Below are 61,403 nucleotides of genomic sequence, written 5' to 3' on the forward strand. Positions count from 1 at the left end.
TTCACATAAGGTGGCCAAAGTACTGGAGTTTCAGCTTTAGCATCATTCCTTCCAAAGAAATCCCAGGGCTGATCTCCTTTAGAATGGACTGGTTGGATCTCTTTGCAGTCCAAGGGACTCTCAAGAGTCTTCTCCAACACCACAGTTCAAAAGCATAAATTTTTTGGCGCTCAGCTTTCTTCACAGTCCAACTCTCACATCCATATATGACTAGTGAAAAAACCATAGCCTTGACTAGACAGACCTTTGTTGGCAAAGTAATGTCTCTGCTTTTGAATATGCTGTCTAGGTTGGTCATAACTTTTCTTCCAAGGAGTAAGCGTCTTTTAATTTCATGGCTGCAGTCACCATCTGCCGTGATTTTGGAGCCCAAAAAGCTAAAGTCTGACACTGTTTCCGCATCTATTTCCCGTGAAGTGATGGGACCAGATGCCATGATCTTAGTTTTCTGAGTGTTGACCTTTAAGCCAACTTTTTCACTCTCCTCTTTCACTTTCATCAAGAGGCCTTTTAGTTCCTCTTAATTTTCTGCCATAAGGGTGGTGTCATCTGCATATCTGAGGTTATTGATATTTCTCCTGGCAATCTTGACTCCAGCTTGTGCTTCTTCCAGCCCAGCGTTTCTCATGATGTACTCTGCATAGAAGTTAAATAAGCAGGGTGACAATATACAGCCTTGACGTACTCCTTTTGCTATTTGGAACCAGTCTGTTGTTCCATGTCCAGTTCTAACTGTTGCTTCCTGACCTGCATACAGGTTTCTCGAGAGGCAGGTCAGGTGGTCTGGTATTCCCATCTCTTTCAGAATTACTCAGCTATAAAAAAGAACGCATTTGATTCAGTTCTAATGAGATGGATCAAAGTGGAGCCTATTATACAGAGTGAAGTAAGTCAGAAAGAGAAACATCAATATAGTATATTAATGAATATATGTGGAATTTAGAAAGACAGTAATGATGATCCTATATGCAAGGCAGCAAAAGAGACACAGATGTAAAGAATAGACTTGTGGACTATGTGGGAGAAGGTGAGGGTGGGATGATTTGAGAGAATAGCATTGAAACATGTATATTACCATATGCAAAATAGGTGACCAGTGCAGGTTTAATGTATGAAGCAGGGCACTCAAAGCTGGGTACTGGGACAACCCAGAGGGATGGGTTGGGCAGGGAGGTAGGAGGGGAGTTCAGGTTGTGGGGACATGAATGCACTTGTGGGTGATTCATATCGATGTATGGCAAAAACCACCACAATATTGTAAAGAAATTATCCTCCAATTGAAATAAATTAATTAATTTAATAAGAAATCATTCTTACTAAAAAAAAAAAAGTGTCTGTCTTTTTATATTGCACCAGTCCTTAAAATGGTGCCCAGTTCTTCAAATTCCTTGTATTTAAAGTTCCTTTCCTCTAGTCTGTACTCTGGTCTGCCTAGATGCTTTTCTGGTATTTTGTAATGCATGGTGAATGTAATTAATCTAGAGATTGTTCAACTCACCTTTAGCCTCCTTCACTATCTCCATCTTTCTTTCATGCAGTTTTTCTTGATCTGCCTCTACAAAGTCTTGCAATTTGAGGAGGAGGGGTGGCAGAGTGTTGCACACTGTTATTTGGTGATCTTTCTCTCTTACTCACAATTACTTTGCAGTTTTGGCATCCTCTGTCCTCAAGTTATACTGAAGGAATGTTTTGGTGTAGAAATTACCTTTTATTTCTGCTTGTTTCAATTTTTTTGATAAGGAGATCCTTGGAGAGGGGTCATATACAGCTGTCACTATCCTCAACTGCTCCAGATTTTTTTTGCTTATATGTAGCTTGTGTGTATGTGTTCATTTAGATAAATTCTTTTCAAGCAGGATTAGCTATTTTTCCCTTACTAGCAAAATGCTTTGCGTGTCCTAGTTGTTGAATAATGATCACATTCAGGATCAATTGATTTTGAATGAAATGGTACCTTAATCCACTAGGATTTCTTGAGGATTATTGACATAGTCCTACCAATTTTAAATTTAAGGCAAATAAAGTGATTAGTATTTGCCTTTGAGGGTATCAGTGAAAAATCAATGAAAAGTTTGAATAATGATTACTTTTAAAGTATATAACATGGTTCACTTTTTAATGTGCCACGGACCTCAGCAGGCATTTTCTTAGCAAAGAGATCATCATTTATAATTTCCATAATTCTAATTTTTATGCATTTTGTGCTGTAATAGTAAATAATTAGTTTTTCTTAATTAGGCTAAGTATTCTCCATTTAAATATTGTTCTTTTATTCATTTTCTTTTCAATTTGAAAAACAGAAGTCATAGTTAGCAAGTACTCTACTCATGACATTATGAATTCTACATAGAGATTTAGTGAGATTTATGACAGAATGTGGTCCACTGGAGAAGGGAATGGCAAACTACTTCAGTATTCTTGCCTTGAGAACCCCATGAATAGTATGAAAAGGCAAAATGATAGGATACTGAAAGAGGAACTCTCCAGGTTGGTAGGTGCCCAATATGGTACAGGAGATCAGTGGAGAAATAACTCCAGAAAGAATGAAGGGATGGAGCCAAAGCAAAAACAATACCCAGTTGTGGATGTGACTGGTGATAGATGCAAGGTCCGATGCTGTAAAGAGCAATATTGCATAGGAACCTGGAATGTCAGGTCCATGAATCAAGGCAAATTGGAAGTGGTCAAAGAGAAGATGGCAAGAGTGAACATTGACATTCTAGGAATCAGCGAACTAAAATGGACTGGAATGGGTGAATTTAACTCAGATGACCATTGTATCTACTACTGCGGGCAGGAATCCCTTAGAAGAAGTGGAGTAGCCATCATGGTCAACAAAAGAGTCCGAAATGCAGTACTTGGATGCAATCTCAAAAATGACAGAATGATCTCTGTTCGTTTCCAAGGCAAACCATTCAATATCACAGTAATCCAAGTCTATGCCCCAACCAGTAATGCTGAAGAAGCTGAAGTTGAATGGTTCTATGAAGACCTACAAGACCTTTTAGAACTAACACCCCAAAAAGATGTCCTTTACATTATAGGGGACTAGAATGCAAAAGTAGGAAGTCAGGAAACACCTGGAGTAACAGGGAAATTTGGCCTTGGAATACAGAATGAAACAGGGCAAAGGCTAATAGAGTTTTGCCAAGAGAACGCACTGGTCATAGCAAACACCCTCTTCCAACAACACAAGAGAAGACTCTGCACATGGACATCACCAGATGATCAACACTGAAATCAGATTGATTATATTGTTTGCAGCCAAAGATGGAGAAGCTCTATCCAGTCAGCAAAAACAAGACCGGGAGCTGACTGTGGCTCAGATCATGAACTTCTTATAGCCAAATTCAGACTTAAATTGAAGAAAGTGGGGAAAACCACTAGACCATTCAGGTATGACCTAAATCAAATCCCTTATGATTATACAGTAGAAGAAGAAAGAAGAGAAACAGATTTAAGGGACTAGATCTGATAGAGTGCCTGATGAACTATGGACGGAGGTTCGTGATGTTGTACAGGAGACAGGGATCAAGACCATCCCCATGGAAAAGAAATGCAAAGAAGTAAGATGGCTGTCTGAGGAGGCCTTACAAATAGCTGTGAAAAAAAGAGAAGCAGAAAGCAAAGGAGAAAAGGAAAGATATAAGCATCTGAACGCAGAGTTCCAAAGAATAGCAAGAAGAGATAAGAAAGCCTTCCTCAGTGATCAATGCAAAGAAATAGAGGAAAACAACAGAATGGGAAAGACTAGAGACCTCTTTAAGAAAATTAGAGATACCAAGGGAATATTTAATGAGTTGACTCATTGGAGAAGACCCTGATGCTGGGGGGGATTGAGGGCAGGAGGAGAAGGGGATGACAGAGGATGAGATGGCTGTATGGCATCACCGACTCGATGGACATGAGTTTGAGTGAACTCCGGGAGTTGGTGATGGACAGGGAGCCTGGCGTGCTGCGGTTCATGGGGTCACAAAGAGTCGGACATGACTGAGTGTCTGAACTGAACTGAATTGATTATCTTTATAAAGCCTCTTAGAAAAGGAGATGTTCAATTCCCTTTGTAACTCATTCTCTTTTAGCAGTCCTCACTCTCAGGGAGTTCTTTATTATGTTTAACTAAATCCTTTAAATCTTATTAGCAGTACACTTTCCGTATCACTAATTCTTAAGAAAACAAACAACTTGAATTTTTACTGGTTTTCTTCTCTGCGGACACATCTGTAACTTTTAATTCTAGTATATTTTGTGTAATTTAAAACTACATGATTTTACTTTATAAATAAAGGATGATTTCTGGTCTATTTTTGCATATTCTAAAATACATACTTGGATTATAGCTCATATATTTTTTAAGGAGATTATTTCATGGATTGAAAGCTTAATTCATAGAATCTTGGGTAAAAGGGTGAAGCTGGTCAACTGTTATAATATTTGAATGAGGGGATATTTTTAAAGAAATAATGAATATGTGCAGTTACTTAGTAAATATTTATTGAGTGCTAAGTGTTTGCCAAATATTGGACATACTTAAACAAGTTATCAAAGTACAATTTGGGCTGGTTGTTGCCCAATCAGAGTCTTTCAAGAACATACTTTCAAAAATAAACAGTCATTTAAAACTTCCTCATTAGTCATGTGAACATGATTGCTACCAAAGTATTTAAAATGTTCTGTACTTTGTAATATTTGTTTTTTCTTACAATTTTTTTTATAGTACTAACTGTTCATGAAACTTCTGTTTTATAGAAAAGAAAAAGGGATACTTTACTCACATCCTTATTGGAATTATCACATCTTCTGAATTATTGAAATAAGGCCTGAATTATTGCAATAGGTTTCTAACTAGTCTTGTTTCCACCATTGCCCACTTACAACACATTCTCCATCCTGAAGCTAGAGAAATTTCTCATATTGCTAGTTTAACTTATGCCACTTCTTTGCTTAAAAAACGCTATTTGGTTTCCCATTAAAATTTTTTGAGCCTTTTAGTATATGTTATAAATATTTTAGGCTAGTCACATTTTGCATGTGATTTGTGTGTAACAAATTTACAAAACAAAAATTTCACTATATGGATGAAATGATGAATCTAGTCAACATCAAACTGTGTCACAACTAGATAATTTAAAAAATGCACAAACCTAATAGAGATGTGGAGAAAATCTCCACATTTTAGATCAAAATCCGTAATCACAGTCTCTGTGGCTCTAAACTCTAGACAAAGCAAAGTCATTTACCTTTTTCTTCTTTCTCTATTATTCCTCCAGTTTTATGATTCTACTTTGTGTTTCCTTTAAGTTTTCAAGGCTGCCCTTGATTTTTTTGTGACTGGACAATTATGACACATGGGGAAAATTAGAAAGGTTGTTGTTATGGTTCAAAGGAGAATCCTTTGTTGACTGAGATGGTTGAGGAAACTAGAGAAAATGGGACTGTACTAATAAGAAAGGAGTAAAAGATTAGTAGGGAGAAGGTAGAGGAGGTGGTTTGTTTGGTACTGGAGAATGCAGTAGCAGGGGGTAGAAAGGGTTGAGAAGATGATGAGAATGACATGATAATCAAAGAGAAGCTTTGAGAGCAAGTAGAGGTGTCTGATGATTTTTCGATGAAGTTTTCCCTTATGGTGCCAGATGTATCCCTCTGTTTTCCAACAGGACAATCTGAATTGTTTGCTAATGCTTCATGGAATTAGATTTATTTAAGGGAATAGTGAGAACAAGAGCAAAGGTTGCCAACAAAATTAATTAGTTTATTTTAAGAACAATGTGGAGAAGGCAATGGCACCCCACTCTTGCCTGGAAAATCCCATGGGTGGAGGAGCCCGGTAGGCTGCAGTCCATGGGGTTGCCAAGAGTTGGACACGACTGAGCAACTTCACTTTCACTTTCATGCATTAGAGAAGGAAATGGCAACCCACTCCAGTGTTCTTGCCTCGAGAATCCCAGGGACGGGGGAGCCTGGTGGGCTGCCGTCTATGGGGTCACACAGAGTCAGACACGACTGAAGTGACTTAGCATAGCATAGCATAAGGACAATGTACTCCACAGTCCAATTTGTGTATGTCTAGATGGAGGAGAGCAGGAAGAATGTGGATATGTTTGTTTGATCTTTTCTATTTTCAGGACCTGATGACTTAATAATAGCTATAAATAGCTAAGGAGAGAGAGGGAGAAAGTAAAGATTATTTGTAAGATTTTTGGCCTTGTAGACCATCATGTACTTGGAACAAGAGCCTTCTTGGTGTAGCCTATTTGGAATTGGCTTTAGAAGTGCTGCTAGAATGCCTAAAAGGCAGCAGAATATCTGGGCCTGAGCAATAGCCAGGGTAAGGGCTAAAGATAGATGAGGTGAGAAGTGAGAGTCATGGCAAAGAGAAAACTCACAGAAGAATGAGCATGTGAGCACTCTAAGGTTGGACTTAGGAGAAAACCTTCTCTCAGTATTTTACCCAGGAGTGGTGGGAAGGCTCTGATCAGATAAATGCCTCTCCATCTGCTGACAGATGCTCAAAGTCCCACTCTTGGGTCTTTATCCATTTCATTTAGGTGAAGTCTTTGATACTTTTTTCCCTCCTGTAGCATTAGCACAACACCTTACCAAATAGTCGCTACATTGATGATTCAGACACCCTGGTGTTGGAGTTTCCAGGTGAAATACAAATAATCCATAGGCTGCATTTATACTAAAACATTATTTGTTGTTTACCTGAAATTTAAAATTACCTGGATGTTCTGTATCTTTATTTGCCAATTTTATCAGCCTTCTTTGGAAGGGCTCACCAGTGTTAGCAGATGTCAGTCATTGAAAATGGAGTGTAAATTAATTTGTCAGATTTTTTTTTTTACTGAGTTTTTTTTTTTTTTTTTTTTTAAGAGGAGAAGTAAATGTATGGGCCAACTGTGAGCAAAAGAAGAGTCAGGTCAATGACCTCCAGGAATAACCACTATGGAGAAAAATAAATAATAAAATATCAGGAGTTATCCAAGGGGGCGTAGAAATGAGTATGAGGTCATGGGGGCTATCTGGCAAGGGGAACAGCATGAACTGTTGAGGCAAAGCAATGAGTCATTATGGTATGAGTTTAGGAAATATGACCTGTCCAATGTCACCAGAATATAAAGAGGGCAGCAGGGAGGGGTAAGAACAAGGTAGGCTACAGCCAGATAATGGGTTTTGTATGCTATCAAGCTTGAACATTATCCAAAGGGTATGGGAAGCTTTTGAAGGATATTAAGGATGGGCTTGCTGTGCCAGCCTTGTAGCAATGTGAAGGAGGATGGATGGGGGTGGCAGGGCATTATCAATATCCTATTATTATCTCTTTTGCAGTCCTGTGCATTTTTCTGGATGATGTATTATGAAACATCATTTATATCAGTTACCTGGAGACTTTCAGAATTCATTTTTTCTTACCTTTCTCTTATCTATAAGGCAAAGTATACTGTTATTGGCTTGTGACACTCTGACCCCAGAGTATTTATCCCACAGGCTGGGCATTGTGAGTTTGTCCACAATCTTGCCTGAGCTTTTGTTAACTCATCTATGACTGTTTATTCTAATGAAGTGCATTCTAGTAGTGAGTACAAAACTCTCTAATTACAGTGCTCTAAGATAGAATTACAGTAAACATTGTTATATAATGGATAAAGCTCATATTATATGGTATCATATTACCACAGGGAGTGGTAATATGATATACACCACAAAGGAGTGTCACTGAGAAAGCACGAAAATTAATTTGCAGTTGAGGCTGGAATTCTTAAACACAAAATCTTTCATTTCCTCTTGTCTTCATGAAGTTAACCAATCAAACATCTTGTAGGTGCTTTGTAGGCTGAATGATACCTCTTAAAAAATCTTAAGAAAGATATATATGAACATAATCATATTGAAAACATATATGTACATATATATATACATGTGCATGGCACCCCACTCCAGTACTCTTGCCTGGAAAATCCTATGGATGGAGGAGCCTGGTGGGCTGCAGTCCGTGGGGTCGCTAGGAGTCGGACACGACTGAGCAACTTCACTTTGAATTTTCACTTTCATGCATTGGAGGAGGAAATGGCAACCCACTCTAGCGCTCTTGCCTGGAGAATCCCATGGAAAGAGGAGCTTGGTGGGTCGCACAGAGTCAGACACGACTGAAGCAACTTAGCAGCAGCAGCATTTACATAAATGAGAAAACATTGCACATATTATTTAATTACTAGTTTTTTTTCATTAAACAATATGTTTTGTAGATTTCCATGTCAAGTTGATTTCATATATTTTACAGTATATTATTTTACATTATGGTGGATATTTGACTTGTTGCCAGTTTTTCATGATTACAAACAAAGCTGCATTGAATCTCCTTGTCCATCCATCTTTGTGCATTTATGCAAACATTTGTATAGGATAGATTCTGGGAGGTAATCCTGCCTTTTTCAATATTCGTTTAAGTAATTAAAACCATAGTTTGGAATTAATTCAGTGCTTTACTTTTGGTTGTTGAGCAAGTAGAACATGGCTCCTACATTTGACTCTGAAAATTACAGACATCGCAGGGCTAGTCACCACTGTGAATGAATAGTAATCATACTGGATATGTGACTAGAGGCAGTCAGTAATCTGAAGGCTGCTCCAGAAGGTCATGAATGAATCATATGCCTAAATAGGTATCAAAGAGGAGGCTGGATATTGTGCAGAAAACACAAACCTCTATCAAGGAATGAACTAGGCAGTCTTTCAAATTCCTTTGAACTTTGAAATGGTGACTATATGAAGGCAATACTTACTGTTTCAAGGAAGGCAAGAAAGATATCTTAAACTAGAAGCCCCTGAAAACTGTATTTACTGGCCTGTCCCAGGCTGAAAAATCTCAAAAAAGTTGCCATACACTAAAAATCCAGAAAATAAAATAACAGATATAAATATCAATACTAAGCTTTCAAAAATTTTAGAAAATTTGATTGTAATGGACCTGCATTCTTCCTTTTTCAATTTATTGGAATTATTTGAGATGGATTGGTGTTAACTCTTATTTAAATGTTTGGTAGAATTCAACTGAAGCCATGTGTTCCTGGATTTTTGTTTTAGAAACTTTAAAATTATTAATTTCATTACTGATAATTTGTCTGTTTATACCTTCTATTTCTTCCAGATTTAGTCTTAGGAGATTTAACATTTCTAGGAATTTATTCATTTCTTTTACCTTGTCCATTTAATTGGCATATAATTGTTTATATATTCTCTTAAGGATCCTTTGAATTTCTGTGGTATCAGTTATAACTCTTGCATTTTATTTATTTAGGCCCTCTCTCTTTTGTTCTTGCTGAATCTGGCTAAGGTTTTCATCAATTTTATCTTTTCCAAAGAACCAGCCAGCTCTTAGTGTTATTGATATTTTAAATTGTTTTCTAAAATTTCCATTTTGTTTATTCTCTGCTCTTTAAACTTATTCCTTCGACTAACTTTGGATTTTGTTTTTTTTTTTTTCTATTTCCTTTAGGTGTAAGATTAGATTATTTATTTGAGATTTTCCTTGTTTCCTGAGGTAGATTTGTATCACTATAAACTTTCATTTTAGATCATCCCATAGATTTTGGATCATTGTGTTTTCTTTTTCATTTGTCTTAAGGTATTTTTGGATTTTCTCTTTGATTTCTAAAGTGACCCATTGATTGTGTAGTAATGTATTGTTTAACCTTTATGTGTTTTTGGGTTTTGTAGTTTTTCTCTTGTAGTTTATTCCTAATCACATCCTGGTATAGTTAGAAAATATACTTGATATGATTTCAAGCTTCTTAAATTTATTGAGACTTGTTTTGTGGTCCAGCAAGTGATCTATCCCAGAGATTATTCCATGTGTGCTTGAAAAGAATGCGCATTTTGTGACTTTTGGATGGATACTGAAAAAAGCTTGAATTTCCAGATGATTTTGGGGTAAGTATTTTTAAAGGCAACATTTGGGGTGATGGCTTGATGGCTGCATGATGTGTGACTTTACTTTTATTAATTGGTGGTGAGGTAGCAGGGTGGTGTTCTAGGAATCTTGTGCTCGGAAGTTACCACCCTCTGTCTCATCTCCCTGATTATTGGGTTGGCCAAAAAGTTTGTTTGGGTTTCCCATCATATCTTATGGAAAAACCTGAATAAACTTTTTCAACAACCCAATAGCAACTGTTAGAATCTGCCCTTTGGAACTCAGGGAAGATCTGGGAGGCTGAAACATTTTCTCTTCAAATATGAATTGAATCAGTTCTAATGAGGTGGATGAAACTGGAGCCTATTATACAGAGTGAAGTAAGCCAGAAAGAAAAACACCAATACAGTATACTAACGCATATATATGGAATTTAGAAAGATGGTAACAATAACCCTGTATACGAGACAGCAAAAGAGACACTGATGTATAGAACAGTCTTTTGGACTCTGTGGGAGAGGGGGAGGGTGGGATGATTTGGGAGAATGGCATTGAAATATGTATAATATCATATATGAAACAAGTCGCCAGTCCAGGTTCAATGAACAATACTGGATGCTTAGGGCTGGTGCACTGGGACGACCCAGAGGGATGGTATGGGGAGGGAGGAGGGAGAAGGGTTCAGGATGGGGAACACATGTATACCTGTGGCAGATTCATTTTGATATATGGCAAAACCAATGCAATACTGTAAAGTTAAATTAAATAAAAAAAAAACTACCATTGTGGAACTAAAAACAAACAAACAAACAAACAAAAAAAAACAAATATAAAATGGAGAGAACAGAAAGGATTTTTTAAACAAGAGGGACCCATAAGGTTCTACTGTTTCAGTGACCCCTTTTCTTTGATACTCCTCAGTCTTGGGACTGTAAGCAGACAGGTTAAGGGGTCCTCAGAGAAAGAGAAGCTTAAAATTTCTCTGATTTTTGCTGTTTGAGGAAACGTCGCTTTGGGAAAGATCTCTCGTGTTCTTACTTGCTGCTGCTGCTGCTAAGTCGCTTCAGTCGTGTCCGACTCTGTGCAACCCCATTGACAGCAGCCCACCAGGCTCCCCCATCCCTGGGATTTTCCAGGCAAGAGTACTGGAGTGGGTTGCCATTGCTTCTCCATCTTACTTGCTGCAAGTAATAATAAATACTTCCTTTCCCTGACCTTTGGTGTGGCTGTATCTTTTGGCTTGACAGCCACCAAGAGGTGAACCTGGCTTTTGGGTAATGGGACAAGAAAGGGTATAAAATTTTGGATAGAAAGGTTAACTTGGCAGAGGAACTAGGTTTTAGGGGGAGTTGGTTTCAACCACTCCTGTTTCAGCCTTCTCCCAATCTTTGAGGGAATGGGGTGGTAACTACTCTGGCTATTTCCTGCTTAAATGGGACATAGTTCTGCCTTAGTTTGTGGAATGGACACCAAGGGGTTGGAAATTCCCTGATTTCCAGGTTGTGAATCAGAGTTTTGCGATTAATACCTCAGCCCCCCTTGTACACCATTTTGAAGATATTAGACCCAATTAGATTTAGGAGGAGATGTGACAAGCTGAGTTTTAATAAACTTTGGAAAATAAACCTTGTTCCCTTGTGGATTCAGGGGAATAAGTCTAAAAACAAGTCTGGACTTGGCATTTTGGGTTAGGCTTGTTGCAACCAACACAGATTTTCTCCTGAGGACTTCATGTTTTAGTGGATCATTTTTTCTGATTCATAAATCTGTGTATTCATTTGAAATAATAGTATAATTATCATATTATATCTTTACACAATACTTAAACACCTGACAGAGAAATATTTTCTCCCAGATTTATCTTCATCAAAATTTTCCAGGCTCCTTTTTTTTTTGACTTATTTCAGATTAATTTTGGAATTGTCATTTAATGGACAATTTGTATTTGTTGGGTTTATAAACACCTCAAAACTCCTTTCTTCATATTTCAGCATGTTACTTATTCCTAGTTTCTACTCCTATCTTTCTAAGTATTTCTTTTTAATTTCCTTCTTTTACTTTTCCTACTAGGGCTGTCTATTCTTTTGACACTACATGTTCTCCCTAGCTGATTTCACTCGTGGTTTTAGCTTCAACAACTGTTTTTGCCCATGTTAATTTTGAAACTCTCACTTTTGTCTTCTAGAACTATGCTTCCAAATGCCTTTGGGACATTTTCAAAAGAATTTCAAATTTCGCTCACCCTAACTTGTCATCACTGTTTCTAATCTGAACCTGGTCCTTTGAGATTATTCAGTTCAGGTGGAAGAGTTACCATCCACTTAGGTTCCCAGTGGAAACTGTAATGTTGTCTCTGTCTCTACCTTTCTATGTGTTATTCTACATGTTCAGGTAGACACTAATTCCATCAGTTCCCCCTGGAATTTAGCCTCTCATCTCCAATATTATCACCATCACATCAGTTTAAGTTAGGAGATTACCATCTTTGGTTTCCAGAACAGTCTTCTAACTGTGATCCTTCGTACCAAACTGTTCTTTTGTGAGGCCATCCTCCATTCAACTGCCAGAGTCTTTTCCTAAAAAATTCAGGTCATTGAAATTATAAAACTCATAGAAAGAAACTTAGGCAGTATACTCTTTGACATTGGTCTTAGCAATATCTCTCTAGATATGTCTCTTCAAGCAAGGGAAACAAAAGTGATAGCAAACAGATGGGATTATATAAAACTAAAAAGCTTCTGCACAGCAAAGGAAACCATTAATAAAATAAAAAGACAACTATTGAATGGGAGAAGATAGTTGCAAATAATATATCTGATAAGTAATTATATCCAAAATACATAAAGATGTCATACAGTTCAGAAAAACACCCCAAAGAGCCCAATTACAAAATGGGCAGAGGAATTGAACCAACATTTTTCCAAAAAAGACATGCAGATGGTCAGTTCAATTCAGTTCAGTTCAGTCACTCAGTTGTGTCCGACTCTTTGGGACCCCATGAACCACAGCACGCCAGGCCTCCCTGTCCATCACCAACTCCCGGAGTTCACTCAGACTCGTGTCCATCGAGTCGGTGATGTCATCCAGCCATCTCATCCTCTGTCATCCCCTTCTCCTCCTGCCCTCAATCCCTCCCAGCATCAGAGTCTTTTCCAATGAGTCAACTCTTCACATGAGGTGGCCAAAGTACTGGAGTTTCAGCTTTAGCATCATTCCTTCCAAAGAAATCCCAGGGCTAATCTCCTTCAGAATGTACTGGTTGGATCTCCTTGCAGTCCAAGGGACTCTCAAGAGTCTTCTCCAACACCACAGTTCAAAACCATCAATTCTTCAGCGCTCAGCTTTCTTCACAGTCCAACTCTCACATCCATACATGACCGCTGGAAAAACCATAGTCTTGACTAGATGGACCTTTGTTGGCAAACTAATGTCTCTGCTTTTGAATATGCTATCTAGGTTGGTCATAACTTTCCTTCCAAGGAGTAAGCATCTTTTAATTTCATGGCTGCAGTCACCATCTTCAGTGATTTTGGAGCCCCCAAAAATAAAGTCTGACACTGTTTCCACTGTTTCCCCATCTATTTCCCATGAAGTGAGGGACCAGATGCCATGATCTTCATTTTCTGAATGTTGAGCTTTAAGCCAACTTTTTTCCTCTCTACTCAACAGGCACATAAAAAGATGTTCAGTATTACTAATTACTAGGGAAATGCAAATCAAAATCACAATGATATATTACTTCATGTTTGTTAGATTGACATTATCAAAAAGCTAAGAAATAACAAATGTTGCCAAGGATATAGAAAAAGGTAGGAATGGAAATTTGTGCAGCCATCTTGGAAGACAATATATAGATTCCTCTAAATATTAAAAATTTAAGAAAAGAACTACTATATGATCCAGCTATCCCACTTCTGCAACTTTATCCAAAGCACTATAAAAAAGCACTAATTTGAAAAGCTATATCCACCTGTATGTTTACTATGGCATTAGTTACAATAGCCAATATATGAAAACAACCTAAGTGCCCATCAGTGGATACATGGATAAAGAAGAAGTGGTGTATATAAAGGTGTGTGTGTGTGTGTGTGATGAAATACAAAAATAACATCTTGCCAACTGTGACAAAATGAATGGACCTTGGTATTTTGCCAAGTGAAATAAGTCAGACAGAGAAAGGCAAAGCCATATGATTTTATCATATGTGAAGTATAACAAAGTAAAAGAACAAACTCAACAAAACCCCCCAACCTTGTAGGGAACAAAGTAGTGTTTACCAGAGGGAGAGGATCAAATGGGTGAAGGGGATCTAATGTATGGTGGTCAATGGAGCCTAAATTTTTGGTGTTGAGCACACTGTAGGGTATATAGAAGTATAGATACAATGTTGTATGCTTGAAAAAATAAATCGAGGTTAATTTTGAACTCCTAAAGTTTCAAAAAATTCAGACAGAACTTGAATTTTTAGTTTAAAGTTTTTCCCACAAAGAACTTCAGATTAAAGATGGCTTCACTGCTAATTCCATTAAACATTTAAGAAAACAATAATGCCAATTATATACAACTCTGCCAGACAAAGAGGACAGAATATTCTTCAGTTTGTTCTATAAGTCCATCATTACATGGATACCAAAACCAGACAAAAATATTATGAGAAATTAAAGACAGATTAATATCCCTAACAGACAAAAGTATAAAAATTCTTATCAGATTTGTTATCAGATGTTAACAAATATAATCCTATTGCATATAAAATGGATAATATTATCATTATCATGACCAAGTTGGGTTTTATTTCAGGAATTCAAGATTGGTTTAACAGACAGTGGAATTCACCATATTTATAAACTAAAACAAATAAACAAAAAAGAGACCATCTCAATTGATGCAGAAAAAAGCAGTTGAAAAAGACAAAATCCATTCTTGATGAAAATTGTCTGAAAACTAGGAACAAAAGGAATGTTCTTCAATTTAATGAAGGACATTTATGAAAAATCTATAGGTAGATCATGTTTAATGGTAAAAGACTCAATGTTTTATTCCTAAGATCAAGAACAAGGCAAGGATGTCTGATCTCCCCACTTTTATCCATAATACTGGAGTTTCTAGTCAGTGCAATAATGCAGAGAAAGAAATAAAAGACATTTAATTTTAAATGAGAGAAGTAAAATATCTTTAATTTTATTTATTTATTTTTACTTTACAATATTGTATTGGTTTTGCCATACATTTTTATTTTTAGAAATATTTTTAGAAATCTTTATTTTTAGACAACATGATTATTTATGTAGAGTATATAGGATCTATATAAAGTTCCTAGAACAAATGAGTGCATTTCTATAAATTAGCAATAAACAATAAGAAATTAAAAAAATTAAACTATAATATTCAAAAATGCTTAATACTCAGGATAAACATGACATAAAATGGGCACAGTGCTAAAAACTTCAAGAGGGAGAAATTAAAGATCTAAAATGGAGAGATATACAGTGTCATGGGTTATAAGACTCAACATTTTTTGTGATGTAAATTCTCCCCATGACCAAACACACTTTAAAAAGCTTATTAAACTTTATTCAGCCAACAAATCTGGGCTCACTCCCATATACCCTCCCATCTTTTTCTTTATCTTAAGCATCTCCAAACTTGCCAATTCAGTATGTGAAAATCTATTTAAAGTATAGATTCTCATCATAAAGAGAGTTATTGTTTTGCATTTTATTTAGACTTTAGTCAGATTGGCTAGGATTTATTCTTACATCTGCAAGAAGGGAAACAGCAGCTATAAAATTTAATAAATGTGTATACATATCTGCAATTAAACTTCTAGGCTGAATTCTGAGACCCAAATAAATTTCTTATCAATAAAATGCAAGTAAAACAGCCAGAAGAAGCACTGGGAATAAAAGAATTTTAAGCAAATTGTAAAAACGTTGGGGTCTTTTAGCTTCACCGACTGCTCTTGTCCTGGTTGGCTTTAATGTCCTGTCCCATTGGGTCAGGATGGCATTTCTGGCCCCATGCCACTTCCCTGGTCCCATCAGTCGAAACTGGTATGGGCTACAAGGACCAAAGAACACCTCCAGGGCCAGCTGGGGATCAGTCAGGAAGAGCCATGGTATGTTAGGTTTGGCCCCTATGAAGGAGCCCAGTTCGTCCATGTATGTGATGTAATCTGTCTGCAAAGTCTGGCTCTGGCCAAACCTGAGGAAACAAAATAACACATTGCAGTGAGTGCCACATTTGTAAACAAAGGCACAAATTTCATTTTTTTTACTTTCAGAAAAGTAGCATTTTAGTCAGCAACTCCAGTAATACCCCATGACTCCTCTCTTTTCTCACAACATAGAATGCATCATATGTTCTTTGACTTAAATTACCTGTTTTTGTTTTTTCTCTCCTTTCTAACCTCTGTTCAACTATGATGTCATTTTTGGTTTTTGCCTCTAGCCATGAAGCCGAGAGTGAACTGACCCTAGGGTCTCAAGGTGACTGATTAACTTAGTCTTTGATACATGATATTCTTTATATGACACTTGCGTAAGATCTTCTCCAGAGTTAGTTTTTTATATTGATGTGTTTTAATTGGTGATAGACAGGGAGGCCTGGCGTGCTGCAATTCATGGGGTCACAAAGGGTCAGACACGACTGAGCGACTGAACTGAACTGAACTGAAATTGGGTTTATGAATAGTTTTAATATTTGCTGCAATTTATAAATTGTTTCATGCATTTAGCTGGAATATGATCTCATTTGCTTTTAGAAACTCTTAAGAATAAGATTGACATTGAGGCCTCTCTTTCCCCTCCTCTTTATTCTTATTGGCTTCAGTCATAAAGGGTGGTAAGCAGAGTAAGCTGCATGAACTGTTAGCACATAGGAGTGCTCATTTCACAGAGCTGTCCTGTGAACTGGAGGAGGTGCAGGGGAGGTTTTTTTTTGGGCTGATCTTTTTATTTTTTTAAAATTTATTTATTAATTTTAATTGGAGGATAATTACAATATTGTGATGGTTTTCTGTATGAAAGGATAATTACAATATTGTGATGGTTTTCTGTATGAAACAGGGAAGGTTTTGTTGAGTCTGAGTATACCCATGTCTTCTCTTCTTTAGGCCCTTAGCCAATGACTTTCTTGGGCCTTTAATGAATGGCATGTTAGAGACTTTAAAGTAGAAATACTTCCTATATGGTCACTTATTCATCTATATGTGATCCATTACCTAAGTATTTTTAATAGATTTTAATATTTAATTTGAAAAGGACTGACTTTTATTGGAGTGATTAACACAAAAAAGAGTACATTTTTACATCTGATGTTGAGTCACTTAACTTCCTACAAATCCCATTTATGGTTACTTGAAAACTCATGATTGGATGAATCAGAAGCGACTATTCTATTAGTAGAAAATATTAGGGCAGGTGAACTCTATTTAATTCTGTATTTGGTTTTCTTGTTACAGCATTGCCACTGATCACTTTCCAGTTAGCTAATTTGTGATAGACATGTGGCTGATGGGAAATGAGCTCTTGGGAAAACAGTCATTTCTCAACCTCAGCACTATTGACACTTTGAGATGGATATTTCTTTGTACAGGTGGACTGTCCTCTGCATCCCTGGTTTCTACCCATTAGCATGATCTCTTCACTTGCAATAACCAGAAATGTCTCCAGATTTTGCCAAATGTCCCCTGTGGGGCAAAATCACCCCTGTTTGAGAACCTGTGTGCTAGAGTTATAGAAGAGAAATATAATGATTATTATTTGCCCATCTAATACTGCTTGATTATAGCAAATGTTTCAAAAATGTGAACTGACTAATGACAAGGTTATAGAATCTATTAATGTTTCCCTACATATAAAGGCAAATTTTAAGATTTGTTCATTAATGAGTACCATCTCTTACCATTTGAGTTTCTTCCCCATTTTCTCCTCAATGTCATCCATCATTTCATTTGTAGTTGGCAAGGTACATGAATCTAAAAAAGAAATGAAGTCAGATATTGAAAAAGAAAAAGAAATCAGAAATATGCAATTATACATGATGAATTTCATTCAGTGTTTATGAACTATATCCCTAAAAGATTTTATATCAAGAGGAACTATCTTTAGTGTGTTTAGCAGAATAACAATTCACAGAAACAAAGATTTGAGAAGCCAATGAACTTGCTCTGGAAATTGCAAAGCTGGCTTTCCGTGAGATAGTGACCGTGGAGAAGTTTGTAGCTTCAAGTGACTCAGTCTTATATTTCTGATGACATAATGGAGGGCCTAATCCTCAACATGCCTCATGCATATAATAGCTTACCAGTGTCTTCATATTTCTTTCTGCATCTTCTTACTAAGAATTATCTCAAGAGATAGTCTGGTAAAATAATTCAATCTAAGGTCCATGGCAATTCAATTGGGACAATGGAAGGAAATCTGGATTTTCCAACATCAGCCTGGAGGATTTTTAAGGGATGACAGAAAATTTTTAGTTTTTTGTAAATTTCACATTAATGGAGGCCTCTTCCAATTGCTAACTATAGCTAATTTGCCTCTGTAATAATGGCAGGGGATATTATGACATTCTCATGAGTACTCCCCAATCATTGTTCATATCTCACCTCAGCCTGCTGGTACCCTGTGGTCAGATATTTGCTGTGCCCCTATGAGAAAGTAAGGGACCAGAATTCTGGTCATTTTGCTCGATGTATCTTAAGTGCCAAGACAGAGCCTTGCACACAGCAGGTGTTCAGTGAATATTTGTTGAATGAATAAATGATGCCCTTAGTTTTATGTAAATTTCTTGGATATATGAACTGTATCTGATATTCCCATAAGAGTGTTGTGCCTTTCAAGAGAAAAAACAATAGGATCACTTACAAAAGATTTCATGATGGGTTTTTGAAAGTAATCATCCTTCATGGTACATTTGAAATAGAAAGAAAACATATACATATGCTCTATGATTGTAACTTTTTCTTTATTACCTATAGTCTAAATTTCTATGGACAGTATGTTAGGTAAGGTACAACTATATTGGCCAAGGTTCTTGAATCCTTGAATAAAAGCACACTTTAACAGTGGTGATCAACATGATTCAGTTCAGTTCAGTTCAGTTGCTCAGTCATGTCCAACTCTGTGACTCCATGAACCGCAGCACACCAGGCCTCCCTGTCCATCACCAACTCCCGGAGTTTACTCAAACTCATCTCCATGGGGTCGGTGATGCCATCCAACCACCTCATCCTCTGTTGTCCCCTTTTCCTCCTGCCTTCAATCTTTCCCAGCATCAGGGTCTTTTCTAATGAGTCAGCTCTTTGCATCAGGTGGCCAAAGTATTAGAGTTTCAGCTTTAACATCAGTCCTTCTGGCTTTCAATTTTTCACCATTGAGGATAATGTTTGCTGTGGGTTTGTCATATATAGCTTTTATTATGTTGGGATATGTTCCTTCTATTCCTGCTTTCTGGAGAGTTTTTATCATAGATGGATGTTGAATTTTATCAAAGGCTTTCTCTGCATCTATTGAGATAATCATGTTGATGTATGGCAAAACCAATACAATATTGTAAAGTGAAAAAAAAATAACATCAGTTCTTCCAATGAATACTCAGGACTGATCTCCTTTTGGATGGACTGGTTGAATCTCCTTGCAGTCCAGGGGACTCTCAAGAGTCTTCTCCAACACCACAGTTCAAAAGTGTCAATTCTTCGGCACTCAGCTTTCTTTATGCTCCAACTCTCCCATCCATACATGACTACTGGAAAAACCATAGCCTTGACGAGATGGACCTTTGTTGGCAAAGTAATATCTCTGATTTTTAATATGCTGTCTAGATCGGTAATAACTTTCCTTCCAAGGAGTAAGTGTCTTTTAATTTTGTGGCTACAGTCACCATCTGCAGTGATTTTGGAGCCCCCCAAAATGAAGTCAGCCACTGTTTCCACTGTTTCCCCATCTATTTCCCATGAAGTGATGGGACCAGATGCCATGATTTTAGTTTTCTGGAGTAAATTAAATCAACATTTGAGACATTGTTTTTCTCCATGTAACCCTTATATTCTTTTTTTTTTTTAATTTATTATTATTATTATTTTTTACTTTACAATATTGTATTGGTTTTGCCATACGTCAACATGCATCCACCACGGGTGTACACGTGATCCCCATCCTGAACCCCCCTCCCACCTCCCTCCCCATACCATCCCTCTGGGTCATCCCAGTGCACCAGCCCCAAGCTTCCTGCATCCTGCATCGAACCTGGACTGGCGATTCATTTCTTATATGATATTATACATGTTTTAATGCCATTCTCCCAAATCATCCCCCCCCTCCCTCTCCCACAGAGTCCAAAAGACTGTTCTATACATCTCTGTCTCTTTTGCTGTCTCGCATACAGGGTTATCATTACCATCTTTCTAAATTCCATATATATGTGTTAGTATACTGTATTGGTGTTTTTCTTTCTGGCTTATTTCACTCTGTATAATAGGCTCCAGTTTCATCCACCTCATTAGAACTGATTCAAATGTATTCTTTTTAATGGCTGAGTAATACTCCATTGTGTATATGTTCCACAGCTTTCTTATCCATTCATCTGCTGATGGACATCTAGGTTGCTTCCATGTCCTGGCTATTATAAACAGTGCTGTGATGAACATTGGGGTACACCCTTATATTCTTAATTTGTCCACACAAACATACTCGTTGCCCCTGAAGCCCACAGGATCCAGGTGGAAGAAGGGGGAGAAGATTATCAACAGAATATAGGAGTGGCCTGACACTGCTATTTTGACAGCATTGACACCAATAATGTCTCCAGCATGCCCTGACACCCACCAGGGCCCTTTCAATCTTTGCAGTGTAACTTGACATTGCAGTGACCCACTGCTGTCCTTCTTTTGCTTTTATAGGCTTTCAAAGTCCTATCAATACCCCAATGAGAAGTTTAAGCTCTCTGACATAGCTTGTAAGGCCCTCCATGCTCTGGTTCCTTCCTTCCTTTCTTTCTTGCTACTCTCTACCTCTGCTTTGTATTTTGTTACACTAAAATGCTTCTCATTCCCCACACAGTCCATGCTGTCTCTTACCTTTATACCTTTTCTCAGACTGTTCTATTTTTAGACAATAACTCACAACCCAATTATCCTCACCACAACACCCTAAACCTTTCCCTGTTGTAGCGTTCCCCCTACCCTGTTTTAAGCCCTGTGAGGTCAAGGCTCATGTCTGTCTTATTGCCTTTATATCCCTAGCACCTATCACAGAACTTGGCACGCAGTATGTGCTTAGTAAATATTTGTTGACTAAATGAATGAAAGACAGAATGGCTCACTTACTTGCAAATACTTTAACAGCCCAGCGGGCCTGCAGGTCAGCCGTGGGAATGGTAGCACCAAGGGACTGGACAAGGCCAATCACAGCCAAGGTTGGCTTTTCCAAGAATGGGGGGAAGATGCCTTTGTACAAGGTGACCTCATTATTTCTGCTTTTGATGATGGAGTCCTCAAGGAAGGGGTAGGCATAACCGTAGCCTGTTGCAAAGATGACATAGTCAATGGCCTCAAACACTGTCCCATCCTCAAACATGGCTGAAGTCTCTGTAAACTCCTTCACACTGGGTTTGATGGTTATAGTGCCACATAGGATGCGGGAGGGGAGCTCATCATTGAACACAGGCTCTTTCCTCAAGGTGCTGTGGAGAAACAAGAGAAAGAGGCCCATGCTATAAAGTACCTCATTTCCAAGAAATATCTGCAACAGTCCATAGCACTGAAACCAAATTTAAGCAGTTGAACATCAGCATGAACACATACAGGGCAACTAAACTCTCTTCTTTTGGAAAAGTTCTTTCCTGTTGATATTAATAGTCCTTAAGAATATCTGTTTGACATACAGATGGCCAACAGCCTCATGAAAAGATGTTCAACATTTCTAATTTTTAGAGAAATAATAAACTAAAATGATGTACCAACCACACCAGTTAGAATGGGAATCATCAAAAAGTCTACAAATAATAATTAGGAATTTCAGATACATACTACTATATAGAATAAGCACAGGGAAATGTATTCAGTATCTTTTATTAACCTGTAATGGAAAAGAATATGAAACAGAATATATTTTAACTGAATATATCTAAATGTTCTCCATCCCTTAGAAGAAACAGAGTAGCCTTCATAATCAACAAAAGAGTCTGAAATGCAGTAATTGGGTGCAATCTCAAAAACAACAGAATGATCTCTGTTCAGTTCAGTCACTCAGTTGTGCCCAACTCTTTATGACCCCATGGACTGTAGCACACCAGGCCACCCTGTCTATCACCAACTCCCGGAGTTGGTGATGCCATCCAACCATCTCATCTTCTGTCGTCCCTTTCTCCTCCTGCCTTCAATCTTTCCCAGCATCAGGGTCTTTCCAGATGAGTCTGTTCTTCGTATCAGGTGGCCAAAGTATTGGAGTTTCAGCTTCAGCATCAGTCCTTCCAATGAACATTCAGGACTGATTTCCTTTAGGATGGACTGGTTGGATCTCTTTGCAGTCTAAGAGACTCTCAAGAGTCTTCTCCAATATCACAGTTCAAAAGCATCAATTCTTCAGCGTTCAGCTTTCTTTATAGTCTAACTCTCACATCCATACATGACTACTGGAAAAACCGTAGCTTTGACTAGATGGACCTTTGTTGGCAAAGTAATGTCTTTGCTTTTTAATATGCTGTCTAGGTTGGTCATAACTCTTCTTCCAAGGAGCAAGGGTCTTTTGATTTCAAGGCTGCAGCCACCATCTGCAGTGATTTTGGAGCCTCCCAAAATAAAGTCTGTCACTCTTTCCATTGCTTCCCCATCTATTTACCATGAAGTGATGGAACCAGATGTCATGATTTTAGTTTTCTGAATGTTGAGTTTTAAGCCAACTTTTTCACTCTCCTCTTTCACTTTCATCAAGAAGCTCTTTAGTTCCTCTTCACTTTTTGCCATAAGGGTGGTGTCATCTGCATATCTGAGGTTATTGATATTTCTCCCGGCAATCTTGATTCCAGCTTGTGCTTCATCCAGCCCAGTGTTTCTTATGATGTACCCATTTCAAGGTGAAAAAGGACATCTTTTTTGGGTGTTAGTTATAAAAGGTCTTGTAGGTCTTCATAAAACCATTCAGCTTCAGCTTCTGTCTAAAGGACAGAAATGGTATGGACCTAACAGAAGCAGAAGATATTAGGAAGAGGTGGAAAAAATACACAGAAGAACTATACAAAAAAGGTCTTCGTGACCAAGATAACCATGATGGTGTGATCACTCACCTACAGTCAGACATCCTGGAATTTGAAGTCAAGTGGGCCTTAGGAAACATCACTACAAAGAAAGCTAGTGGAGGCTATGAAACTCCAGTTGTGCTATTTCAAATCCTTAAAGATGATGCTGTGAAAGTGCTGCACTCAGTATGACAGAAAATTGGAAAATTCAGCAGTGGCCACAGGACTGGAAAATGTCAGTTTTTATTTCAATCCCAAAGAAGGGCAATGCCAAAGAATTTTTAAACTACTGCACAATTGCACTCATCTCACATGCTAGCAAAGAAATGCTCAAAATTCTCCAATCCAGGCTTTAACAGTATGTGAATGGAGAACTCCCAGATATTCAAGCTGGATTTAGAAAAGACAGAAACTAGAACTAGAGATCAAATTGCCAAGATCCATTGGGTCATAGAAAAAGCAAGAGAATTTCAGAACATCTACTTCTGCTTTATTGATTATGCCAAAGCCTTTGACCATGTAGATCACAGCAAACTGGAAAATTTTTCAAGAGATGGGAATATCATACCACCTTACCTGCCTCCTGAGAAATCTGTATCCAGATCAAAAAACAACAGTTAGAACCAAACATGGGACAACAGACTGCTTCCAAATTGGAAAAGGAGTACATCAAGGCTGTATATTGTCACCCTGCTTATTTAACTTATATGCAGAGTACATCATGCGAGATGCCAAGCTGGATGAAGCACAAGCTGGAATCAAGATTGCCGGGAGAAATATCAATAATCTCAGATATGCAGATGACACCACACATATGGGAGACAGTGAAGGGAAACTAAGGAGCCTCTTGATGAAAGTGAAAGAGGAGAGTGAAAAAGTTGGCTTAAAACTCAACATTCAGAAAACTAAGTCATGACATCTGGTCCCATCACTTCATGGCAAATAGATGGGGAAACAGTGGAAACAGTGACAGACTTTATTTTCTTGGGCTCCAAAATCATTGCAGATGGTGACTGCAGCCTTGAAATTAAAAGGCCCTTGCTTCTTGGGAGAAAGTTTATGACCAACCTAGACAGCATATTAAAAAGCAAAGACATTGCTTTACTGACAAAGGTTGGTCTAGTCAAGGCTATGGTTTTTCCAGTAGTCATGTATGGATGTGAGAGTTGGACTATAAAGAAAGCTGAGTGCTGAAGAATTGATGCTTTTGATCTGTGATGCTAGAGAAGACTTGAGAGTCCCTTGGACTGCAAGGAGATCAAACAAGTCCATCCTAAAGGAAATCAGTCCTGACTATTCATTGGAAGGACTGATGCTGAAGCTGAAACTCCTAATAGTTTGGTCACCTGATGCAAAGAACTGACTCGTTGGAAAAGACCCTGATGCTGGGCAAGATTGAAGGCAGGATGAGAAGGGGACAACCGAGGAGGAGATGGTTGGATGGCATCACCAATTCAATGGACATGAGTTTGAGAAAGCTCTGGCAATTGGTGATGGACAGGGAAGCCTGGCATGCTGCAGTCTATGGGGTCATAAAGAGTTGGACACAACTGAGCGACTGAACTGACTGAATATGTGTATATTTAACAGAATCACTTTGTATGCCTGAAATATTGTAAATAAACTATATTTCAATTAAAATGTCTGCAAATATTAAATACTGGAGAGGGTGTAGAGAAAAGGGAACCCTCCTAATGCTGTTTGTGTGAATGTAAATTGATGCAGCCACTATGAAGAACAGTATATATTTTCCTTCAAAAACTAAAAATAGCATTTCCATATGACTCAGCAGTCCCACTCCTGGGCATATATCTGGAAAAGATGAAAACACTAATTCTAAAAGATACTTGCACCTCAATGTTCATTGTAGCACTGTTTATAATAGCCAAGACATGGAAGCAATCTCGATGTCCATTGACAGATGAATGGATAAAATAGATGTGGTACACACACACACACAGAGGAATATTACTCAGCCATAAAAAAGAATGAAATAATGCTATTTGCAGTAACATGGATGGACCTAGGGATTATCATACTAAGTGAAATAAGATAAAGGCAAATATCATATGACATCACTTACATGTGGAATCTTTAAAAATGGTACAAATGAACTTTTTCACAAAGCTGATATAAACTCACAGACAGAGAAAGCATCCTTATGGTTATTGAAGGGGAAACAAGGAATAGATAAATTGGGAAACGCGGGTTAACAGATATACAACTACTATGTATAAAATGGCCTTCTCTAGTGCTTCAGATGGTAAAGAATCAGCCTGCAATGCTGGAGGCCCAGGTTTGAACCCTGAGTCAGAAAGATCCCTTGGAGGAGGGCCTGGCAACCCACTCCAGTATTCTTGTCTGGAGAATTCCATGGACAGAGGAGCCTGGCATGCCACGGTCTGTGGGGCCACAAAGAGTTGGACATGACCGAGCAACTTCCACTTTACCTTTTTAATATACAAAATAGGTAAACAGTAAAGACCTGTGTAGCACAAAGAACTATATTCAGCATCTTATAATAATGTATAGTGGAAAAGAATCTGAAAAAGAATACATATGTGTAACAATCACTTCACTACACCTGAAACATTGTAAATCTACTATACTTAAAAAAAAAAGAATATCTGAGCTGTTTCTTTTGGCTTCTTGAAACTTGAATATTCGCTTCTGGATAACTTAAACTATTTGAAGACTCACCAAATAGATGATGATAAAACTAATTCCTAGTCACAATAAAGTTGTTAAGAGTGCTGACTGTGGAATCAGGTGGCCCAATTTCATAACCTAGTTCCTTCTCTTACTAGCTGCTAGTTCTCTGTATTTGTATTTTGTATTATATGGAAAATAGGGATAGTACAGAAGCTATCTTTTACAGTTGTTTTGAGAGTCAAATGAACAGTTATCTGTAAAGCACTTAAAACAGTGCCTGGCATGTGCAAGCATCATTATTCTAAGTGAACTATTATTATAAATAAGCTCTCATCTTACATGAGGAAATCAGATCTATTGTGGTGAGATGTTTTAATGCCACTCCAGTAGCTCAGACGGTAAAGTGTCCACCTACAATGCGGGAGACCCGGGTTCAGTCCCTGGGTTGGGAAGATATCCTGGAGAAGGAAATGGCAACCCACTCCAGTGCCCTTGCCTGGAAAATCTGATGGACACAGAAGCCTGGTAGGCTACAGCCCATGGGGTCGCAAAGAGTCGGACTCCACTTCGGTTTCCTTTCATTAACTGTAGTTGCAAAAAAAAAAAAAAAGTACAACGTTGATACTGCACTTCAGTTGCCAAAATTCTAGGAATGCTGCTTTTTGATGTCATTCTTCATTTTGACTTAAGTTTCCTTCAAGGATTCTGGAGTTTCCTCTAACTATTTCAAAGACTAAGAAACTTTATAAGTCTTAGAATTTGTTTTTGTATTCCACACTGTTCTCTACCTCTTTAATTCTGCAAACTGTTCTTTAACCCTATAGGTGGCAATAAATAGGTCACAGCCAAACCTGTTTTTCTCCCCTGTTACCCTCCCTACAAAGGGAGGAGTGAGAAGGTATCATCAACAACTTTTGGTAATTGGAACCCTTCCTGGATGAATGGATTTCCAATTCTGTTTTTATTGTCTGAAGGAAAAAGCCAAAATATGGTTTGCAGTTACTATTACAAGACAAAAAATCTTTACCAGTTCAAGCTCTGAAACTTCTATTACATTAAAAAAATAATTTTAAATGCATGAAATCAACATTTTTCTCGAGGGATATAGCAGTCTGCCAGACAAAGTAAGATAAGTGCTACAGAGTGAGAATTTGCTACTAAACCTTGTATTTAGTGCTAAAGTTTGCAATTTGTTCTCACTTTTTAAGCCTGTATTTCTAATCACAATGAAAAGCTTTTGCTTTTCATGGACCAAAGATGAAATTTCTAAGGAATTCTTTTTTTTTTTTTCTTACCCACTTAAATGTTACTTTTTTTTTTTTTTTAATAATACTGATTCATCTACCTAGATCCCTTTTAATTAGTAGGTATTGGACTCTGTCTTTATAGAGAAGTAAATAGTGAATCATTAATTTGCCAGGTTACATCAGTTCTGTGTCTCTCCCCTGCCTTACATGCTCCATGCCTCCACACTGTCCTGCAGAAATGTCAACCCTTCCGTGGAGGCATGCACATTCATTTTCAGACTATCTACTTGCTGAGACATGTTGATTAACACTACTTTGTTAATTGCTCCTCGTATGCCCATTAGTATGAAAAGTATGAAAAGGCAAAATGATAGGATACTGAAAGAGGAACTCCCCAGGTCAGTAGGTGCCCAATATGCTACTGGAGATCAGTGGAGAAATAACTCCAGAAAGAATGAAGGGATGGAGCCAAAGCAAAAACAATACCCAGCTGTGGATGTGACTGGTGATAGAAGCAAGGTCTGATGCTATAAGGAGCAATATTGCATAGGAACCTGGAATGTCAGGTCCATGAATCAAGGCAAATTGCAAGTGGTCAAACAGGAGATGGCAAGAGTGAATGTCGACATTCTAGGAATCAGCAAACTAAAATGGACTGGAATGGGTGAATTTAACTCAAATGCCCATTATATCTACTACTGTGGGCAGGAATCCCTTAGAAGAAATGGAGTAGCCATCATGGTCAACAAAAGAGTCTGAAATGCAATTCCTGGATGCAATCTCAAAAATGACAGAATGATCTCTGTTCGTTTCCAAGGCAAACCATTCAATATCACAGTAATCCAAGTCTATGCCCCAACCAGTAATGCTGAAGAAGCTGAAGTTGAATGGTTCTATGAAGACCTACAAGACCTTTCAGAACTAACACCCAAAAAAGATGTCATTTTCATTATAGGAGATTGGAATGCAAAAGTAGGAAGTCAAGAAACACCTGGAGTAACAGGCAAATTTGGCCTTGGAATATGGAATAAAGCAGGGCAAAGTCTAATAGAGTTTTGCCAAGAGAATGCACTGGTCATAGCAAACACCCTCTTCCAACAACAGAAGAGAAGACTCTACACATGGACATCACCAGATGGTCAACACCGAAATCAGATTGATTATATTCTTTGCAGCCAAAGATGGAGAAGCTCTATCCAGTCAGCAAAAACAAGACCAGGAGCTGACTGTGGCTCAGATCATGAACTCCTTATTGCCAAATTCAGACTGAAATTGAAGAAAGTAGGGAAAACCACTAGACCATTCAGGTATGACCTAAATCAAATCCCTTATGATTATACAGTGGAAATGAGAAATAGATTTAAGGGACTAGATCTGATAGAGTCCTTGATGAACTATGGACGGAGGTTCATGACATTGTACAGGAGACAGGGATCAAGACCATCCCCATGGAAAAGAAATGCAAAAAAAGCAAAATGGCTGTCTGGGGAGGCCTTGCAAATAGCTGTGAAAAGAAGAGAAGAGAAAAAGCAAAGGAGAGAAAGAAAGATATAAGCATCTGAATGCAGAGTTCCAAAGAATAGCAAGAAGAGATAAGAAAGCCTTCCTCAGCGATCAATGCAAAGAAATAGAGGAAAACAACAGAATGCAAAAGACTAGATATCTCTTCAAGAAAATTAGAGATACCAAGGGAACATTTCATGCAAAGATGGGCTTGATAAAGGACAGAAATGTTATGGACCTAACAGAAGCAGAAGATATTAAGAAAAGGTGGCAAGAATACACAGAAGAACTGTACAAAAAAGATCTTCATGACCCAGATAAGCACGATGGTGTGATCAATCACCTAGAGCCAGACATCCTGGAATGTGAAGTCAAGTGGGCCTTAGGAAGTATCACTACGAACAAAGCTAGTGGAGGTGATGGAATTCCAGTTGAGCTATTCCAAATCCTGAAAGATGATGCTGTGAAAGCGCTGCATTCAATATGCTAGCAAATTTGGAAAACTCAGCAGTGGCCACAGGACTGGAAAAGGTCAGTTTTCATTCCAATCCCAAAGAAAGGCAATGCCAAAGAATGCTCAAACTACCACAATTGCACTCATCTCACACGCTAGTAAAGTAATGCTCAAAATTCTCCAAATCAGGCTTCAGCAATACGTGAAGCATGAACTTCCAGATATTCAAGCTGGTTTTAGAAAAGGCAGAGGAAACAGAGATCAAATTGCCAACGTCCGCTGTTCCAGGAAAACATCTATTTCTGCTTTATTGACCATGCCAAAACCTTTGACTGTGTGGATCACAATAAACTGTGGAAAATTCTGAAAGAGATGGGAATACCAGACCACCTGACCTGCCTCTTGAGAAACCTATATGCAGGTCAGGAAGCAACAGTTAGAACTGGACATAGAACAACAGACTGGTTCCAAATAGGAAAAGGAGTATGCCAAGGCTGTATATTGTCACCCTGCTTATTTAACTTATATGCAGAGTACATCATGAGAAATGCTGGGCTGGAAGAAGCACAAGCTGGAATCAAGATTGCCGGGAGAAATATTAATAAGCTCAGATATGCAGATGACACCACCCTTATGGCAGAAAGTGAAGAGGAACTAAAAAGCCTCTTGATGAAAGTGAAAGAGGAGAGTGAAAAAGTTGGCTTAAAGCTCAAGATTCAGAAAACTAAGATCATGGCATCCGGTCTCATCACTTCATGGGAAATAGATGGGGAAACAGTGGAAACAGTGGCAGACTTTATTTTGGGGGGCTCCAAAATCACTGCAGATGGTGATTGCAGCCATGAAATTAAAAGACGCTTACTCCTTGGAAGGAAAGTTATGACCAACCTAGATAGCATATTGAAAAGCAGAGACATTACTTTGCCAACAAACGTCCATCTAGTCAAGGCTATGGTTTTTCCAGTAGTCCTGTATGGATGTGAGAGTTGGACTGTGAAGAAACCTGAGTGCTGAGGAATTGATGCTTTTGAACTGTAGTGTTGGAGAAGACTCTTGAGAGTCCCTTAGACTGCAAGGACATCCACCCAATCCATTCTAAAGGAGATCAGTTCTGGATGTTCTTTGGAAGGAATGATGCTAAAGCTGAAACTCCAGTCCTTTGGCCACCTCATGTGAAGAGTTGACTCATTGGAAAAGCCTCTGATGCTGGGAGGGATTGGGGACAGGAGGAGAAGGGGACAAGAAAGGATGAGATGGCTGGATGGTATCACTCACTTGATGGAAGTGAGTTTGAGTGAACTCCAGGAGTTGGTGATGGACAGGGAAGACTGTCGTGCTGCAGTTGATGGGGTTGCAAAGAGTCAGACACTACTGAACGACTGAACTGAACTGATGCCCATTAGAAGACACTAATATGAACTGATATTTGTAAAGCTTTAGAGTTCACAAAGTAATCCTTACATATTAAATTTCACTGAATACCACAACAGTCTTGAGGAGTACATCTTACTATTGCTATACATATTCATCTATAAGCATGGACAAAATATGCCTCAAGAAAATCATTTATGAGATGTCTCAGCCCTCAAAATTCTGTGCTATGGCTTGTGCAACCCCAAATGAATCTTGCATGTTAGGGTAAGCTAGTTACCAGATCCATCCCCACTTTGTATTCTTTCTTACTACTTTTACCACTAGACTAATTTCAGTAAGATTTTCATCCCATTCATGGTCTCTGATTATACCATGTCATCTATGCAGTCCTTAATTTAATTTCACCAGGCTTAATGCAGTAACTAAAGCAAGACTTAGAAAGAATTCAACTTAAACCAGTGCTTCACTTTTTTTAATAGTAAGATATGTATTATTTTTAGTACCTATTTAAAGGCATCAGGCCATAGTTCTCATGTTTAAACCACGTGTTCATCTTCTTGACATATAACCAGTCAGAGACAAATGAAGGAAGGGCATTCTGAAGAAAGGATGCAAAGCGGGTAACATACAGCATGTCCCAAGGATAGCCGTCATCCCAAACCCGACTCATGACCCAGGAACCACTTCTGGTGCTGATAATGACCTGGTAGGGAAGGTAACAGATTTCAATATCACTCTGTAAGAATTAAGCAGATACAACACAATTCCATGGACATCTCTATACATTATTCAGGTAGGAAAACTTTTAAAGAGGTAGGTCAAGATGAGTAGTCCATGATAGAAGCTAGATAGAGGCAGAACTACCCTCTCTTGCTCCACCCCAGAGGGCGAGTGCATAGATGTTGAAAGAATGAGTATCCGACACCTTGGAATATGAGAGTTCTCTGTTCCCTGGTGGCTCAGTGGTAAAGAATCTGCCAGCAGTGCAGTAGCCACAGGAGAGGTGGGTTAGATCACTGGGTGGGGAAGATCCCCTGGTGGAGGGCATGGCACGCCACTCCAGTATTCCTGCCTGGAGAATCCCGTGAACAGAGGAGCTTGGTGAGCTACAGTCTGTACGGTCACAAAGAGTCATGCATGACTGAAGTGACTTAGCACGCATGCATTATTCAACTGTGACAAATATAGTGTTTGCAGACCTTTAAGACTAAAACGGTAGGTCTAGTAAAGATCAGTCAATGGTGGTGGCTGGTGGTAGTTGCTTGGCTGAGTAGGGGTAAAGCATTTAACTTGCTGGCCAAAATCAGTCTGAGGAAATGCCAAGGATTTAATTCTGTTCTCTGTGCCTGGTCTCCTTTTCCAGTCCTCACTACACATACACTCCAGGACCTTGGGCAGCTGCTTTAGCCTAAGACAAGCCCAACTGCTTATCTATTTTATCACTTTTGTGATAACCTAAGTGAGTCTGACTTTGAATAATCCTTAGGTATTTTTAAATGTCCATTTACGAATTTATTTATTGAGCAACTATTTCCTTAGAAATATGTTAGTACGTATCTATGGATATTTCCATATACATTTCCCTTAATATCCAAGTAGGAGCACTTTTAAAGAGGTAGGTCAAGATGAATAGTCCATCTTTGAAACTAGGTATTTAGAGGCAGAACTACCCTCTCTCCACCCTAGAGATCAAGTGCATAGGTGTTGAAAGAATGACTACCTGACACCTGGGAGTAAGAGAGCTCTTTATTCAACTGTGACAAGTTTAATCTTGTATTAGAAATATGTTAAGTTCTTTTGGGTTTATTGGTTATGTATGACTCAGCATGAAGTCCTCTGGGAAGACTTCTTTGACAATTCATCCATGCAAAGTTCGATTATCTAGTCATGGTGCTGCCACGGCCACAACTAAAGTCTCATTGCTTCCTTTCATGATGATCATGTACCTGTCATCCTATTTCTACCCATTGATTCCTCCTTGAAATCAAGAAGTAGCTTGACTTACTTCTGTGTTTATTTCTAGCCTGATGGAGTGCTGACACATAAAAACAGCCTGTTATTTGTTGGCTGTTGAATGGGTAAACAATAGTAAAACCTAAATTTTGTTTCTTCCAGGGTGGTAAGCATAGTACTGTTGCATGGTAGGTGACAAGAAATACTATTAAATAAATAAAGGCAGAGCTTGACTAGCAACCAGTTTGCTTGGAGGTGATCAGAACATAAAACTAAAACCAAAAATGCATACTTACATATATATACATGTACTTAACTCTGGTTTCAGCAGACTATACTTCCTTATTAGCATGGGACACATTACATTGCTTCACAGGGAGTGTCTCAAGTCCTTGATTTGATTGGCATATACAGCAGGTAGACTGTGGTATGACACGGTCAATGCCATCCTCAATGCTTCGGATACTGCTGTTGTAGCATAGCCATCCTAAGTTTGTTTCCCCAGACCTTTTAGATCTCATACCTGTGTAACCAGACGACTGAGCTCAACAGCAATGTCACATCCTGAGTTCCCCAGGCCAATCACGAGGACCCTCTTCCCCTTGTACACTTCTGGGCCCTTATAGTCCCGGCTGTGGAGGTAGTGGCCTTGAAATCGGTCGAGGCCTACACAGAACACGGAGAGTGGTTTGAGTTGACTTCCAGAAGAAATGATTAAGTGCCGGGGTCCAGCCCCGGTGGGTCCAGGGAATTCGAAGCGGGGACGGCGTCCGCGAGGATCAGGAAACAATTGCTTAACTAAACGTTAATTAAGGATATAAAGAGTGGTTAAGTAAGGATAGCTCAGTGAGGAAATTCAGTGGAGAAAGAGGCTGAAATAAGGATAGCTCAGTGAGGAAATTCAGTGGAGAAAAGAGGCTGAATAATTCAGCCAGAAGGTGAGAGAAAGAACGACATGGGGAGACCAAGTTTTGGTGAACAAGGCCTGCACTTTATTTTCCAAAGTAGTTTTTATACCTTAAGTTATGCATAGAGGATAATGGGGGAAGGGGTAGAGTCATGCAGTATGCCAGGCTTTCTTCCTGCAAACTTATCATGTGCAAAAGTTTAGGTGATTTTGCATCATCTTCTGGCCTGGAGGCCTGTTAACATTTTAAGACCCTTTCTTCAGAAAACTTATTTTTCTCTAAAGGTGATTAGTCAAGCGCCACCCTCCAAAAGCATTAGATAAAGTTACATTCCTATAGGGCAAAGGTGTGGTGGGCTATAACAAGAAAAAGAATTAACTCAAGGGTCCAAGGCTGCAAACATTAAAGCTACTACTTACACCAATTATATTAATCAATACACTGCCAGGGACACAGCAGGTGAGGGATATGGAGACTTAGCAGCAAACGTTGGCCCAACAAATGAAAAACCCTTCACCAATACAATTTCTAATCAATCTTTTAACTGCTCAAAGGAATCTGTGTTTAGACAGTTTAGAACATCTCCTGCCTCTCACAGTTGGGAGGCTCTGAACAATCACATGTGGCCAGAAAAACCTATTCAGGCAGGCTAGAGGATTTCCAAAGGAGTTTGTAGGTTGAAACACTGTCACACTCAGGAATTATTAACTGGAGCTGTAAGTTAACTCTTGTTTCAGAGAGAGGTAGTGGGGAACAGCCCCCCATAAAGTCAGAGGTGTAGGTGAGAGCACAAAGCAGAAAGTAGGCAGACTCTGGTTTTGGGGGTAGATGCTCGAGAATTTCCAGGGGGACTCCTGAGGCTCGACCTCGCCTTTGTGTATGCCAAGCCTTCTTCCTCATGACCTTTGCCAGGGGCAGAGCTCCTGCTACCAGCAATTAAGAGTCACTTTTCTTCCCCCCCACTATTTTTAAATGTTTGATTCTCCTATTAGCAATTTTAATTTTAAAAATTTCCCTAATTTTTATGCACTTATCCTTTTGGAGATTTTTGGCACTAAATCCCTAACTAATTACTTTTAAAGACGTCATAAAAAACTTAAGGAATTTGAACTTATATTTGCTAATAACCGTACTATTTGTTGGAGAAGGCAATGGCACCCCACTCCAGTACTCTTGCCTGGAAAATCCCATGGACGGAGGAGCCTGGTAGGCTGCAGTCCATGAGGTCGCTAGGAGTTGAACACGATTGAGCGACTTCACTTTCACTTTTCACTTTCATGCATTGGAGAAGGAAATGGCAACCCACTCCAGTGTTCTTGTCTGGAGAATCCCAGGGATGGGTGAGCCTGGTGGGCTGCCGTCTGGGGTCGCACAGAGTCGGACACGACTGAAGCTACTTAGCAGCAGTAGCAGCATACTATTTGTTGAGGGTTTACTTGTCGTAGTCATTTAATCCAGATAACACCTCTGAATGGTAGGTACTAGTATTATCTCTATTTTAAAAGAAAAGGAAATTGAGACAAAGAAGTTTAGTGAGTTGTCTAGGGTTACATGGTAAGTATCTAGTAGAATAAGGAGTTGAGCCCAGGTATTCTACATTCAGAACCCCAAATATGCTGCCTCTTAGCATTAGTTATGTCAATCTACTATTCTTCCTTAATCTCTACTCTTTTAATTACCTTGGTTTATGAACAACGTGGGCTTCCCTTGTGGCTCAGCTGGTAAAGAATCTGCATGCAGTGCGGGAGACGGTTTGATCCCTGGGTTGGGAAGATCCCCTGGAGAAGGGAAAGGCTACCCACTCCAGTATTCTAGTCTGGAGAATTCCATGGACTGTATAGTCCATGGGGTGGCAAAGAGTTGAATACAACTGAGCGACTTTCATTTTCACTTTCATGAACATCAGCCTCTGACATATGAGCTCTAATATTTTTGAGGGGATGCATTCCTGTTGCAAAGAAAGAAGGAAGGAATGAGGGAAGGAAGATAGGAAGGAAGGAGAGGGGGAAGAGAGGAGGAGGAAAGAAGGAAGAAAGATGAAGAAAGGAAAAAGGAAGGGAGGTTGCTTATGTATTTATTTGCTATTTGCCACTTCTGCAGAGTAATGAAATGTATCACTACACACTCACACACATAAATACTTACATACTTACTGTGATTTTTAAAGTTAATTTGCAAAATGTGGATATAGATGAAATTTTAAGACCCAAGTTTCTTCTCTACAGACCTGTGTCTTCATTTAATCTCTGACCTGCAAGTCCTTGTTTCTTTTAGGATGAGGCCAATGATGAGTATATTTGACATATCATCAGACAAATTTTTAAAAAAATATTTGGAACATTAAGAATGATTATTATGTGCAATCTGTGGAAAACTCTATCTTATTCCATGATGTTTTTGTTTAAGATTCTTATATATTTTCCAAACTTACCAGGAAAGGAATCCGTTGGTAGATTTGGGTACACATGATGTCCTGAACAGATCATTACAGCATCAAAAATAGTAGATTCTTGTTTCTCATCCTTTTCTGAAACAACTTCCCATTGGCCAGTGATCAAGAAGTTGGGACATTTCTTTATACTAGTAACCAGGGTCTTAAAGAAAACCAGAAAGAAATTGCTTCTATTTACAGTTCTATGAGGTTTTTTGTTTGTTTGTTCCTTGCAGTATTTCTGTGGAGAAAATAATTGCTGTGTTCTCATGTTCATTGAGGATAGTGTGGAAAGGCATTAAAATAGGAAGTCACAGTGAATCTTCAAACTTCACAAGAATAATTACTCACTGGGGTATATTTATTTTTTTTTGCATGTAGTTAATAGATTTGGGATATATTGCAGTGAGTATTCTTATGAAGGTGCCATATCATTTGCTTGCTGTCACCCTACATTGACATCCATGGCTTCTTCCTCTCTAGCTTCCTCTTCTATCTACTCCAATAATATGAGATTATCTCAGGCTTCAATCCTTGATTTCTGTTTTGCAATATAAGGACACTATCCTTTGGAAATATTAGTCACTTCCATTGTAAGACTGTTATGTTGATATCAGCTCAGTTCAGTCACTCAGTTGTGTCTGACTCTTTGCGACCCCATGGACTACAGTATGCCAGGCTTTCCTATCCATCACCAACTCCCAGAGCTTGGTATAAGTAAAATTATTTAAAATATAATAAGATAAATAAAATATTAAGTAAAGTTCCAATTTATGATTTTGCTTCTTTTTTTTCCCCACTATATATATGTGCTCTGCACATAACTAATGGATTGAAGTTGAGTTCTAAACAAATGTGAAGAATTACTTATAATTATGGAAACAATACTGCTATGCCATAACTCGTAAGGCTTCTAATCTAAGGGACTAAGTGTGTGAAGAATGAGGGCAATAAAATTATCCTTTTACATTGTTACTCTCTTATTAAAGGCAGAACCTCTAACAAATGCCACATCTATTAGAATCACAACTTGGGCATTGGACCTACAGAAGTCTAAGTGTGAACTAGAGACTTTGGGGTTGTTTCTAAAACATAAGTGTGTGAGGGTGGAAGGTTCATTAGGCTGGTACAGCTGCCTCCACCACTTTCTATGATGTTTTGAAAGTTCTTAGAGACTTTGGAGAACATGTTTTAAGGAGAAATAAAAACAATTCATGAGTACTTTATAATCTGAACCAACAGTTGGTTGGTGAGGTGTCCAAACCTTTGACTCTATTTTCTAGGATAATGTATCCCTGTATCTCTGCTTTTCCTCTAATCCTTAAACATATTGATGTCAACAGCACATGTTATAAGGTCCTTACCTCAAACTGTATATATCTTAAAAGATTCTTCTTTTGAGCAAATGTCTTTATGTAGTCCTGGACCTTGCTTTGGTGCATGTAGTTCGGGTAATCGTCAGGGTATGGGAAGTCTGGAAAGCACATCATCTCTTTGGAAGAGTTGGTGAACACAGACTTGTAGATGCTGGCTCTGCCTTCTTCTGAATGGTCCTAAGGAGAATAAGACAACAGAAGAATAGATGGTTGGATGGCATCACTGGCTTGATGGACATGAGTTTGAGTAAGCTCCGGGAGTTGGTGATGGGCAGGGAAGCCTGGTGTGCTGCAGTCCATGGAGTTGCAAGGAGTTGGACATGACCGAGCGACCAAACTGAAGAAGAATAATAAGGCTTAAAAAGGAAACCAAGAATGGTATTCCCCTAAGTGACTATTCAATGCTCAGTTGATTGAAACTTTTTCCATATGTTTAAAAAAAAGAAAACAACATGAAAAAAATTGAGTGCTGTCTGTAAGACATGGAAAGGAAAGCCTTCAACAACACCTGCCACAGAGCTGGTGAATCTTCCATCTTGGTCCTTTTACTCTGTTTAGCTCCAGTTTAGCTCTCTCCCCACCCCACCCCCAAGTCACAGCACTGGGTCTGATCTCACTCATTTTCAAGAACATAATTAAATGTCCAATGGATGCTGTGGCTTTTAGCCTGTTTGATTGGCTGTATGGAATTCGGTGAACTCTTCTCTTCACTAGCCATAGAACTCTCTAAAGAAGTCATTTCTTGAAGGGCTCCTTAGACTGTCACTTCCTGGGTCCCACTTCTGAATTTCTGGCTCATTGTGTCTGGGTTGAGGCCTGAGAATGTGTATTTCTGATAAGATCCCTGTGCTGCTGATGCTGTTGGTCCAGGGACCAAGCCTGAAGACCACTTCTGTAGTGTAAATGAATTCTGTGTTTGAGGAATTCCTGAACTCACCAACTAGTGGCATTCACTCCTCACCGAAGAAACAGAAGAAACAAGAAGTCTTAGAACTGGTGTTAAATTTTGGCATCTTATAGTAAAACCACCATGTAATTGAAAAGTGGCTTCTTTTGAGGAGCAGTGGAAGGCTAAGTTCAAAACAAACATTTCCTCTCTGTTTCAAGAATAGGATAAAAGTTCACAAAATGTGCTGCCTTGAAAGTACATCTAAAAGCTGGCAAGCCATCTTTCCCCAAATCTTGAAGGAATTCTCATGAAAGGAAGGAAAAAGATGAAATGTTATATTGCTCCTGGATTCAAGACAGCTAACTCCCTCCAGTCCAACAACCCCAAATGAGAGAACTGTGTCTCTGGGGGGCTGCTTGAGTCTTCACTGTTTCCCCTTAAGTGACAAAAATAAACTTCCTCTACTCATGGTTGCTGCATTTCTCACGATAACTAAGCCCAGAGATTTTAACTTTTTAAACCACACTTGGAAATTTCTGCTAAGGTCAGAGAAAGAGTGAATGCTTTGCCTTGGTGGGTTCTCATGTTTGGGTCTGTCACTGTTCACCCCTAGCCAGTAACTTGTGTTAATGTTTGTGAGAAAGAGTTTTCTAAGCTGCCCACTAAAGGGAGGGCTGAGCTGTGGGTTGGAGACTGGTTTAAAAAATGTACGATTTTGCTCTGAGAGGTGATAAGACCATGAATTATTTCCATCATTAATGAATTACTAGACTCTTTCACCACTGGACTCCAGCCGAACTTAACACAAGAAGAGAAGACTATGTTCCCTATAGCTCCTTAGAATTTTCCCTAAAAGACTGTTCTACAAACAGAGGAAAATAAAAATATTATGTAACAACAGACACTAACTAGTTCCAGAGAGTTCATATTTTTATTATTTAAATATGTGGGGTGGTTTGAGCCAGTAGGGAGGAAATTAAGCTCAGATGCTCCCTGCTGGCTGGGAGAGCTTGTCCTCCACCTAGATGTCTAGGACAAGATGTCATGCTATGCGGCATGTTAGCATTGTCTGTCTTGGGTTGTAATTGTGTCCATCTCCTATCATCCCCACTAGAACATAAGTAACTTGAGGGCAAGGTCAGAGACTAATTCAAAACTATTGTGCATGCATTTTAGCAGTCTGGTTGATCATCTTTCATATTCCCATTTTATCAGCCCCATTTTTGCTTGCTTAGATATACCTTCAAGATCTAGCTCAAAAGTTGTCCCTGTCTCTTGCCTTTCCTTATCTTCCATCCCACCCACTGGAAGTCATCTCTACTTTCACCAAGCTCTAATTGTATTTACTATCCTAATCATATTCTGTTTATTCATTTGTATTATGATTACTCTAAGACTTCTTTTCTCTCCGCTTTTAGAATACTGCATGCCTGCTCTACCTCTTCTTTGCAGCTACGCCTAATGTAGTACCCTATGCATAATGAACTCAAATATGCATTTGCTGAATGAATAAAGGAATGAATGAGTGTTCATTCATTCAGATAGTTCTGGTTCAATACTTTTCCCTTTGGAATCCAAATGACCTATTGTATGTGGCTTGTTGAGCAACCTTTTATTATAGGCACACAAAATCTTTTGAGGTCATGAGGTCCTATATTAGAGTGTATAAAATTTAAGACACACTCACATTCAGCCTGCTGGTTTTTAAATCCCATTTGGTTTTTATTTTACAGAAAAAGCACACAGAGAAAAGTGCAGAATTCTCAAGTTTCTCTCTTCCAGAATACCTTCTACATGACAGAACTTGCAAGATAAAAGATTAATGTAACACACTTTTCAAAAATTCCTCTCTGATAATACAGCATACCAAGGAACTTTTCTTAGAAAAGAAGGAAGAAGTGGGGTGTATGGAGAGGGCTAAAGTTTAGAATATTTGTATATGTTTATACTCCCACACGGGGAAGGCAATGGCACCCCACTCCAATACTCTTGCCTGGAAAAATCTCATGGGCGGAGGAGCCTGGAAGGCTGCAGTCCATGGGGTCGCTAAGAGTCGGACACGACTGAGCAACTTCACTTTCACTTTTCACTTTCATGCATTGGAGAAGGAAATGGCAACCCACTCCAGTGTTCTTGCCTGGAGAATCCCAGGGACGGGGGAGCCTGGTGGGCTGCCATTTATGGGGTCGCACAGAGTCAGATATGACTGAGGCGACTTAGCAGCAGCAGCAGCAACATACTCCCACAGGGCTTTTGAGAATAATTCTGCTTATACACAATGACTTTATGAAAAAGATATCTTTCCCTCTTGTGGATAACCCAGAGTCTGACTTTGAATCATATTGATCTATCATCTAGTGCTTCCTAAAATCAATTTTCTGATCTAGCTGTACTGGTTAAGTTATAGATCCGTGGACACACTGTGTTCATTGCCTTCCCTGCACCTTTCGTGGATTGCTGGTCACTGCTACCTAGAAGCCTTTCCCACCTGATGCTGGCACACTGTTGGTGTCTGTACTGTTGGGAATGCCCCTCTTTCTGGAGCTGTGTCACATGATGGTTCTTTACGTTTCTCATCTGAGAACATCCTTCAAGTCTCAGCTAAGTGTTATCCCTATAGGAAATTTCTCTTGACTTGCTAGTATTTTAGGAGTCCAGCCTCATCTAAATCTCAAGGCACTTGTTTATTTAACTAACAGTCACCACAGGCTATCTTGTTATAAACTTTAACTTAAAAGTGTTTTATATATATATATAGATATAGATATATAAAAGACTATATAATCTTTTGTTTGTACTCTTAGGACCAGATACATTAACATTTTGGAATTTGTAGATTTTTGAAGTTTTTCCTTAATATTTCTAGTGAGATCTGGTGCAACACCTTATCATCAAATGTAATAAAGTTATTACAGCAAAACACAGAGTTGGACAAAGACCATATATATAGCATCGTATCAGTTCAATCATGTTTCCTGACCATATGACTTCAGGACAGGTTTTGCTATTAAATGAGTTTTTCTGTCACAAGATTGTGGACCTTTATTAAAGCTTGCTACACCAAATGAAGTAGAAACCATTTACATAAAGTGGTTATGACACATATTTGTCATCCCAGGACTTAGTACAAAACTCTGTCAAAATAGATGCTCAAGCAGCACTTAATTACTTCTAATAAGTCAATGCAAAGAAATAGAGGAAAACAACAGAATGCAAAAGACTAGATATCTCTTCAAGAAAATTAGAGATACCAAGGGAACATTTCATGCAAAGATGGACTCGATAAAGTACAGAAATGGTATGGACCTAACAGAAGCAGAAGATATTAAGAAAAGGTGGCAAGAATACACAGAAGAACTGTACAAAAAAGATCTTCATGACCCAGATAAGCACGATGGTGTGGTCACTCACTTAGAGCCAAACATCCTGGAATGAGAAGTCAAGTGGGCCTTAGGAAGCATCACTACGAACAAAGCTAATGGAGGTGATGGAATTCCAGTTGAGCTATTTCAAATCCTGAAAGATGATGCTGTGAAAGTGCTGCATTCAATATGCCAGCAAATTTGGAAAACTCAGCAGTGGCCACAGGGCTGGAAAAGGTCAGTTTTCATTCCAATCCCAAAGAAAGGCAATGCCAAAGAATGCTCAAACTACTGCACAATTGCACTCATCTCACACACTAGTAAAGTAATGCTCAAAATTCTCCAAACCAGGCTTCAGCAATACGTGAAGCATGAACTTCCAGATGATCAAGCTGGTTTTAGAAAAGGCAGAGGAACCAGAGATCAAATTGCCAACATCTGTTGGATCATTGAAAAAGCAAGAGAGTTCCAGAAAAACATCTATTTCTGCTTTATTGACTATGCCAAAGCCATTGACTGTGCGGATCACAATCAACTGTGGAAAATTCTTCAAGAGATGGGAATACCAGACCACCTGACCTGCCTCTTGAGAAACCTATATGCAGGTCAGGAAGCAACAGTTAGAAATGGACATGGAACAACAGACTGGTTCCAAATATGAAAAGGAGTACGCCAAGGCTGTATATTGTCACCCTGCTTATTTAAGTTATATGCAGAGTACAGCATGAGAAATGCTGGGCTGGAAGAAGCACAAGCTGGAATCAAGATTGCTGGGAGAAATATCAATAACCTCAGATATGCAGATGACACCACCCTTATGGCAGAAAGTGAAGAGGAACTCAAAAGCCTCTTGATGAAAGTGAAAGAGGAGAGTGAAAAGTTGGCTTAAAGCTCAAGGTTCAGAAAACTAAGATCATAGCATCCGGTCCCATCACTTCATGGGAAATAGATGGGGAAACAGTGGAAACACTGTCAGAATTATTTTTTGGGGCTCCAAAATCACTGCAGATGGTGATTGCAGCCATGAAATTAAAAGATGCTTACTCCTTGGAAGGAAAGTTATGACCAACCTAGATAGCATATTCAAAAGCAGAGATATTACTTTGCCAACAAATGTCCATCTAGTCAAGGCTATGGTTTTTCCAGTGGTCATGTATGGATGTGAGAGTTGGACTGTGAAGAAAGCTGAGCACCAAAGAATTGATGCTTTTGAACTATAGTGCTGGAGAAGACTCTTGTGAGTCCCTTGGACTGCAAGGAGATCCAACCAGTCCATTTTAAAGGCGATCAGTCCTGGGTGTTCTTTGGAAGGACTGATGCTAAAGCTGAAACTCCAATAGTTTGGCCACCTCATGCAAAGATTGACTCATTGGAAAAGACCCTGATGCTGGGGGGGTTTGAGGGTAGGAGAAGAAAGGGACAACAGAGGATGAGATGGCTGGATGGCATCACTGACTTGACCCACATGAGTTTGAGTAAACTCTGGGAGTTGGTGATGGACAGGGAGGCCTGGCGTGCTGCGATTCATGGGGTCGCAAAGAGTTGGACACGACTCAGTGACTGAACTGAACTGAACTGAATAAGGCAATAAACAACCATTTCATGGTTTAGATTAATTGGTCATGTCTCCTTAATAAAATGTAAATTAAAAATTGAATTCATAAAAAAAAAATACATCGGTTATTTCATAGTGGAAAATACAAATTTATGGTCTGTATTTCATGCAATATTTTCAGAGTTATAGGACCCCCAGAGCAACCTATTGTTGCAGGTTCCACAATACAGAGATCAGGACAGACTGAGGTTACAAGATAAATGATGTGGCTAGAATATCTTCAAGCCAAATAAGTATCATCTATATCTAATCCTAATGGCTAAGAAGTTCAGGACAGAAAGTCTGGAAGTTTCCCAAAGCTGTTTTTTGAAATTTAAGAATTGGGTTTATAATGAATATTTCCTGATTACATTGTTTTTCTAGCAATGAACCGAATGGCAGTGATAATCATTTTTCTCTCTGGATATGGCCTGACAAGAGTATTTAATATCCATGTACATGCCACACACAATCAACATTTATAATAACTTATAATATGTGCCTAATAGACATGAATTAATTAAAAAATCATATCCTGCTATAACTAGGAGGCAGGTTAGAATAAACTTAATTTTCAACTCCTGCATTTGACTAATGAGCATTTGAAGGGTGGGAAAAAAAAAGTGACTTTCCTGAAATCTGTCTGCTTAAAAAATCAGAGTTGATACTGGAACTCAGGACTTCTGACCCCAGTCTAGGTTTTTCTTTTTCACAAGTCCCCCACCCCCATGCCCATGTTCTCAGGATTTAATAGCAATAGGCACAGGATCTTTCAGTTACATGGGGAAGCTCTGTTAACTACTGACCCTTTTACCCCTTAAAAGCCTAGAGATTTGGGCTCTGCCATGTAGATGGCAACACTTAATGAGCTGGAGAAGCCCTCTTCAGGATAAGCCTTGCTGGTATGACATAGTTTTAAATGATAGGACTTGAGTAGGATGGGAGAGAGGAGATTTTAGTTTCCAGAGCATCTGGAGCATTGTGATCAAGTCTGAAAGAACTGTTCACATTTGATTTGCAGTGTAAACCCATCACTTTCTATTGTCTTACTCACCGAGAATTCCCACAGACCTCCAACTTCATTGCTCCTTTCAAAGCAGGTGGGCTCCAGCCCCTCTTCCAGACAACACCGTATGGAGGCCAAGCCACTGACACCAGCTCCAATGATGGCCACTCTCTTCACCATTGTTGCCTGTAGGAGGATCTGGAGAGAACTTCTTCAGAACATATCCCTAAATGCTTAAATTTTTTTCAGTAGAAATAATCAGCTGAGGTTTGTATGTCACGATCCTCATCTTAACACTCAAGAAGACATAGATATACATTAAGAGTTTATGCTAAAAAAAAGTTTATGCTCTTTTTTCTTTTTTTACCACTTTTGCTATAGTAAGATACTGAATCTGACTTCTTCTGGTTATTCAAGATGCCAAAAATAGCAGAGCCAGTGAATCCCAGAGCAGTAAGAACCTTATAAATCATCTATCTAATGCTCTCAATTGCAAATGAAATGGCTGTCATTCCAAGAAGTTTAGAAATTACTTCTTCAGGGTCTCAGAGTTTATAAGTATAAGAACTGGAACAAGAATTCAAGCCTTCTACATAAAAACCTACCATAACAGATCACTTATACTTACTTGGAATGTTTGGCGCTAAGGGGCCTTACTCTTAATCAACCACCTTCTTTCCCCAGAGAAGTTACAGTTCTCTAAACATAGAAGAGAATGGCTTTTAAGAATGTCTTTTGATGTAAAAATTGGGAAAGGGGAGGAGTTATTTTTCTTAAAGTAAAAATTCCTTTTTACTTGTATTTTTCATGACGTAGAGCCCTGGAAAGAGAAAACTTGGAAGAGAAAGGTTGAGTGTGGTAGGCATAGGAGAACAGGGGCAGGGAAGTTGGTGCAGGGCAGAGGAAGAAAGGAAAAAGGTAAAGGCAAAAATGAAGTCTGTGGTTCTAGTTCCAAAAAATAAAGCAGTAACTATGATATGGTTATTAAAGCTGTAAAATAAACCTCCTGGGAGATTAGAGGAATAATGGTTTTTAAACATTTTTTTTGCTCTGGAATTATAGAATATGTAAACAAAGGCTATGCACCTGGACTATAATGAAAGGTTTTGCTTGGCCAACAGTGGAAAAAAAAGTCTCAATTTTCTAGAAATTTAGGAGGGCTTTATGAGATGAGTTAACTCTTGGAGAATATGAGTTTCAAAGTTTGAAACAGGCAGAATTTCAAAGTCACTGAATGTTGGCTCTGTCCCCGTCTCACTTTTCCTGTTTTTATATACCTTCTTCCTACTCTTCCCCCCTTCCCTTCTGTCCACTTCCCTGAGTGCTTCCCATGTCATGCATTATAGTAGTCTGTTGGGGGCTCAAAGATGGAAAGAACAGTTTTACCATCTAGAAATATTTAGTCTAATGGAGAGAGGTGATCAGAGTCACAGTGGAAGTATGATTCAGTGGAGTGCTCGCACTCAGGTAGGAACATCTAGGTCCACCTGGAAGAGGAGTGAGAGAAACCTCAAGAGGAAGTGAGAAGAAAGCTGAATCTTGAAGGAAGAATAGAGGTTTCTTAGGTAGCTGATGGGCAAGGAACATAAAATAGAAAGAAAAATATGTGCAAATGCACAAAAAAGAGAACAAGATAGAGCAAGCTACAATTAGTTCAGTGTTGCTGAACTGTAAGGTGATGGGATCATGGCATCTGGTCCCATCACTTCATGGCAAATAGATGGAGAAACAGTGGAAACAGTGTCAGACTTTATTCTTCTGGGCTCCAAAATCACTGCAGATGGTAATTGCAGCCATGAAATTAAAAGACGCTTACTCCTTGGAAGGAAAGTTATGACCAACCTAGATAGCGTATTGAAAAGCAGAAACATTACTGAACTGTGGTGTTAGAGAAGACTCTTGACAGTCCCTTGGACTGCAAGGAGATCCAACCAGTCCATTGTAAAGGAGATCAGTCCTGGGTGTTCTTTGGAAGGAATGATGCTAAAGCTGAAACTCCAGTCCTTTGGCCACCTCATGCGAAGAGTCGACTCATTGGAAAAGACTCTGATGCTGGGAGGAACTGGGGGCAGGAGGAAAAGGGGATGACAGAATGAGATGGCTGGATGGCATCACTGACTAGATGGACATGAGTCTGAGTGAACTCCGGGAGTTGGTGATGGACAGGGAGGCCTGGCATGCTGTGACTCATGGGGTCGCAAAGAGTCGGACACGACTGAGCGACTGAACTGAACTGAACTGAAGGTGATGGGAATAGCAGATGAATTAATCAGGCGGGGCCCAGATTATGAAGGGCATCGGAGTGCCACATTCAAGGGTTTGGATACCATCCTCTGGGTTGTGGTGATGCATTCAGGAATTTTGCACAAGGGAGTGATAAGATCAGAAAAGATCAGATTCACATGGAAACTAGAATGGACAATAACCACAATTGAGGATATCAAAACCCAGGAGGTTATTTCAGAAGTCTAGGCAGAGATGTGGGGGACCTAAATTAGAGCAATGTCAGCAGAAAGGAGAATAGAGATTGGACATATGAGATATTTAGGAGGTAGATGTTTGGGGACTTGCTGGGTAATTATAGAGTTGATGCCTCAGAGAAGGTCCTTCCATCTTTAAGATTTTATATTCGTGGCCTATATGCATATCACTCATGATTTAGAACAGGAAGCAGAAACTGTTCTATTTGACAAAAAAAGGAGTAGATAAAAGGGCAAGAGGAGCAGAAACCAGAGGACTGCCACAGGCCTTGTAAGGTTGTATCACTAGAGCTACCACCCAAAGAACAGGAAACTTCTGCTATTACCACAGATGCCTTCAAAAAGTGAGGTATGGAGTCTGACTGATGTAAACACATCTGTTGGAACATGTTTGCCTACCAACATGTCACAGAAATGTAGCCTCTCCTTCCCTTTGCCTTACAAGTCCAGATGTTTATCTCAATGGGAAAACCTAAATTGTATCCAAGCTTTAACTGCAAACAAGTCTTAGAAGTGTAGTTTTGAACCTTCAAATCCTTGGGATGCAGGAGTGACGCTACAGGAGTGGGTCGATGTCACTGAGCAGTGTCTAGCACAGGGGGTTATGTATGAAGTGGAAGCCAGGAACTTGCCTGGTGGTCCAGTGGTTAAGAATCCACCTTCCAATGCAGGGGACAAGGGTTCAATCCCTGGTTGGGGAACTAAAATCCCCCATGCTGTAGGGCAATTAATCCTGTGTGCCACAACTAGAGAAGCCCACATGCTGCAACTACTGAGCCCATGCACCCTACAGCCTGTGCTCCCCAGCAAGAGAAGCCCTTGCACCGCAACTAGCAAAAGCCCATGTGCTCCAAAAAAGACCCAGCACAGTCAAAAATTAAAAAAAAAAAAAAAAGAATTGGAAACCAGTTTTGTATTTCTAGAACCCCTAAACATATTCATACTCTTCTCTAATGGCTATGTAATAAATACTCAGTGATTTACCCCTTTGGTTGTATATTTTGTGTTAATTCTCACAAGACTTCAGATCTCTACTCTGTAAAATGAGAAAATTGAACTATTAATAGCATCCTTCCAACATTCTCTGAATCTGTTGATTTACTGAATGCATGAGTGCATGCTAAATCTCTTCAGTTGTATCTGACTCTTTATGACCTCATAGACTGTAGCCTGCCAGGCTCCTCTGTCCATGGAATTCTCCACGCAAGAATACTGGTGTGGGTTGCCATGCCCTGCTCCAGGGGATCTTCCCAATCCAGGGATGGAACCCCTGTCTCCTGCGGTTCCTGCATTGCAGGCAGATTCTTTACTGCTGAGCCACCAGGGAAGCCCAATCTACTGAATAAATCAAAGTAAACTTTTCAAAGATAGAAAATGTAAGCTAAAGACAATGCAAATACATTTAAACTGCTTAAGAGATTGTTCTATATGACTCTAATGTCCAAAAGTTGACTTAATTTGGGTGCTAAGAGCCAAGTTAAATTGGAAGTTTCAGCTGATGCAACTGAAAGTGTAAGAGTGTCAAGAAAATGGAGCTTGAGAGAGAATCTTGAAATGAATCTCTCTGGAAAGAGCTGCAGGTATGCTCTGTGTCCATTTTCCATCAAAGAGACGGGATCAGAAGACCTTCTTGCCACATGCATAAAGGAGCTCCATTCGATCACTTAGAGGGAGGAACTTTGTCTACCTGCCTCTTGCCTGGGAAATCTAGAGGATCAGATTCTGGCTGGCTACCTAGGAAGAACCTTCTGTGTTGGCTTTGGCCTGCACTCCCAGAGGGTGTTACAACAAAATGTGTGTAATGGTTTCTTGAGGGCCAAATGTGAGCCTCCCAAGATGAGCTAAAATGGGGTTATATTAAATTCTGTCCAGTACAGCTGCCTAGAAGCAGCATGGGACCCCAGTGTGAGGAGATGTTGCTGAGGAAGTGCCTCCCAGTGCCTCCTCTTCTAGGTCAAGGGGATACTGTGGAGAGACTACTACTGTTTGAGGCCTCTGAAGTATAAGCCAAACCAGCTATATAAGGATTGTTGTTATTGTTGTTCAGTCACTAAGTTGTTTCTGACTCTTTGCCACCCCATGGACTGCAGCACACCAGGCTTCCCTGTCCTTCTCCTGGAGTTTGCTCAAACTCATGTCCTTTGAGTTGATGATGCCATCCAACCATATCATTCTCTGTTGCCCCCTTCTCCTCCTGCCCTCAATTTTCCCCAGCACCAGGGTCTTTACCAGTGAGTTGGCTCTTTGCTTCTGGTAGTCAAAGTATTGGAGCTTTAGCTTCAGCATCAAGTCTTTCCAAGGAATATTCAGTATTGATTTTCTTTAGGATTGACTGGTTTGATATCCTTGCTATCCAAGGACTCCCAAGAGTCTTCTCCAGCACCACAGTTTGAAAGCATTAATTCTTTGACGTTTAGCCTTCTTATGGTCCAACACTCACATCCGTACATGACTACTAGAAAAACCATAGCTCTGACTAGACGAAACTTCATCAGCAAAGTGATGTCTCTGCTTTTTATTTTATTTTATTCTGCTTTTTAATATGCTGTCTAGGTTTGTCATAGCTTTTCTTCCAAGGAGCAAGCATCTTTTAATTGCATGGCTGTAGTCACCATCTGCAGTGATTTTGGAGCTCAAGAAAATAAAATCTGTCACTGTTTCCATTGTTTTCCCATCTATTTGCCATGAAGTGATGGGACTGGATGCCATGATCTTAGTTTTTTGAATGTTGAGCTTTAAGCCAGCTTTTTCATTCCGCTTTCTTCAATTCTCCATTTTCCAAATTCCATAGGTGGTTTGTAGTTTGAATGCTGGACAGAGCAGAAGTAGTTTGGACAGGCTGCCTGTTGTCTGGCTTCCCTGGGAAGCAGACTAGAATTCTTGGAGACTGGGGGAGAATAAGAGAATTTACTGTGAGCCTTGTATAAGGCGTGAGAAGCACTGATGCTTGACAGACAAGCTGATTATTGCAGAATAGGTGAGGGTTTGGGAAGATTTTCCAGATCACCTCATATCTTGTAATTCTCATTATTGTATTTTGCTGAACCTAATGGAGTCTTGGGAGACTCACAACTGTAGCCAGAGGCCTTGCTTTACTGTGATTCTAGATCCCTGGGGTTCATGTCATTGTATCTCCAGAACTGCTCAGACCACAGAGTTACACCCTTACTCCTTTCCCTGAGCTGATGTCTAGCTCTACCTGGTTTATGCCAAATATAGAAGAGGGAGACAGGAAAAGAGATTTAGGTTTCTCTTTCTTGGAAGTTTCCTTCAAGCACAAGATTTTATGGCAATTGCCTTGAAGGTGACCCCTCAGGGTTATCTAAGAGGAGGCCTTGGGCCACAGAGAAGAAAGCTGTTCAGTCAGAAGAAAGTTTGAAGGGTCAGAATGGCAGTATCCCCTTTCCTTTCTTCAGTGACGACTTTACCTTCTTGGCCCCAGCCTGTCCCAATGAACGAACTTAGACTCAACTCCATTCTCTTTGAGTGCTCTTCTGCGGCTAGCATTGTTTCTTTCTTTTGCTCTTTCCCAAGGGCCATTCTTCTGAAGCTGGGACTTCAAGTGACTTTGAGAAATTAATCTTCCCAAAGCACCTATTATGTCATGCCCCTTCTTAGGAGTTGAAGATCACTTCCTGCTGGCAGTCACACTCTGCCCTGCTCTACCCATCCCACCATTTCTCTGCACACACCCTGTCTGCCCATCACATACACCCTACTCCTTCTCATCTCTCTGCTTGTGATCATGCTCTCTCCTGCTGCAGGCCCCTAAATTCAGGGGTGGAGGAACTCTTCCACTGTCATTTGGTCTGTACAAGTCCTGTGCATCTTTCAGACCCTGAATAAACTTCAGTCTCCTCAAGAAGGCTTCCTAGTACCTAAACACTTTGCTGATGATTTCCTGTAGGTCAAATATGATATCTCACACTCCCTTACCTTGGAGACTTCTGGGATGGTGTGCTCATTGTCTCATGAGTTTTAAGTCTTACCTCCGTTCGACTGATTTGATATTTCCTATCACAGACCATAATGTGCACCTAAATTTTATCTTCCTCAACACCTACTAGAGTTGGGTATTCCGTAGGAGCTCTATAAGTAAATGTTGATTTAACTTGGTGACCCTATTCTGAATATTTTCTTATTAGTAACACAGAACAGTGATTCAGTTCATCTGCCAGAAGTATTTTTTGGTATCTTGGGATTTGGAACAGACTTCATCTCTTTCCACAAGAATGCTTGGAGCCATCCTTCCTTTGTTCTGAGTATAATATTCTGTTTAACTTTTCAGATAAGTCTACACCAGATGTTTTTTTTAGTTTGTTTTTCTTACTGGTTGCAAAATATGTTGTCTCTGTTTGTTGTGTTATGTGAAACTGGCTTCAGTTTTTGGATCCACTTAAGTCTGTGAAATTTTGGCATATATCTCCCTTCTGACATGGCCAGGAGGATAAGGAGGAAGGTGCAGTGAATTAGATACTGAGAATTTTCCTGAGTTTGAAATTAGGTCAATCACTCCACAAAGAGGCCATTTTCTTCTATTTCTTCAAAGGATATTTGGTTTAACCAAGGCAATATATTGTTAAAATTTAGGTACACATTATGGTCCTATGTTCAAAAACCCCTAGTGTTATCCAAGTCTGATTTCCCTAGACTGATACTCAATCAGTTAAATTTATTCACTAACTTAGTCACTCATTAAAATATGTATACCTACTATGTGGCAGTGAATCTATACAACTAGTTATTGGGAAGTCACAGGGGATATGGAGAGAGGTGAATTACTGTTTCAGTATTCACGAACCAGCATGGATGTGTCCATGTATGGAGGAGAAGGACAGTGGGGAGGGGAGAGATTAAGAGAAGTACAAGCATAAATCTACTTCAGGGAAAAATACAAGTGACACCAAAAGGAAACCAAGTTACTATATTGACTCAAATGAGAGAGAACAAATATTTATATGCGAGTAACTTGAGAGGCTTTATGGTGGAAGTGTGGTATTTGACGGAGAAGGCAATGGCACCCCACTCAAGTATTCTTTCCTGGAAAATCCCATGGACGGAGGAGCCTGGTGGGCTGCAGTCCATGGGGTCGCTAAGAGTCAGACGTGACTGAGCGACTTCACTTTCACTTTTCACTTTCAAGCATTGGAGAAGGAAATGGCAACCCACTCCATTGTTCTTGCCTGGAGAATCCCAGGGACAGGGGAGCCTGCTGGGCTTCTGTCTATAGGGTCACACAGAGTCAGACACGACTGAAGCGACTTAGCAGCAGCAGCAGCAGTGGTATTTGGGATGGGTTTAAAGAATGCTGGCTGATTATTATTTTCCTTTGACTCAAAGTCGTCAAAAATTTTTGTCATTGTTTTTAATTTTTATATGATTTAAAAGTTAATTTTCATTCATTGTTATTAAAAAATATTGGCTATATTCCTCATGTTGTACAATACATCCTTGAGCCTGTCTTGCACTCAGTAATTTGTACCTGCCATTCCCCTACCCCTATATTGCCCTCTACCCATAACCACGAGTTTGTTCTCTATATGTGTGAGTCTGCTTCTTTTACATTATGTTGACTGGTTTGTTGTAAGTTTTTAGATTCCACATATAAATGATATCATACAGTACTTGTCTTTCTCTGACTTATCTCAGTTAGCATAATGCCTTCCATGTCCACCCATGTTGCTGCAAATAGCAGAATTTCATTCGGTGACTGAGTAGTATTCCATTGTATATATGTCACATTTTCTTTATTTATTCACCTGTTGGTGGACACTTAGGTTGCTTTTATCTTTTGGTAATTGTAAATAATGATGCTATGAACATTAGGGTGAATGTATCTTTTTGCCTTAGTGTTTTTGTTTTTTTCTTGTATATACCCAGGAATGGAATTGCTGGGTCATATAGTAGTTCTGTTTTTAGTGTTTTGAGAAACGTCCATGCTGTTTTACACAGTAGCTGCACTAATTTACTCTCCCATCACTAATGTATAAGGGTTCCCTTTTATCCACATTCTTGCCAACATTTGTTATTTGTAGAGTTTTGGTGATAGCCACTCTGACAGGTATGAGGTGATATCTCACTGTGGTTTTGATTTGCATTTCCCTGAAGATTAGTGATAGTGAGTATCTTTAAAAAAATTTTTTCATTGCTTTACAGTGCTATGTTGGTTTCTGTTACAACAACAGTGTGAATCAGTTGAGTATCTTTTAATGTGCCTATTGGCCATCTGTATTTCCCCATTGGAAAAATGCCTATTCAATTCTTCCGCCCATTTTTAAACCAGGTTGTATTTAATACTGAATTGTATGAACTGTTTATATACATTGGATATTAATCCCTTATCATTCATATCATTGGCAAATATTTTCTCCCATTCAGTAGGTTGTCTTTTCATCAAATCGGTTCTTTTCTGCTCTACTTTCTGGGCCTGGGACTCTGCAAACCTCATTCTTCTTTGCCAGCTGGCTCCTTGTCTGGGGGAGTTTAGAGCCTAGAAAAGAAGGGACTTACTCCTTTCTATTTGCTTCCTGTTCCTGTCAGCACTACTGTAGCAATATACTGGTTCCATAGCTAGTTCCAGATTACAGTTGTTCTAATACTCTTAGAGCCAGTTTCTACATGCTGCTTCAAAGAGCCAACAGTAGCCAGCTGGCACCCTCCTCAGAGGTGCAATCTCAGGTCTGCAATTTTCCTTTAAGCTTCTAAGTTCCAATCATCCCAGTCTCTTCCCTTTGTCTCTTGGGCCTGGAGGTGGTAGCCCTTTCTGCAATCACTACCTCTATGATATTCTGTATCCTCTTTTTGTTCTTTAGGGTTTCTAGTATCTCGCCAACAATTTTTAATATTATATTCTTTATGTGAAAATAAATGGTGACTGGGTAGTGACTAATACAAAAGTTGCTGTCAGGAATGGTCCAATAAAACAAACACTTAAAAATGACATTTGGGAGCTGGCTTGGTCATGTCCTTAGATCTCAGTGTAGTGTTGAGCCCTTTGACAACTGTGAATTGGGATGCAGTAATCCATGGAAAATGGTGGTATCACAACTAACCATAATATCACCTATGTTTGATTGTGGCAAATTGTGTACTAAAGCAAGTGCCTTGTAGGAACAAGTGGCTCTTATGCTTACTTGTGTGGCAACAAAGATGCTCAAAAGGTCAAGTGGAGGGATGGCTACTTCTGAAGAAACTGAAGTGCTTAAGAAGGAAAATGACAGGCTTAGGTCTTTAGACTCTGGGCTCAGTGAATGGTCAGAGAGGCAGAGCTTCTGTGGTGGACCTAAAAGAACCTCTTATTTCTTTTAGCTTCAGTGGTAATCTTGCTGGAAATCAGAGCAAATTTTACTTTTGTAGGTTTCAGAATCATAACATTAGCTGAGTCCTCAGCCTCATCAAGTCTTTCAATGAAGTTGAGAATCTTGTACTTGTAAGTCACTCTACTCCTGGAAGCAGCCTATCTTCCATATCTGAGGATGCTTAAAGATCCTGTAATAACTGTGAAAGGATGGCTATTATCCTCAAGATCTACCCCTATCTATCCCTTGTTGCCTTTAGATTCATAATTAGAGTTAGACCTCAGCATGTTCCAGGGGAACAGGTAAAAAGTCTGACTCAGGAGGAAAGAGTTTAGATTTAAGATGGGTTTGAAAGATGCTTAGACTCCAAGCATAAAGATAACTGTATCTGTAGGCATGAAGGGGGCTTCCCAGGTGGCACTAGTGTTAAAGAATCTGCCTTCCAATGCAGGAGACATAAGAGATGTGAGTTTAATCCCTGGGTTGGGAAGATCCCCTGGAGGAAGGTGTGGCAACGCACACCAGTATTCTTGCCTAGAGAATCCCTATGGACAGAGGAATCTGGTGATCTATAGTCCATAGGGTTGCAAAGAATCAGACATGACTGAAGTGACTTAGAACACACATAGGCATGAAGATGGGTTTATTCAGAGAGTGAAATGTAAACCGTCTAGTTAGTTTGGAACAAAGTTGTTCCTTTAGTCCTGTCTTGGTATATGCTTCTTGGAGTACCCTGGACTAATCCTTTCTCTTATGACTGGACTTTTACCCTCTTTGTTTTTAAAATCATAAAATTTTATTTATTTATTTATTTAAATTTTATTTTATTTTTAAACTTTACAATATTGTATTGGTTTTGCCATATATCAACATGAATCCACCACAGATATACATGTGTCCCCATCCTGAACCCTCCTCCCTCCTGCCTCCCTGTATCATCCCTCTGGGTCGTCCCAGTGCACCAGCCCCAAGCATCCAGTATCGTGCATTGAACCTGGACTGGCGACTCATTTCATATATGATATTATACATGTTTCAATGCCATTCTCCCAAATAATCCCACCCTCTCCCTCTCCCACAGAGTCCAAAAGACTGTTCTATACATCAGTGTCTCTTTTGCTGTCTCATATACAGGGTTATTGTTACCATCATTCTAAATTCCATATATATGCATTAATATACTATATTGGTGTTTTTCTTTCTGGCTTACTTCACTCTGTATAATAGGCTCCAGTTTCATCCACCTCATTAGAACTGATTCCCTAATCTGGTCTCCAGGCCATTTGAGTGGGACTCTGAGAGCCTGTCTGGTTCTTATCTATAATCCCTTTTTTCTATTCAGTAGCTGGATTTTTTCATACCATCTACTTCTGGCTGGAGTCTTACTCAAATGGTTAGACTATATTGAATCACAGTGTTTTTTGGAACCATTTGTAAGACTTTGACTATTGCTACCACCTGGAAACTCACTGTCTTGTCTTCATTATTGCTACGAGCAAGAAATCACCACCTTGCCGTCCTCTTGAATATCAACTGATTCACTTTGTTGTACACCTGAAACCAGCACAATAATGTAAATCAGTTGTTGTTGTTCAGTTGCCCACTCATGTCTGACTCTTTGTGACCCCACGGACTGCAGCATGCCAGGTCTCCCTGTCCCTCACCATCTCCTGGGGTTTGTCCAAGTTCACTTCCTCTGCATCAGTGATGTCTTCCAGCCATCTTCTGCTTCTGCCCTCAATCTTTCCCAGCATGAGGGACTTTTCCACTGAGTGAACTCTTTGCGTCAGATGACCAAAATACTGGAGTTTCAGCTATAGCATCGGTCCTTCCAATGACTATTCAGGGTTGATTTCTGCTAAGATTGACTGGTTTGATCTCCTTGCTGTCCAAGGGACTTTCAGAAGTCTTTTCCAGGACCACAGTTCGAAGGCATCAGTTGTTTTGCATTCTGCCTGCTTTCCGGTCCAGCTCTTACAACTGTACATCACCACTGGGAAGACCATACATATCCTTGACTGTATAGAAATCAACTATACTCCAATAAAAATGTACAGAACAGAATTAAAGTACTAATCGTGTAAATGAGATGTTGAAATATACATCTCAGCAGAGATGACATTGTCAGCTGTTTTCAGTAATCCTTAATGAGAGTGAATTACAGATTCTTTGTTGAGGTTAGTGCGAAAGTAGGAGAAGTATGAAAGCAGTGGGTATTGGAATAACATGGCAAATATACCAAGGAGCACAAAAGCATAAAGGGAAATCTTGTAACTCCAAAGCAAACCCCATTGCCTCTATAGTTTCTCCCAGTGTCAGGGAGTGCCTTGGACTTTCTACATATCTGTGGCATGGACTCAACACAAAGTTGAAACCTCTGTTTACCAGACTCCCACATAGTTACATAACAAGCAAGATGCTTTACATTTCCACGTGGGGTATACTATTACAACTTAATCCTTTTGGCAAGAATAAAAGGGCAATTATTCTGACCAACTTATGTTTCCAATTCAGTAAGCTGTTTATTTTCAGGGCTTCCTCCATAGCTAAGTCTAATAACTGAGTTTGTGAACAGCAGTCATGAATACAGTAGGTACAAAGTCTATAAGAAAAGGTTTGAGTGCTGTAGGAACCATCTTAAGATTGGAAAGGGTAGTCAGAATTTCCTTTGTTTAATGGTGTTATCTTAACCCTAGGAAAATGGTCAACAGAGAACTGGGCTTGTAGACTATAGTTGCTTTCCTTCTATTTTTGTCAAAGAATTAACCTGTACCTTGCCAGGGGGTTGAAAGATTCTTGGCTCTGCCACTAGCTCTTTGTATATTTATTTCCTCATCTGCAATATAGATGTGGAGACTATCCTGGTAAGCTTACATACTGCTCATGTGTTCATGAAAAGAGGATGATAAAGTAAATTTGAAAGCCCTTGGAGAACAGTGTGATGTCCTAAAAATACAGGGAATGCTATCTGGATGAGGATGGTAATAATAAGAAACAAGGGCAACCATGTACTTCTGTACTTTAGATAACAAGTTGATTAGCCTCATAAATTAGTAACATGGGTTTCTTTCCATTTGTTGTTGTTCATTGTTCAGCCACTGTCATCTCTGACTCTTCACAACCCCATGGACTATAACACACTAGGTTTCCCTGTCCTTCACCATCTCCTGAAATTTGCTCAAACTCATATCCATTGAGTTGGTGATGCCATCAAACCATCTCATCCTCTGTCATCCACTTCTTCTCCTGCCTTCAATCTTTTCCAGCATCAGGATCTTTTCCAGTGACTCAGCTCTTTGCATCAGGTGGCCAAAGTATTGGAGCTTCAGCTTCAGCATCAGTCCTTCCAATGAGTATTCAGGGTTGATTTTCCTTAGGATTGACTGATTTGATCTTCTTTCTGTCCAAAGGGCTCTCAAGAGTCTTCTGCAATACCACAGTTTGAAAGCATCAATTCTTCAGCACTCAGTTTTCTTTATGGCCCAGCTCTCACATCCATATATGACTACTGGAAAAACCATAGCTTTGACTATAGGGACCTTTGTCAGCCAACTGATGTCTGTGCTTTTTAATATGCTGCCTAGGTTTGTCATAGTTTTCTTCCAAAGAGCAACCATCTTTTAGTTTTGTGGCTGCAGTCACCATCTATTGTGATTTTGGAGGCCAAGAAAATAAAGTCTATCACATTTCCTTTTTCCCCCCAATCTATTTACCATGAGGTGATGGGACCAGATGCCATGATCTTAGTTTTCTGAATGCTGAGTTTTAAGCCAACTTTTTCATTCTCCTCTTTCACTTTCATTAAGAGGCTCTTTAGTTCCTCTTTGCTTTCTGCCATTAAAGTGGTATCATCTGCATATCTGAGACTGTTGATATTTCTCCTGGCCCTCTTGAATCCAGTTTGTGATTCATCCAGCCCAGCATTTCTTATGATATTGTCTGCATATAAGTTAAATAAGAAGGATGATAATATACAGCCTCGACGTACCCCTTTCCCAATTTTGAACCAGTCCATTGTTCCCTGTATGGTTCTAACTGTTGCTTCTCGACCTGCATGTGGGTTTCGTAAGGGGTAGGTAAGGTGGTCTGGTATTCTCATCCTCTTAAGAATTTTCCACAGTGTAATCCACACAAAGGCTTTAGTGGATTCTGTGTTGTATTCTAATTATAATGACTCACTATTGTGGGGACTTAATCTTGGGGGTAATAAGATCCTATATGTGTTTGAGAAAGATCACTCTTGCTGCTGCATAGAAATTGGAATGTTAGGATGCAAGACTGGAAGCAAAGAGACTACTCGGGAGGCTCTTAGAGTGATGGTTAAGAGTTAATGGTGTTTTGGACCAAGGCAGAGGCTGTGGAGGTAGAGAGAAGTACAAACATCTGCTGATGATACAGGTAGGAAGGTAGTGAGGCGCTAAGGGCTGAATTGTGTCCCCTCTCAAATTTCTGTAGTTCTGTAGAAGTTCTAAGCCCCAATACCTCAGATTGTGACTGTGTTTGGAGACAGGGTCTTTAAAGAGGTAACTGGTTTAAAATGAGGTTTGAGTATGGGCCAAGTCCAGGATGATCTGTGTGTTTATAAGGAGAGAAGATTTGGATACAGGCACACAAAGTGGGGAGACCATGTGATAACAGAGGGAGGAGAGATGGCTGTCTACAAGCATAGGAAAGACTTTAGAAGAAACCAACCCTGCTGACAACTTGGTCTCAGACTTCTAGCTTCCAGAATGGTGAGAAAATATCTTCCTGTTGTTTAAGCCAGTCAATCTCATGTATTTTGTTATGGCAGTTCTAGCAAACTAATACAGGAGGCAAAGAAAAGAATCAAGGATCATGCTTTAGTTTTTGGCTTGAGAAACTGACTACTTAGACATCTTATTACCAGGGTGAATAAGGCTGAGGGAGGAACAAGTTTGGGGTATATATATGTGTTAATGGTGCGAAAAATGAAGAGTGGGGTTTAGTAGTTTTATGTTTGAGATGCCTATCTATGTGCCAGATAATACATCACGTAGGCAGTGTTATGTATAAACATAGAAAATTTATAAATGGTTATATAAGTACTTCAAATAAAAGAGAGTCCAGCCACTCCTCATAGCCTCTGGATGTCAATACAAAGAGCTGGTTATACATAGCTAATTGGAAGGAAAGTTGTGACCAATCTAGATAGCATATTGAAAAGCAGAGACATTACTTTGCCAACAAAGGTCCATCTAGTCAAGGCGATGGTTTTTCCAGTGGTTGTGTATGGATGTGAGAGTTGGACTGTGAAGAAAGCTGAGCACCAAAGAATTGATGGTTTTGAACTGTGGTGTTGAAGACTGTTGCGAGTCCCTTGGACTGCAAGGAGATCCAACCAGTCCATCCTAAAGGAGATCAGTCCTGGGTGTTCATTGGAAGGACTGATGCTAAAGCTGAAACTCCAGTACTTTGGCCGCCTCATGCGAAGAGTTGACTCATTGGAAAAGACTCTGATGGTGGGAGGGATTGGGGGCAGGAGGAGAAGGGGACGACAGAGGATGAGATGGCTGGATGGCATCCCTGACTCGATGGACATGAGTTTGAGTGACCTCTGGGAGTTGGTGAGGGACAGGTAGGCCTGGCGTGCTGCGATTCATGGGGTTGCAAAGAGTTGGACATGACTGAACGACTGAACTGAACTGAACTGAATATCACTTATCAATGTCAGCAAGTTGGACTATGATTTGTATATTATTTGTATTGAGGAGAAATATGTGCTGCATGGTTTCTGTGTCTGCAAAGATAAATAGATCTTGGACAAGACACAGAAAGGTCAGATGTGACCCTGAAAAACCATTCCAAATAAAGAGGCAATTGTGACATGCTGAAACAATGTACTGGATAGATGTCATATGATGTGGCTTTGGATTTGAACTGTGTTCTTTCTGGATGAGTGTATAATACTGGATTATGATCTTTGACTCAGATTTTTTTCAATCATTATATAATGATTCTTATTAGGGATGATTTTGCTTCATTTAGGATGAGACAAGAATATTTGAGTGGGTAGCCATTCCCTTCTCTAGGGGATCTCCTAACCCAGAGACTGAACCCAGGTCTCCTGCACTGCAAACAGATTCTCTATCATCTGGCCTACCAGGGAGGCTCTTTTTCTCAGTTCTTTTCAGATATTAGAAACCGTTTAAAATCCTGTTCAATGACTTTTCCAATATTTCAAACAACTTTTGAAACCCAATGTATGTGAATGCAAAGAGATCCTATACACTACAACTGAGGCTACAGTGATTGACATATTTTTTAATGTGTGTAGATAGGTTGTATTGTCTATTAAGTGTCATTTCAGGACTGTAGGTAGAGCATTGCAAAACACTTACTATTAAATGGGTGATATTGTATTGGATTGTATTGAGGACCACTGACTTTTAAGATCCTGATTAGAAGGGCCATCAGAGAGACCACTTAGTCCAAGACTTATATTCATAAAGGGCCTCACACATCATTTTAGTGTTGTCTCCAAATGAAATTCACTATGATAGAACTGAAAGAAATTTTCTATCTTTAAAGATTGAACTTGCAGCTGAATCTTAGGGTACAGGTAGGGTATTATAAATCCCTATTTTAGTAATAAAACCTGTAATTATCTTTTGACTGTATATGCAATATTGCATTATATTCTTTTGTGCTAAAGTTTTACTTTTTTCTATATAACCTTTTAATATAAATTACAGTTTTTATAGTATTCTTGACATTTCTTCGTTAAAAAAATGTTTATATAGAAAAATAGACTTCTCTTGACTTCTGAGAATCTCTGGTGATAACATCTGTATCAAAGGGTGATTCTGAGGACTAATTAAACTTTAATTATTACTCTAACATTATAGCAGATTCTAGAAAATTCTGAAAATCTTGGACAACTGAGAACATAAAGACTTGATTTCTATAAAAAGTATTTCTGCTTGCTCAAAGCAAAGTCAGGTTTTTTTTTTTTTTTTTTTTCAGTTCTCTTTTACATACCAGACTATGTACCTGACCGAAGATATTTAAATATAGACTGAAAGGGTTATATTTAACTCAGCATTTTCATCACAGCATCTAGCATGGTTGTGCCTAGGGGAGCATGCTCACTTCTTGGAAGACTGTTTGGGGTTAGCATGTGGGAAGATCTAAGAGTCCTCTGAAGTGAGTGCTCCTGCCTCCATTTCTGCTGAAGGAAAAGGAAAAAGAAAGATGGAAGGGGAAGAAGGAAGACAAAGAAGTTGAAGAAAGGTAAAAAGAAGAAAGAATGGTAACAGAGAAGAAAGGAGAGAAAAATAAAGAGGAAAATGAAAGGCCAGAAAAGAGAAAGTGAAAAAGATTGGTAGTTAAATACCCTGAAGATTGGCATTGACCTCAGTATTTGGCCAAAATCTACTACTTGGTTTCAGAAGCTGGATAATTCTAAATGGCTGAATTGCCAAAACCTCTTTCAAGGCCCTTCCTCCCATTATGGAAATTGGATGTGGCCAATCATCCCGTGATCCTGCAGATCAGTTTCATACTTAATCAGCATAGCTTTGTCAGCTGTACAAAAAATTTTTGTTTATTTGCTTTTATTTTTAATATCTCTTGAGAAACCTATATGCAGGTCAGGAAGCAAAAGTTAGAACTGGACATGGAACAACAGACTGGTTTCAAATAGGAAAAGGAGTACGACAAGGCTGTATATTGTCACTCTGCTTATTTAACTTCTATGCAGAGTACAT

At 39.3% G+C, this 61,403-nt stretch overlaps 1 protein-coding gene across 2 annotated transcripts; it reads right to left on the reverse strand.

Moving 5' to 3' along the window:
* Positions 1-15,138: 15,138 nt before the first annotated feature.
* LOC102275918 (putative dimethylaniline monooxygenase [N-oxide-forming] 6) lies at positions 15,139-45,239 on the reverse strand. Of its 2 annotated transcripts, XM_070384480.1 has the most exons (9): positions 44,527-45,239; positions 43,947-44,096; positions 37,036-37,224; positions 35,672-35,834; positions 32,856-32,998; positions 30,883-31,082; positions 21,240-21,595; positions 17,819-17,891; positions 15,139-16,117 (listed from the first exon to the last, which is right to left on the reverse strand). In XM_070384480.1, exons 2-9 carry the CDS (start codon positions 44,076-44,078, stop codon positions 15,775-15,777), a joined length of 1,599 nt encoding a protein of 532 aa, XP_070240581.1. In that variant the 5' UTR covers positions 44,079-44,096; positions 44,527-45,239; the 3' UTR covers positions 15,139-15,774. The 2 variants fall into 2 exon arrangements, with proteins under 2 accessions (XP_070240581.1, XP_005902457.2); XM_005902395.2 differs by lacking the exon at positions 44,527-45,239 and having other exon boundaries at positions 43,947-44,472.
* Positions 45,240-61,403: the final 16,164 nt, after the last annotated feature.

The sequence above is a fragment of the Bos mutus genome, chromosome 16 (genome assembly GCF_027580195.1).
Source record: "Bos mutus isolate GX-2022 chromosome 16, NWIPB_WYAK_1.1, whole genome shotgun sequence".
In the NCBI taxonomy this organism is placed as follows: Eukaryota; Metazoa; Chordata; class Mammalia; order Artiodactyla; family Bovidae; genus Bos; species Bos mutus.

Coding starts and splice junctions, on each gene's coding strand:
- LOC102275918 (XM_070384480.1), bottom strand. CDS start 44,078: ATGGTGAAGAGAGTGGCCATCATTGGAGCTGGTGTCAGTGGCTTGGCC. Junction 21,596..30,882: donor GGCCTGATGCCTTTAAATAG/GTACTAAAAATA, acceptor GTTTCTCCACAG/CACCTTGAGGAAAGAGCCTG. Junction 16,118..17,818: donor ATGGGGAAGAAACTCAAATG/GTAAGAGATGGT, acceptor TTGTTTCCTCAG/GTTTGGCCAGAGCCAGACTT.